This window comes from Helianthus annuus, chromosome 5 (assembly GCF_002127325.2).
Source record: "Helianthus annuus cultivar XRQ/B chromosome 5, HanXRQr2.0-SUNRISE, whole genome shotgun sequence".
NCBI lineage: Eukaryota > Viridiplantae > Streptophyta > Magnoliopsida > Asterales > Asteraceae > Helianthus > Helianthus annuus.
In genome coordinates this window covers 110754535-110826623 of record NC_035437.2, presented here as the reverse complement: position 1 = coordinate 110826623, position 72089 = coordinate 110754535, and the positions used below count along the sequence as shown (strand labels likewise).

The following is a 72089-nucleotide window of genomic DNA, read 5'->3' as shown; positions in this document are numbered from 1 at the left end:
CGTTTGTTTGAATTGACCGATTATATTGGCGAGATGAAGCTTATTGCCATCTCGCCTACACGACTCGCTCCAGTTTACATTGCGCGGTCATTTTAATTATAAATCACTTCTTAACGCTTTTTGGCCTATCAAGGCTTTCGAAATAAGGTATCTTTCAAAACCAACAGTTATTGTCAACGAGTGACCAAATTACAATTTTACCCTTATTGGTTATTATGATTTACCTTATATGGTAACCCTTAAAAGTACATGTTTCATTCGTCATAATATGATCGAATTACCGATTTAACTCATTTTTAGCCATCACTATGGTTTCTTATCATATTTGATTTCCTTATTTCGTACGACTACACGCCGGAACACCATAACTCAATTACGTATTTGCCTTATTCGTAATCAATACGAAAAAGAATATTCCAAAGTATATGACTAGTGTAAGCTATACTTACCTTGCATCCGAATTATGCTTTTCCTCCATTCTTGATTTGTTTGACCTGCTTCCTTTCCCAAGCCTCCACCTAGCTCGTTAGGCGTCAAACTATTTTAAATCATTTACAAGGCGGTTAAATTAGTCATAAAAATCACGACTATTCCACCTCACTTATTTTCTATGCCGAAGCTACTATTCGACTTCATGATTAGTTAACTTAGCTTATCAAAGTTAACTACTTTTTGATCACATGGTTTAAGCAATTAAGTCAAATCAACATTATGATTAGAACCCGCTTTACCCCATCTTTCACGTAATTAGTCAAACAAGGCAATTACGCGTTTCATTCATAAATTCAAAATTCAAAATATGAATATTCACTTAGGCTTTTTAACAAACACCTTGTGGGCATATTCTATAAAATCAACAATCAATTTTCATAACTAGTTATTTAGCCAAGCTTAACATCAATTAAGCATGTTCATATCAATTTTCACATTAACAAAATCTGAATTCACTTCCTAGAGCTCAAATTACACTAGAACAACAATCAAAATTCTAGTGTTTAACATATTCTTACAAAACCCACTTATCACCTTCAATGGTGATTGTGAATTCACAAGAATTAAACAAAATTTCAACAAGTAATTGACTAGGGTTTACCCCTAATCACTATCTCATTCCTATTTCATCCAAGCAACTATCATGCATCATAAATTTCGAGTTTCAAGTATTCATTCAGAATTTCAATTGGAATCATTCAACGAAATTTCACATACCTCATGATCATTTCACTGAGGTGATCACTAATCCATGCTTCGATTTCAATTTGGGTGTGATTTGCCCTTCCAATTGCTTGAATTTTAGCTTGTTAGGGTTTGAAGATGAGAGCTCCTGGCTCCTCTAGAATTGTCGACCAGAACACACACTCAAGGTGTGTGTTTTGGTGTTTTATGTTTTATTTTATTAAAACTTGTTTCAAGTTTATCACCTTTGGCCCTTATACTTTACCCAAGTTGCATATAGTATGTTTTAACCAATTTTTCTTATTATTTTGAAACACTTAGCTAACTAGGTTGATATTCCTAGTAACTTAGTGGGTCCCGGGAGTTATAACCCGTTTTATTTTAAGTCCCGTTAACTCGGGCCTTTTACATACTTTGTTTTTCTCAAAGTATTTATCCTCCTTTTAATTAATATCAAGTTTATTTATTTAAATCCTAATCTTCTTTTTTTTTACCGGGTTAATTTTTACCACTAACGGTATTTTACTCATTTTCACTATTAACGTGGTTTGATTTCCAAACCCGTTTTTGGGGTGTTAAAGTTGGGATGAGCATGTTGTGAGCCCCAAAGAACCCAAGGGCAACGCCTATCTACGTGTACAAGGGCAAAGGTAAGCCTTGCTGGTTGCTGTCTTTTACATTTGCCTTGTTGTATGATAGATTATTTATCAGAATTTCTTTTGCGGCGTATGGATTGATAAATGCTCTAGACCAAAGATAGATAGTGAGATGGTTGGTAGGATACTTCCTGAGGGTGAGCTCCTAAGAGATTACTTTCATCACCCAACTGCCAAAAGTTTAAGCGTCCTTGTTGCGACTCCTATAGGTGCGCCACCTTCTACTTTAGTGAAACCTGAAGTCGTATGATCTCCTGCTCGAGGGGAGGCCATTCTTCTCCCGAGTGAGAAATCTACAGCTTCTTCCGATGGTCTTATTCACCGATCTCGCGCAACGCGTGCAGGTACACAGGTGCAGCCCACGAGGGGTGCTGGAGCTAGTGCTACTCCAAATCCTGCAACCTTGGATCCGGAGGTTGCTGCTCATAAGCCGGAGAGGCCTGAAGCACAGTCTCGACCGGGAGTGCAGATGTCACACCCTCAAAAATCCACATGCGGAGTATCACCGCTTGGGAGCGTGACTGACCAGGATCAAGCCACCAATCATATAGAACAATGTATATAGTAAAAGTAGATGTAATTTAACCAAACCAATCCATATGAAAGGTGTTCAAAACATAAGTATATATATTCAATGTTTAGCGGAAGCATATGAGTAAAAGCCCAACATAAATAAAGTATGTAATGTCATGAGGTTTAAATCAAAGCATTCACGATCCTTGTCCACAACGACCGCGCCTCCCTGTGCAAGCTCCATGTATACCTAACGACCTGCAAGGCATGTAACAGAGAGTCAACAACTAGTTGAGTAAGTTCACAAAAAGTAAGTTCGTAATAGTAAGTTCGTATGTAACGTGTGGCTTTACTGGGCCGATAGTATGTTCTATTGGTGGAGGCTTCCCATGTTTGCATATACACTAGACTATTCGTAATCAGAAGTGTTCTTCTTAACCCGAGAACAGTAGTACGTACGAGCTTTACGTAGGTTTTACGTAAGTGTCCTTCTTTACCCGAGGACAGTGGTACGCGTGGGGTTTACGTAGGTTTTACGTAAGTGTCCTTCCTGACTCCGGAAGACAGTAGCATGTGTGAGTTTACGTAGGTTTTACGTAAGTGTCCTTCCTGACTCCAGAAGACAGTAGTATGTACTTGTTTACGTAGGTTTTACGTAAGTGTCCTGCTTAACCCGAGGACCATGGTAGACAGTCTAGTAACCGTGTAAATACGAGAAATCGTTCAATTCCATCATTCAACCCATTCCCAATCCCCGGGAATCCCATGCCTTGGTAAAGAGTGTGAACTCACCTTGGTTTGCTCGGTATGCTAAACTATGTGCTCACAGGAAATCAGTCAAGTCCTATAGTTATGCATGTATACACAATCAGTTAAGCTCGCATGGATTCACATGCAATATATGTCATGAAGTGTGTTTAAGCAATCATCGTCATGTAACACGTAACAGTTATTTCACGTTCATCCAATCATGCATCATATGACAGAGTTCTTGGTCAAATCTAACATAGTTATTCAATAACACACTTTAAGGGTTATCAGGCTAAACAACAGTTACATACTTTACATATCTGACGTATATAACACAGTTAACACTTAACAGGTTAATCACTTAACAGACAACAAAACTCAGATCATATATTCATGCATAAGACTCGGACCAAGTAAGCTTCACATTATCGGACCTTGTATCTTATAACCAAACTCGGCCAAGAGATCATCCACCAAAAGTTCGGACTAGGCAAACATTAGAATAGTCGGACCTTTATAACATATCACAAAGTCAGACCCTTATCCTCCTTACAAAAGTCGGACCTTTGTCATCATATCAAAAAGTCGGACCTTTGTCATCATATCAAAAAAGTCGGACAACATCCCAAAGGTCGGACAACATCACAAAGGTCGGACAACATCACAAAGGTCGGACAACATCACAAAGTCATAATATTCGGACCCCTTTTAAGCATATATATAAAGTCGGACTAGCATCTCCCTTAAAACCCTTAAAAGTTCGGACCACATAATCACATGTAAAGTTCGGACTACACTTCTTAATAAAAGTCGGACTCATGGGATCTATGTGATAAAATTCGGATCATCTAACATGTATAATATTCGGACTAAGCAATCATCATAAAGGTTGGACTACATACATGAATCAATATTTGGACATGGTTCACTTACATAGTTCGGACTTAAAACCCTAGTCGCGCACAGAAACATAAAATAAGCAATGTAACAGTTACGTTCTTACGATCAAGAACCCTAATTTCATATTCGCGGTGCAGTAATCAAATCCACAATCAAACATTCTAACATGTCATGCTTCTTAACATCAGGCAAATGATTACACAGCTAATCATGACCATTTCACAATAATCAGAATCAATCAATAAACACAGAACTATTACATGTAGAACTAGGGTTTTGCATGAATCACAAAATCAAAGATTAACAACAAGAAATCATTGAACAATTACCTTGGATTGATTCTAGATGGATTGAAAGATCAAGATTGATGCAAGAGAACTTGTGCCAATGAGAAAGAAGATGATTGCAAGAGAGGGTTGTAGAGAAATCTTGAAGATACGTATGATGATTTGTGAATGATTTGTGAGGGAGGTTAGGGTTAAGAGTTACTAATCATTTCACTAACTACCCTACTCACCCCTAAGTATTATCTTTTACATAAAGCACACCCATCACAATATAATTTACAGTTTCATCACCAAGTTCATGTATTTGCCAAATCTTTCGTAAATAACACATAACCATGCACAATCACAATACACTTTATCAAATCAAAACGTATATAGTTACAAAGCAACAAATCATGTAAGTAAGCAACTAAGCAAACAGTGAACATGCAACAAATGCAAGAGTGGAATCTCGGAAACTCGAGTTGTCACATTATCCCCAACTTGAAAGAAATTTCGTCCCGAAATTTAGCATGCGGTTACTGAGGAAGCTAGGTAAGTTGTATCGTTTCCTGGTTTTCCTGGGGTGTCATATCATCCCCCCGTTGATTTGGAATTTCATCCCGAAATTCTGTAGTAGCTTCAGCCTCAGTAGTGGTTGCACGGTTCTCGAATAACTGGGGATACTTGAGTTTCATTTGGTCTTCTCGTTCCCAGGTGAACTCTGGGCCACGACGGGAGTTCCAACGAACTCGTACAAGAGGTATTCTAGTGTTCTTGAGGACCTTGACATCCCGGTCCGTGATTTCAACAGGTTCCTCGACGAAATGCAACTGTTCGTCGATAGTGAGTTCCTTCAAAGGAACTATGAGGGTCTCATCTGACAGACACTTCTTCAGATTCGACACGTGGAAAACATTGTGAACTGCACCGAGTTCAGCTGGTAGATTCAGTTTGTAGGCCACTTTGCCTATCTTTTCAATGATCTCGAACGGTCCAACGTACCGCGGATTGAGCTTGCCCCGTTTACCAAAACGAACCACACCCTTCCAGGGTGAGACTTTGAGTAGCACTCGATCCCGAACTTGGAATTCGAGCGGTTTCCTGCGCTTATCAGCGTAACTTTTCTGACGGTCCCGAGCTGCCGCCATGCGTTGTCGTATCTGTGCAATCCGTTCAGTAGCATCAACTACAAGTTCTGGACCTGTGATTTGACTATCCCCCACCTCTGCCCAACAGAGAGGTGACCGGCATTTACGTCCGTACAATGCCTCGAATGGAGCGGCTTGTATGCTGGTGTGGTAACTGTTGTTGTATGAAAACTCCACTAAAGGGAGATGTTTTTCCCAGCTGTTGCCGAAATCGATAACACACGCCCGAAGCATGTCTTAAAGAGTTTGAATCGTACGCTCAGACTGCCCATCCGTCTGAGGGTGATAAGCTGTGCTCATGTCTAACCGAGAGCCAAAAGAGTTGTGCATCGCTTGCCACAGTTCTGAAGTGAATCGTGCATCCCGATCCGAAATAATAGAGGTTGGTACGCCGTGCCCCGAAACAACTTCTTTAAGATATATGTCTGCGAGAGTGGAGAACTTATCCGTTTCCTTAATAGCCAAGAAATGAGCAGACTTTGTGAGTCGATCAACGATCACCCAAATAGTATCATTCCCACGCTGGGATCTAGGCAGGCCAGTAACGAAATCCATGGAAATTTCTTCCCATTTCCACTGTGGTATCTTGGGTTGCTGAAGTAGGCCTGAGGGTTTCTGGTACTCCGTCTTGACCCTCGCACAGGTCAAACACTTGCCGACGTAAGTTGCTATGTGGGCCTTCATGCTAGGCCACCAATATGTTGTTCTGAGATCGTGGTACATTTTATCCGAACTTGGATGTACCGAGTAGCGAGACTTATGTGCTTCGTCCATTACAAGTTCTCGTAAACCGCCATATAGTGGGACCCAAATACGCCCCGTTACATAGTAGGCGCCGTCTTCCTTCTGTTCTAATCGTGCCTTGAGCCGCGTAAGGCTTCAGCCCTGACGTTTTCTGGTTTCAATGCTTCTACCTGAGCATCTCGTATCTGTGCAGGAAGACTAGACTGAATAGTAAGCTGCAGTGCTCGCACGCGCCTAGGTAAAGTATCTTTTCGACTGAGAGCGTCAGCCACAACGTTGGCTTTGCCTGGATGATACTTGATGGCACATTCGTAATCATTTAGCAGTTCGACCCATCGCCGTTGACGCATGTTTAATTCCTTCTGCTTGAAGATATGCTCAAGACTCCTGTGATCGGTGTAGATAGTGCACTTGGTACCGTACAGGTAGTGTCGCCATATCTTGAGCGCGAAAACAACAGCTCCCAGCTCTAAATCGTGCGTCGTGTAGTTTCGTTCATGAACTTTAAGTTGCCGTGAAGCGTAAGCAATGAATTTATCCCTTTGCATCAATACACAACCAAGACCCTGAATTGACGCGTCACAATAAACCACAAAATCGTCTGTCCCCTCTGGCAATGAGAGAATAGGTGCGCTGCAGAGCCTATCCTTTAGGTACTGAAAAGCCGTTTCTTGTGTATTACCCCAACGATAGGTAACACCTTTCTATGTCAGCAATGTAAGCGGCTGTGCGATCTTGGAGAAGTCTTTAATGAACCGTCTGTAATAACCCGCCAAACCCAAGAATTGGCGTATTTCCGTTGGTGTACGCGGTGCAGGCCAGTTCCTGATCGAATCTACCTTGGATGGATCAACATGAATCCCATCCTTGTTTACCACATGGCCCAAAAAGTGAACTTCACGAAGCCAGAAGTCGCATTTTGAAAACTTAGCGTACAGTTGTTCCTTTCGAAGAAGTTCCAAGATAAGACGTAGATGCTGCTCGTGTTCCTCCTGACTCTTGGAGTAAATCAGAATGTCGTCGATGAAAACAATCACAAACTTGTCTAGGTAGGGTTTGCTCACCCTGTTCATAAGATCCATGAAAACTGCAGGCGTGTTCGTTAGCCCGAATGGCATGACTAGAAACTCATAATGGCCGTAGCGAGTTCTGAATGCTGTCTTGGAGACGTCCTCACCCCGGACTCTCAGCTGATGATACCCTGACCTTAGATCAATCTTGGAGTAGTAACTCGACCCCTGCAACTGGTCGAATAAGTCGTCAATACGTGGAAGAGGGTAGCGGTTCTTCACTGTGACCTTGTTCAGTTCGCAGTAGTCTATGCACATCCTGAAGGTGCCGTCCTTCTTTTTCACAAATAATACTGGAGCTCCCCAAGGAGAAGAGCTAGGACGAATAAAGCCCTTATCCAAGAGCTCTTGCAGTTGCTTTGACAGTTCCTCTAGTTCAGTTGGAGCTAAACGATACGGTGCGTAGGCTATTGGTGCTGCTCCAGGAGCTAGTTCAATCTGAAATTCGACCTGGCGATGAGGCGGTAGACCAGGTAAATCTTCAGGAAACACTTGAGGAAATTCGCGTACAACCGGGATATCCTCTATTCTCTTCTCTTTCATTGATGCATCAGTAACAAGTGCCAAAATGGCAGTGTGACCCTTTCGCAAACACTTTTGGGCCTTTAGGAAGGAGATGATGCCAACCACAGCACCACTCTTGTCGCCTTGAACCTCGAGAGGTTCTTTACCAGAACGAGGAATACGGATGATCTTCTCCTTACATAGGATCTCTGCTTGCTGCTTGGATAACCAATCCATACCAATGAAGATGTCGAAACTACCCAGAACTATAGGAATGAGGTCGATGGAGAAAGCTTGACCAGCGAGGATAAGATTACAACCCTGAACTATGTGTGTGGCCTCTAGACTTTTACCATTAGCTAACTCTGCGACATGTTTGGTGTTTAGGGGAGTTGGTGCACGTTTTAACATTTTGCTAACTTTCAAAGACACATAACTGGTATCCGCACCCGAATCAAACAATATAGTAACATAAAAGTCGTCAAGGAGAAACTTACCCATAACTACGTTGGGATCATTCCTGGCATCACCCTGCCCCAGCACAAACGCACGACCCCTAGCACCGTTGTTCCCATCGTTGTTGTTTCCCCCGTTGTTGTTCTTCCCATTGCCTTGGTTATTGTTGTTGTTGTTGTTCTGGTTTCTGTTCAACTGAGGGCAGTGTCTCTTGAAGTGACCTTCAGCGCCACAATGAAAACATCCTTTGTTGCCCTGTTGCTGATTCTGCGTTGTTTGTTGCTGCTGCTGATTCTGATTCGCAGGCCGCGGGCTCCTATAATCCTTGGCCTCATGACCCATCTTGAGGCACCTTCGACAGCGACCCTTGTTGCACTGGCCACTGTGATGCCTGTTACAGTTGTTACACTTGGGGAGGTTCCCTCGATAACCACCCTGCCTGTGACTGCCCGAAGATTGCTGACTAGGGCTCTGATGGTTGTCAGTCTTTCGCTGTTGCACCTGAGACTGAACTGAAGCTGAACCTTTGCTGGAATCCTCCTCCCATTTTCTCTTGTTGTCACTGGGGGTAGCAGGAGTAGCAGAAGTGGTAATGGTAGCAGTAGCGCTGTGTCTTGTTCCACTGCCTGATCCGTGAGGCGATGAGCTAGACGCTGAACATCCTGGATGTTGTTATGGTTAGCTGATGTCACGTGGCTTTGAATTTCCGGTGCCAGCCCTTTAAGATACAATTCAATACGCTGATAGGTGGGTCCACCATAGTTGGACACAGGACGGCCAGCTCGTTTGACCGTTTGGTATACGCCTCGATCTCCGACCCTGTCATTTTCAAATTGAAGAACTCCACCTCTAACTTGTGGATGTCGTCTCGTGAGCAGTACTCTCGTTTAATCAACTCCTTGAAGTCGTTCCAAGGGGTGGCGTTAGCAGCTGCCAACCCTAAAAGCTGAACTTGCGCATTCCACCAGGTTAGCATGATTCCTTCCAAAGTGCCAGTGGCGTACTTTACCCTGTGAGCCTTAGGGCATTGACACATTTCAAACACAGACTCAAGCTTTTCAAACCAATGGAGGAGTCCCACTGCTCCCTCCGTGCCACTGAACGTGCTTGGACGACAGTCCATGAAATTCTTGAAAGTGCAAACAGGTTGCTGAGCGGGTTGACCTAATGTGTAAGAATAGGACAAGGTTAAACACAAGAGTTGGTTTAGGAATGTAGGATCTAAAGATCCTAGTATGAGTTACGACTGCAGGGTATACCTCCTGCGTGTGCAGCTGCAAGTGCCGCAACAACTTGTTCGTTGATGAGAGTCGTCAACTGGGCGTGTGTCAAGTTAATACGTCCAGCCATGATCTTCATAGCAATTGTAACATAAGTGAGAGAGGTTCGCGAATAGTGCGATGACAGAAGAGTGTAAGCACACAAGTGTTCTCTAGCAATAACAAATAGTAGGCAATGTAATCTAAGCATACCACGAGCAAAGTTCTATGTAATTCTAGCATGTAGGCAATAAACATAAACCTTATTACCTAGGATGTTGAGTCTTGCACGTGGAGCGAGGCGTCGTTGTGGATCGTTGAGCACTGTACTGGTTATAGTCTGGTTTTAATAAAAACGTTTTTCCCTTATTAAAACCGAGTTCTCTAAAACCAATGGCTCTGATACCAATCTGTCACACCCTCAAAAACCCACCTGCGGAGTATCACCACTTGGGAGCGTGACTGACCAGGATCAAGCCACCAATCATATAGAACAATGTATATAGTAAGAGTAGATGTAATTTAACCAAACCAATCCATATGAAAGGTGTTCAAAACATAAGTATATATATTCAATGTTTAGCGGAAGCATATGAGTAAAAGCCCAACATAAATAAAGTATGTAATGTCATGAGGTTTAAATCAAAGCATTCACGATCCTTGTCCACAACGACCGCGCCTCCCTGTGCAAGCTCCATGTATACCTAATGACCTGCAAGGCATGTAACAGAGAGTCAACAACTAGTTGAGCGAGTTCACAGAAAGTAAGTTCGTAATAGTAAGTTCGTATGTAACGTGTGGCTTTACTGGGCCGATAGTATGTTCTATTGGTGGGGGCTTCCCATGTTTGCATATACACTAGACTATTCGTAACCATAAGTGTTCTTCTTAACCTGAGAACAGTAGTACGTACGAGCTTTACGTAGGTTTTACATATGTGTCCTTCTTTACCCGAGGACAGTGGTACGCGTAGGGTTTACGTAGGTTTTACGTAAGTGTCCTTCCTGACTCCGGAAGACAGTAGCATGTGTGAGTTTACGTAGGTTTTACGTAAGTGTCCTTCCTGACTCCGGAAGACAGTAGTATGTACTTGTTTACGTAGGTTTTACGTAAGTGTCCTGCTTAACCCGAGGACCATGGTAGATAGTCTAGTAACCGTGTAAATACGAGAAATCGTTCAATTCCATCATTCAACCCATTCCCAATCCCCGGGAATCCCATGCCTTGGTAAAGAGTGTGAACTCACCTTGGTTTGCTCGGTATGCTAAACTATGTGCTCACAGGAAATCAGTCAAGTCCTATAGTTATGCGTGTATACACAATCAGTTAAGCTCGCATGGATTCGCATGCAATATATGTCACAAAGTGTGTTTAAGCAATCATCGTCATGTAACACATAACAGTTATTTCACGTTCATCCAATCATGCATCATATGACAGAGTTCTTGGTCAATTCTAACATAGTTATTCAATAACACACTTTAAGGGTTATCAGGCTAAACAACAGTTACATACTTTACATATCTGACGTATATAACACAGTTAACACTTAACAGGTTAATCACTTAACAGACAACAAAACTCAGATCATATATTCATGCATAAGACTCGGACCAAGTAAGCTTCACAATAATCGGACCTTGTATCTTATAACCAAACTCGGCCAAGAGATCATCCACCAAAAGTTCGGACTAGGCAAACATTAGAATAGTCGGACCTTTATAACATATCACAAAGTCGGACCCTTATCCTCCTTACAAAAGTCGGACCTTTGTCATCATATCAAAAAGTCGGACCTTTGTCATCATATCAAAAAAGTCGGACAACATCCCAAAGGTCGGACAACATCACATAGGTTGGACAACATCACAAAGTCATAATATTCGGACCCCTTTCAAGCATATATATAAAGTCGGACTAGCATCTCCCTTAAAACCCTTAAAAGTTCGGACCACGTAATCACATGTAAGGTTCGGACTACACTTCTTAATAAAAGTCGGACTCATGGGATCTATATGATAAAATTCGGATCATCTAACATGTATAATATTCAGACTAAGCAATCATCAAAAAGGTCGGACTACATACATGAATCAATATTCGGACATGCTTCACTTACATAGTTCGGACTCAAAACCCTAGTCGCGCACAGAAACATAAAATAAGCAATGTAACAGTTACGTTCTTACGATCAAGAACCCTAATTTCATATTCTCGGTGCAGTAATCAAATCCACAATCAAACATTCTAACATGTCATGCATCTTAACATCAGGCAAATGATTACACAGCTAATCATGACCATTTCACAATAATCAGAATCAATCAATAAACACATAACTATTACATGTAGAACTAGGGTTTTGCATGAATCACAAAATCAAAGATTAACAACAAGAAATCATTGAACAATTACCTTGGATTGATTCTAGATGGATTGAAAGATCAAGATTGATGCAAGAGAACTTGTGCCAATGAGAAAGAAGATGATTGCAAGAGAGGGTTGTAGAGAAATCTTGAAGATACGTATGATGATTTGTGAATGATTTGTGAGGGAGGTTAGGGTTAAGAGTTACTAATCATTTCACTAACTACCCTACTCACCCCTAAGTATCATCTTTTACATAAAGCACACCCATCACAATATAATTTACAGTTTCATCACCAAGTTCATGTATTTGCTAAATCTTTCGTAAATAACACATAACCATGCACAATCACAATACACTTTATCAAATCAAAACGTATATAGTTACAAAGCAACAAATCATGTAAGTAAGCAACTAAACAAACAGTGAACGTGCAACAAATGCAAGAGTGGAATCTCGGAAACTCGAGTTGTCACAGCAGACCTGTAAGCATCCTTCCCATCTGCGTTACTTGGACTATGTTGTTGTGTCTGACACCTTGTCTGGTTTGGACATATGCGTGAAGCGCACAACTGCAGAGGTTGAAGAAGATCAAGCCACCATTACGCAAATCATGGAGAAAAAGAGGAAGTTGTTGTCTGACACCAAGCGTAAACTAGACACCTAAGCTGCCTTGGATGTGTCTGAGAAGAAGAGGAAGTTGATGGGTCAGCATGTGGGGCCGGCGCCATCTGAGAGTGAGGTTGATTTGAGTGTGTTTAGGAAAAAATTTGCTAACAATCTTGATGACTTGTACGAGGAGTCTGCCGGGAAAGAAGGTATTAACTCTTCATTAATTACTTACCGCGTTTCTCCTTTTTCTTCTTTTTTTTTCGTGCGAGTGTAACCCAAGGTTGCTGCTTTTGATATTTCATCGATCCTAGCCCCTGAATCATCGCCTGTTGTTGTGTTTGGTGAATCGCCTGTTAGGGACCCCATCCGCCCTGAGGATATAAAAGGGGAAGGGTTCGGAAGGTGTTGCAAAGTCAAGGGCTGCTGAAAAGGTGCAAGCGTCTACCCTTCCTGGAGTGGCGTTTCGTCAAAGAGTGGAAGGTGATGCAGAATCTAGCGAAGCCACTCCCCCTATGACCAAATATACTCGTCGCATGCCTCCTGGTGATGAAGGGCATGGGCGTTCTGAAGAACAGGGTGGTTCTGAGATTAGGAGGGTGGAAGCAAGTGGATCTTAGATGGACCATAATCCTACTTGTGACACCTTACCGCATGTCCCTCGCTCGTCCCTGTTGCAAGGGTCTCGAATGGATTGGATAACGGTCATGAATTTTACACCATGTCACTTCCTCCTGCTGAGCACTTGTATCAGAAGAATAGGAATCGATTCCTATTTTTGGCGACCATTTTCATAGCAGAGTGAATTTCCTGTCAACTAATCAGGAGATAGTGCGTGAGTGGAAGTGTACGGGTGAACATGTTATGGCGTTTGAGGAAGAAAAGCAGGAGTTTGTGGTTAAGAAGGAGAAGTTTAACAAAGAGCAGAAAGGCTCGAATTGGCGTGTGAGCGATGCAGAGGCAAAACTTGCTCAGGTGCAAAAACTCAACGCTTAGCGCCAAGAGGAATGGACTGCTGCCTGCGCCCAGACCAATCGTGACTTGAAGGTGGCGCGCGATGAATCGGTGTAGTTGAGAGGTGAAAGGGATGAAGCCAGTCAGGAGGTTATGCGTTTGACTACAATTTTAAAAAAAAGGAGGTTCAAGCTGATGCGACTCATAGAGCTAATGAAGAGGCCCAGGCGTGCATTGCTGAATTAGAAAAGAATGCTGAGGTGCACAAGGCTCAAGCCAAGGTTTCTGAGATGGTGTCTAAAGAGTTGGGTGAGGATTGTAAATAGTTGATCAACCATGGGATTTCGCTGGTAAGTTTTTTGATATTTGTATGCCTTCCTTGTTATTGCTTAAGTGTGCCTGTTATACTTTATGTTTTCTGTCCTCTTGCAGCTTGCTGACTCCTTGATGGCTTCTGAAGAACTGGCCAAGTACATGTTCATTTCATCAACGAGTGAGTCTCGTGACCCCTTTTTACTTGTTTACTTTTGGGGGAAAAACATGTTATTACATTTTTATACACATGTCTTGACTATAATATGTAGGTCCCTTGTCGGAGGATGACGAACCTAAACCTTGTTATACTAACCCACTAGCAAGTGCGGAATCCAAGCTAGCAAGCAAACCGGGATGAGACAAGTATAAAGCACAACACACAAGGTTCACCGATTAACACCACTGTATTAATACGTATGAAGGTTTCGGTTACAAGCACAATGTTTACAAATCTAACTTGCAAACTCTCAAGTGTGTGTGTGTTTCTGGACAGGATGCTCTCAAACTCTCTCGAAAGTGTCTGTGTGAATCTATCTACCAAGTCTCTCAAAGTGTGGGTATGTTTCTGTCTAAGTCTCTATTGAGAACAACACTGCATGGGTATATATATACCCAGCATCTGATGTCTGGTCCGAAGGATCCGATAGATGATCGAAGGATCATCTATCGATGACAAAGCTGTCGAATGATCCACAAATACTTCGAAGGATTGCATATCCTTCGAAGTCTAACAGTATCCTTCGTAGCCTATCTTTCGATGTCATCGAAGGATCTACAATATCCTTCGATTAGCTATCCTTCGACACAGAACATCTTACAACATTTTACAAACTGTTGTCCAAGTCAAACCGGAGGATGGTTGACTTGGTCAACTAACAACAATAACAAGGACATCGTTTACATCGTGACCGAATACAGACAAAGTACAGACACAAGTGCACCAACAAACTCCCCCTTGGCTGTAGCTTTGTCTCGAACTTCGATGGTCTTTGGTCTTCGAGTTCTCAAAATTCTGATGTCCTTTCAAGTCTTCATTGTCGGAGGATCTTCAAAGTCTTCACGTCTTGAAAGCAGAAAGTGTATCAACAAACTACCCGTATCATGTAGGAAGTGTGTTGACAAACTCCCCCTTAACATAAGCTCCCCCTTGAGTTATGCTCGTGAAAAACTTGATCTTTATGAAGTGAGATCCTTGTGGTGTTGATGATGGTCAGCGGCAACTTGATCATCTTCATCCTTTGAGTGCCTTCACGTCGTGTCTTCATTCCGAAGCTTGTCATCGACTATGTTCTCCTTGCCTTTAGAATCTGCACATGCAAGAAATCTAAACGCGTAATGAGAACAACTGCTTGGAGTATAGTTAACATAAACAAGTGACACACGTATGACCATGTCACAATCAAACACCGTCCGACAGTTTGAAAGTTTTACAAATTTATCAATTTTAGTTTTCAACTTTCAAAACTTGCAAATTTTGACCGTTTATGAAGATTTAGTCAATTCGGTATTCAGTCAGGTTTCAGGCAACGAAGACTCGAGTTCCAACATCGTACGATCGAAAATAAAGTAGAAATAAAATCTTTTTGGTATTTTTGAATTTTTCAAATGTAAAGACTGAAAGCAGTAAATATATACAGACATTCTTTTTGCGAGTTTCGAGGGTAAGAGAATCATATCAGTGTACGGTCATGCCAAAACACTCCTGTTGTTCAATTAGTTAACATTAAGATAAACATCCTATAACAATTATCGGTATTGTTGTCCACTTAAGCTCAACTTATCAGATGTAATCATGGCGAGGGGATACGTTAAGGTATGATTTATACTTACCGACCGGTGTTCATCCACATCACGACACATTCCCGTATCAAGGTATGCACGAGAGTTCATCTTACCGGTGAGTATACCGATTATCATCTGTTTGACCGTATATGATGTGAGATTCTCACTTATTTTGATTTGAAAACAAGCCCTATGTGATATAATCACTTATTGATGAGGAACTTGATTTTCATATGCATGAGGGCACAGGTGCAAGTCCGTGAACAGGTCAGTACTTCCGTACAGCAGAGAGACGAACTTGACACCCGGATAAATGTGATATTTTATCACTTATTTGATTTGGACATGTGATTGTTGATCACTTATTGAGGTCGAATGCAGTATGTAATATGTACACGTATGTATAGTATCATGGAAGATCTAGACTTGCGTCCCCGTTCTTTTTTCGGTAAAAGATACAACCATGATACCCAGATGATAAGCAGCATAAAGACCGAATATCTCAGAACCTCGGCAATCTATCAAACGAAATTTCGGTACTAAGACCATATGCCAATGAATGGTTCCCACCTGGTCTTCAGTCGATTTAAGATTTATATCACCCTGCACACTTTAAAATGATTGTGAGCCTACCGATACATCTTATATAGAGCTGCTTATCATTTTTCATATAAGGTTTAAAGAGGTTTGGATAGACCACTGATGTACTATCATTTTCTCTTTTGCTCGCCAGGAAACTCATTTTTGTTTTTCTATTGTTTTTGTGTTTTTGAAATTTTTCGATGTTTTTGGATTTTCCGATTTTTGGATTTACTCCCCCTAAAATCAATAAACTAAGATAAATTTAAAACACAAAGGTATTTACAAAAATGATTTTCCGATGCTGGTTTTACTCTTGCTTGACCTTAATGCCGTTTACCAATAATAAAAAGTCAAATCTTGATTTATCAAAAGCTTTGGTAAATAAGTCGGCACGTTGGTCATCGGTGTGGACCTTAACAACATCGATTAGCCTTTTCTCAAAGCAATCACGTATGAAGTGATATTTGATTTCGATGTGCATGGTCTTTGAGTGCTGCACAGGATTTCTAGTGATATCTAAAGCAGCAGAATTATCAACGTAAATAGGAGTAGTTAGGAATTCAAAACCATAGTCCCGCATTTGTTGTTGGATCCAAAGAACTTGGGAGCAACAACTTGACGCAGCAATGTATTCAGCTTCGCATGTTGATGTAGCGACACACGTCTGCTTCTTGCACTGCCATGTGACTAGGCGATTTCCTAAAAACTGACATCCAGCCGTTGTGGATTTACCGTCGATTTTGCATCCGCCAAAATCAGAATCACTGAAAGCTACCAATTCAAAGTTATTATCCCTAGGGTACCACAGACCGGTGTCAGGGTACGCCTTCAAATAACGAAAAATCCTTTTGACAGCTGCAAGATGTGAGGCCTTCGGGTTAACTTGATATCTGGCAAGCAGGCACGTTGGGTACATTATGTCTGGCCTTGATGCTGTGAGGTACATAAGAGATCCGATCATTGCGCGATAGTTTGAGGGGCTAACAGCTTCTCCCTTCAAGTCAGGAGTAATTCCATGATTTGTTGGCAATGGGGTACCAATGGGCATTGCATCAGACAGACATCTGGAACCGGCTCAAGATGTCACCAACATATTTAGTCTGATGGATGAATATCCCAGACTCTGTTTGTTGTACTTGTAGGCCCAAGAAGAAGGTCATTTCCCCCATAGCACTCATCTTGAACTTATCCTGCATTATGCGCTCGAAATTCCTACACAAGACATCATTAGTAGAACCAAAAATAATATCATCAACGTATACCTATACCAGAAGAAGATCTCCATCTTGTTCTTTGATGAAAAGAGTACAGTCGATAAGACCTCTACGAAAACCGTTCTCCAGCAGATAGTGTGATAAGGTTGCATACCAAGCTCGCGGTGCTTGATGAAGACCATAAAGAGCTTTGTTGAGCAACCAAACCCGATCGGGATGGATAGGATCTTCAAAACCTGGAGGCTGTTCGACATATACCTCTTCTTCAACCACACCATGTAAGAATGCACTTTTCACGTCCATCTGATAAACCTTGAATCCTTTGAAAGACGCATAGGCTAGAAAGATTCGAATTGCTTCGAGACGTGCAACAGGTGCATACACTTCGTTGTAGTCGATCCCTTCAATCTGACGAAAACCTTGAACGACTAAACGTGCTTTGTTTCGGATAACAACTCCGCGGTCATCCTTTTTGCATTTAAACACCCAACGGGTACCAATCTTCTTGTATCCAGCAGGTTTCTCTACGAGTTTCCAGAGACCCAGCTTCTGGAATTGTTGCAGTTCTTCCTGCATTGCTTCAACCCAAGCGTTATCTTTCAAGGCTTCTTTCCACGTTCTTGGTTCTTCCTGTGAGACATAACACGCGAAGGACCAATCGTTTTGTTGCCCAGATTCTCGAATAGCTGCATACAAGCCTGCATTGTTGTTGTTTCGCAACATGTTTCTTGTTTGAACGCCACTTTGCACATTTCCAATGATGTTTTGTTGAGGATGGGTATTATGAATCCTTGTTTCTGGATTATCTGGAACTGGAATATTTATACCCAGGTTGTTAAGATTAAGATCAACAACCAAATCAAGGCCCGGAATTGACGAAGAGGATGATGCAGTAGCCTCTGCTCTTCTATGGGCATCCACTGGAGGAGTACCCTCTGAAGTACCATGAACTGCTGTTGTTGGGGCTTCTTGATCTGCATCTAGAAATTCATCATCCTCTGAAGATTCGTTCAATTCGTTTGCATCATGAAAATCCTCATTGTTGAGAGTATTATTGTTCACCGAAGAAGATGGTTCTTGATTAACAAGAATTGGACGAACCACCGGTGAAACTGTTGCATTGTCACTCTCGAAAAACATCCTAGCTGCAGCATTTTCTTCAACGGCTTCAACATTGATCGAATTGAAGAAGTCATCGTACTCAAACATCCAAGGTTGACCCGGATTTTTGACTGGCAAGGTGTGCCTTTGTACTCTGACCTCAGACCATTCCTCGACCCTTTTAGTCTCTAGATTCCAGACTCGTAAGTTAGGGGTGGCATACCCAAGAAAGTATCCATCAATTGCTTTTGCCCCAAACTTTCCATTAGGATCGATGATTGTGCATGGAGCTCCAAACGGTTCTAGATAAGACAAATCTGGTTTCCGTTTTTGAAGAAGCTCAAAGCAGGTCTTGTTGTGCCTTTTGACTGTAAGGACTCTGTTCAATGTGTAACATGCAGAGGCCACAGCTTCAGTGCAGAATGGAATGGGTAGCTGTGATTCTACCAACATTGTCCTAGCAGTCTCGATCAATGTGCGGTTCTTACGTTCAGCGACGCCATTCTGTTGAGGAGTATAAGCTGCACTAAACTCATGAAGAATACCCTTTGAAGTGCAAAACTCCGTCATGGAATGATTTTTAAATTCAGTACCATTGTCGCTACGTATCCGCCTAACCTTCAACTTATACAAATTTTCAATCTGAATGATCAAGTTTTTGATGATGCCAAAGGTTTCACTCTTGTGTGCCATGAACGCTACCCAAGAAAATCTTGAATAATCATCAGTAATCACGAGGCAGTATTGATCACCCCGAATACTCTTGTGCTTGACAGGACCGAACAAATCCATGTGCAAGCGTTCAAGAGGTACTGCCACCGTGTTGATCTTCTTTGTAGGGTGCTTCTTCTTTGTTTGTTTTCCCTTCTGGCACGAAACACAGACGTCTTGAAGATGGAAATTTTTGAGGGGAACACCATTCACCAACTCATTTGATACCAAATGATTCATTTTGCGTAAGTGAATGTGACCCATTCGTCTGTGCCAAGAGATAGTGTCTTTTTCTGTGGCTTTGGAAACGAAACAAGTTGCTTGTGCAGACGTAGTAATAGCTTGGCTCATATCAAGGACGTACAAATCATTTATCCTTGGAGCCGACAAGAGAATCCATTCTTTTGGAATTTTGAAGCCGGGTTTCAGCACATAACATCCATTAGCATCAAAGTGTACTGAAAATTGCTTGTCACAGATTTGAGAAACACTAAGAAGATTGTGATCAAGTTGTTGCACAAAGTTGATCTTGTCAAAGCTGACAATCCCGTTGGATATCATTCCTTCACCCGTTATATATCCACCTTTATCTCCAGCAAAAGCAACATAACCTCCTCTAATAGATTTGACGTCGTAGAGAAGCTTCATGTCGCCTGTCATGTGCTTGGATGCCCCACTATCAACAATCCAATGACTACTGACAGTTCCTCCTGGAACACCCTGCACATGAACTCAAATGAATTAGTTGGAGATGGGGACCCAAGCCATTGTGGTCTTGGGTCTTCCATTTTCATCAATGACAATAACTACTTGTCTTTGATGGTTGGTGAATTGTGATGGTCCCCCTGATTCAGTAACCGATTTAGGTTTCCAGGTCTGTTTTGTTTTACCAGTGTCTTTCTTTAAAACTTTAACTTCTTGATTGTTTGAAGTTTTAGAATTGTCTGGTTTTACAGCAACAGATTGTTTTTGAACCACATCAGTTTTAATTGCTTTTTCAATCTTCTTGACCTGTTGGCGTTTCTGTTTCTTCTCCCTTTCTTTTGCAAGGCGGGGATCTTGTTTTACAGAAACAGATCGCTTACGGTCATTGTGGTCACGGGGAACATCAACTTTTTCTTTTTGCTTATGAAGATATGGACAATTTCGAATAATATGTCCAATTGTTCCACATTCAAAACATGATCTTCGTTCAACAAACCCCGAAGTATCATGTGATCGATTAGCCGATGATGTTGAACTTTGTGAACCCGAGGTACTAGGTTTTGAACTGCTTGGTTCATTCCTTTTCTGTATAATGGCTTTCTTGACAAAATCTAAGTTAGATTTGTTTTCAAAAGTCTCAATTTTATCCGTTCCCGTCGATTTCACAAAGTTAACGTTTTTCTTCTTCTTTTGATTCGGCTTCTTTTGGGCTTGAGCCGGTGATTTTTCTTTGGGCTTGGTGTGATTTTGCTGTTTTGGCACTGTTGGTAATTTCTTGTTGCCAAATTGTTTTCGAATTTCAGCCTTTGGAATAGGAGGACACTGTGTAACTGTAACACGTGGTCCTGTCTTTCCCAAAAACTTACTTGTCGAATTTTCAAAGACTTTACAGATTAAGGATTGATTAACATTCTTAATGGGAAAATCTTTGTCTGAGTAAATTTTATCATCACCAACAAGAGTGTACAGCAAATTCACACTCTCCGGCTCTTCTGCAGATGAGGACTCAGTTGCAACAGTCTTAGCGGGTTTTACAGGGGGATCACATAGAATGTGATTCTCGAGAGGTATGTCCTCATTTTTGGCTACCGCATCAGACTTTGCTGGAACAGCATCATCAGATTCATCATCAGAAGAATCAGCATCCTCAATCACATTTAAGGTTTAAAGAGGTTTGGATAGACCACTGATGTACTATCATTTTCTCTTTTGCTCGCCAGGTAACTCATTTTTGATTTTCTATTGTTTTTGTGGTTTTTGAATTTTTCGATGTTTTTGGATTTTCAGATTTTTGGATTTACTCCCCCTAAAATCAATAAACTAAGACAAATTTAAAAAAAAACACACAAAGGTATTTACAAAAATGATTTTCCGATGTTGGTTTACTCTTGCTTGACCTTAATGCCATTTACCAATAATAAGAAGTCAAATCTAGATTTGTCAAAAGCTTTGGTAAATAAGTCGGCACGTTGGTCATCGGTGTGGACCTTAACAACATCGATTAGCCTTTTCTCAAAGCAATCACGTATGAAGTGATATTTGATTTCGATGTGTTTGGTCTTTGAATGCTGCACAGGATTTTTAGTGATATCTAAAGCAGCAGAATTATCAACGTATATAGGAGTAGTTAGGAATTCAAAACCGTAGTCCCGCAATTGTTGTTGGATCCAAAGAACTTGTGAACAACAACTTGAGGCAGCAATGTATTCAGCTTCGCATGTTGATGTAGCGACACACGTCTGCTTCTTGCACTGCCATGTGACTAGGCGATTTCCTAAAAACTGACATCCAGCCGTTGTGGATTTGCCGTCGATTTTGCATCCGCCAAAATCAGAATCACTGAATGCGACCAAGTCAAAGTTATTATCCCTAGGATACCACAGACCGGTGTCGGGGTAAGCCTTCAAATAACGAAAAATCCTTTTGACAGCTGCAAGATGTGAGGCCTTCGGATTAACTTGATATCTGGCAAGTAGACACGTCGGGTACATTATATCTGGCCTTGATGCTGTGAGGTACATAAGGGATCCGATCATCGCGCGATAGTATGAAGGGCTAACAGGTTCACCCTTCAAGTCAGGAGTTATTCCGTGATTAGTTGGCAATGGGGTACCAATGGGCGTTGCATCGGACATCTGGAACCGGCTCAAGATGTCTCCAACATATTTAGTCTGATGGATGAATATCCCAGACTCCGTTTGTTGCACTTGTAGGCACAAAAAGAAATTCATTTCCCCCATAGCACTCATCTCGAACTTATCCTGCATGATGCGCTCGAAATTCCTACACAAAACATCATTAGTAGAACCAAAAATAATATCATCAACATATACCTGAACCAGAAGAAGATCTCCATCTTGTTCTTTGATGAAGAGAGTACAATCGATAAGACCTCTTCGAAAACCGTTCTCCAGCAGATATGTAGATAAGGTTGCATACCAAGCTCGTGGCGCTTGATGAAGACCATAGAGAGCTTTGTTGAGCAACCAAACCCGATCGGGATGAACAGGATCTTCAAAACCTGGAGGCTGTTCGACATATACCTCTTCTTCAACCACACCATGTAGAAATGCACTTTTGACGTCCATCTGATAAACCTTGAATCCTTTGAATGAGGCATAAGCCAGAAAGATCCGAATAGCTTCCAGACGTGCAACTGGTGCATAGACTTCGTTGTAGTCGATCCCTTCAATCTGACGAAAACCTTGAACGACTAAACGAGCTTTGTTTCGAATAACCACTCCACGGTCGTCTTTCTTGCATTTGAAGACCCATCGAGTGCCAATCTTCTTGTAATTCTCAGGTTTTTCAACAAGCTTCCAAACACCCAGCTTGTGAAATTGCTGTAATTCTTCCTGCATGGCTTCAACCCAAGCACTGTCTTTCAATGCTTCCTTCCACGACTTTGGTTCTTCTTGTGACACGTAACACGCGAAGGACCAGTCATTCTGTTGGCCAGATTCTCTTATAGCTGAATACAAACCAGCATTTCGGTTGTTTCTCAGCTGATTACGCGTCTGCACACCGCGATGGACATCTCCTATAATGTTCTGCTGGGGATGGGTATCGTGAATCCTCATTTCAGGATTATCCGGTACACGAGCATTGATACTCAAATTTGTAAGATTAAGATCAACAACCAACTCCACACCAGGAATGTGGTTAGAGGTGGATGCATTCCCTTCAGCAGTATCTATATTCTGCGTATGAGGTGTATCACCAGAGGCACCTTGAACAGGAGCAGCTGGAGCTGAAGATCCTTCAGCTGCATCATGATATTCATCATCTTCAGAAGAGTCATTATAATCAGCAGCATCTTCAAAAACCTCATTTTGAACCATATTGTTGACTGACGAAGAAGCTTGAGGGTCAACAACAATAGGTCTAACCAATGGCGAAACAGCAGCGTTGTCACTTTCCAACAACATCCGAGCCGCTGCTGATTCTTCGTCAAAGGTTGGCAGATTGAAGGAGTCAAATAGCCCATCATAATCGAACATCCACGGATCACCCGGAGCCCTAACAGGACTCGTGTACCTTTGAACCCTGACTTCACTCCATAGCTCAATCTTCTTGGTAGCTAGATTCCAAACACGAAAATTCGGAGTAGCATATCCAAGGAAGAAACCCTCGATAGCTCTTGCACCAAACTTTCCATCCGGCTCAATCATAGTACAAGGAGCACCAAACGGTTCAAGGTAAGAAAGATCCGGTTTCCTTTTCTGAAGGAGTTCGAAGCAAGTCTTGCCATGTCTCTTAACTGTAAGAACTCTGTTCAACGTGTAGCAAGCAGCCGATACAGCCTCTCCCCAGAATTGAATAGGGAGTTCCGACTCTACTAACATTGTTCTTGCAGTTTCTATGATCGTACGATTCTTCCTCTCAGCGACACCATTTTGTTGTGGAGTATAACGAGAACTGTACTCATGAAGAATGCCTTTAGAAGTACAAAACTCATCCATAACTTGATTCTTGAATTCAGTTCCATTGTCGCTTCGGATCCTTTTCACTTTCAACGTATAGAGATTTTCCAACATAGTGAGAAGATCCTTGAGGATGCCAGGAGTTTCACTCTTGTGTGCCATAAAAGATACCCAAGAAAATCTAGAGTAGTCATCAGTAACTACTAAACAATAAGCATCACCAAACGTTGTCTTGTGCTTCATAGGTCCAAAAAGGTCCATATGAAGACGTTCGAGAGGCATGCTGACCGTGTTGATTTTCTTCAAAGGGTGAGACTTCTTTGTTTGCTTCCCCTTTTGGCACGAGACACAGATATCTTGTAGATGAAAACTTCTTACAGGCACACCATTCACAAGATTATTTTTCACCAAATGGTTCATCTTTCTCAAGTGAATGTGTCCCATTCTTCTGTGCCAAGATATAGACTCCTTTTCTGTGGCTTTTGAGACAAAGCAAGTGACTTGTGCAGATGTAGTAATTGCCTGGCTCATATCGAGAATATAAAGATCATTAACTCTCGGAGCCGATAAGAGAATCCATTCTTGTGGAATTTTGAATCCAGGTTTCAGCACATAGCAGCCAGCTTCATCAAAGATCACTAAGAACTTTTTATCGCAGATTTGCGACACACTCAGAAGATTGTGATCAATTTGCTTCACATAATTGATCTTATCAAAGCACACGATACCATTGGAGATACTTCCTTCTCCAGTGATGTACCCACCTTTATCACCCGCAAAGACAACATACCCTCCTCTAATATTTCTCACGTCATACAGGAGCCGTAAGTCGCCAGTCATGTGCCTGGATGCTCCACTATCAACAATCCAATGACTATTAATAGTTCCTCCTAGAACATCCTGCACATGTCATAAAAACATCAGTTGAGAATGGGGACCCAAGCCTTAGTGGTCTTGGGTCGTCCCTTGGCATCACGAAACGTGAGCTCGATCTCTTGATGATTTTTAAGAACAACTGCTCCCCCTGAATTGTCACCCGACTTAGGTAACCAAGGTTGTCTGTGCCTACCAGTTTTTGAAGATTCTGGTTTTACAGGTTGTGACACACTTGGTTCCTTTTGCACTGTTTTAACTTCAGATTTTAAAGCTTTTTCAACAGTTTTCATGTTCTTACGTCGTTGTTTAGTTTCTTGTTCTTTTACAGTTCGTTTATCTTGTTTAGGTGAAACTGACCGACGTTGAGGGTGAACTGTTTCAGGTGGAGCTTTTTCAACCAAGTTCTTCTTTGGAGCATTTGGGCAGTTTCTGATAATGTGCCCAATTTCTCCACATTTGAAACAAGTTCTCCTTTCAACAGACTTAGGAGAACTTGATCGACTACCAGATGTTGAACCTGTAGAACCTGAGGTACTTGCTCTTTCATCACACCCGTTTGTGTGTTGGGTGTAATTGTTATCACTGTTACGTTTTAAAATCTTGACTTGTTGTACAAAATCAGTGTTTGATTTGTTTTCAAAAGTCTCAATTTTATCTGTACCTCTTGATGCTACAAATTTAACATCTTTTCCTTTCTTCATGTAACGAGCTCCTTTTGATTCAACCTTAGCCTTTGGCTTTGGAGCTCGTTGTTGTTGTTTACCTTTAGAAGCAGTAGGTTGTTGAGTGGTTGGAGATTTTTGATTACCAAACTGTTTTCTAATCTCAGCCTTAGGAATTGGATCACATTGTGTTACCACAATTCCCGGAAGTGTTTTTCCCAAAAATTTGTTTGTATTGTCTTCAAAGACTTTGTCAATCAAAGATTTATTTACATTTTTAATTGGAAAAACATGATCTGAGTAGATTTTATTATCTCCAACCAAAGTGTACAACACATTACTGCTTTTAACAGTAGACACACCTGTCTCATCAACCTTGACAGGATCAATCACTTGCTTCTTAACAGATGGAATCTCAGGAGTATCAGGATCACAAAGGATGTGATTCTCTCGTGGAATATCTACTCCTTTCATCTTGCTAAGTGATTTATCCTGATCACTTACAGCCACTTCTGATTCATCATCCGATGTCTCATAGTCCTCGATAATTGGAGGACTTTGCTTCATGGATGATGAAGTTTCTTGTTCCTTAGAGGCTGTGTTTGAAGAATTGTCCGGTTTGAACCCAAGGCCAGTAGTAAACTCCTCAACATCAAGAGGCACACTGGGTTCATACCGAGGCATTTCTTCCTCGTCAGGCATCTTGGTATAGTTGTTCATCAAAGGGGGTGGACATTTGTTATACCCTATGCCTTTCTGATTTCCCTTTAGTTGTTGAACATCGATGATGTGATCAAGCACAAATTGGGAGTTAGAATAACTATCCAATTTCTGTTTGATCGCATCATGTTCACATTGGGCAATGGCTAATTGCTTTTTAGTTTCTTCCACAATGTTAATATATTCATTTATACTCACTTGCTTGTGGTAAACTACTTTGTTAACCTCGGACACATTTTTCTTTAAAGTTTCTATTACAGATTTAAATTCTTTTTCATTCCGAGTTAAAGCCATGTTTGCCTCTTTGCATTTCGACAGTTCAATAACCAAATTCTGGTTATGACTATGAAGCTTTTCTGATTCAAGCTTCATCTCAGTACATGAGTTACAAATACTAGGGGCAGGAGGTTCAGAATTTACCTGACTAGTAGAGGCTGAACCATTTGCCATAAAGGCAGTTTGAAAAGAAAAAGCTCCATCTTCAGAAAATAGCTTTTCCATTTCCGTTGATGTAGCAGCAGCCTTCCTAATCAGAATTGACTTCTGACATTTAAGCTCATCAGCTTCATTCAGAAGATCCTGAATATCTTCACCTTCTTCCTCCTCATCAGGCTCTGAGTGATTATCCCCAGAAACAGAGCCTTCTTCATCTGAACTTCCAGAATAACCAGAACTGTCATCACTTCCAGAAGATTCTTCTTTATGAACATGCTCGATGACCTTAGCATACAATGCAGTTCCACTTCCTTGATCACCTTCACCAAACTGAACTGACCAGTCACATCCTTCATCAGCTTGAACAGCCAAAGCCCGATTGTGATTTGCAGTTCCAGGCTGTCCCTGATTGTTGTTCACTGCCACCATCCTCCGTTCACGGTTTTCTTGTTGGGCATTTACATTCGTCTGGTTTCTGAAAGGGTTGTGATTGCCGTGTTTCGTTGGTCGAGTGCACTCACGTTTAAAGTGCCCTTTCTCGCCACAGTTAAAGCACGTGACAGCATTAATATCAAACCCATACTTCGTGTTTTTCTTTCCTTCCAACGAAGTTCTTCCAGTTCGCGCCATGAAATCTTTTGCCCTTCTAACCGCACTAGCAAAAGCCCATTTAATATCCATCAACTCCATTTCTTCCTTGTCGATCTGATCATAATCTTCATTGGTCATGTTGATGTTTCCAAGCTGACCTGCTACCAAACCACAGTATGCACTGACCATGGTGTTGATAATCTCCATATGTTCCTTAGCAACTTCAATGCTAAGGTGTGAAAGATTTGAGTTGTCGACTCGGATTGTGTGATGACTTTGGGGTTGAGGTTGAGGATTGCTTGTATAGTGAGCTTGCTGTTGTTGTTGTTGAGGTTGTGGTTGTGGCTGTGTTGGAACAGGAATGTAGGACCTCGGATCGAATTGAGGTTGTGGTGGAGCAGCTGTTGACTGAGGAAACGGAAAGGAACTTGAACTTGTATTGGACACAAATGCAGTCTGCAGCTTAGGTTGCTGTTGCTGAGCTGCAGCGGATCTTGCCAAAGCATCGAATCCTGGAAGATACATTTCTGTATTCTGAGGAGCTGGAGCACGCCTTGCTTTCCTAATTTCTTCATCATTTTTATGTTCCAGCTTTTGAATGAACTCATAGATGTTGACTTGATCTAGAGTTCCAGTATGCTTCAACAGCTCAATGAAAGAACTCCACTTTGGAGGTAAGGCGTCAGCAAATCTACTCACCATGTCTTGTTGAGTAGAGACAACTCCATAAGCACACATTTCACTAATCAAATGATAGAAACGTGTGATCATATCATTCAGAGTCTCGTTTTCCAAAAACTGAAAGGATTCAAACTCTTTCTTCAACAAATCATGCCGAGATTTTCGAGCAGCTGCATTGCCTTCTCCTCTAGCAACTAAGGCATCCCACAATGCTTTCGTGGACTTGCAATATGAGAACTGATGGTAGATGTCTTTGTTGAGTGCTTGAGTAAGTGTGGCAAAGGCCTTTTTCTCCAATTCATAAGCCTTCTTGTCATTTTCAAGCATATTGGCATAACCCTCTGAAGTTGACGCAGCAGTTTCAAGATTAGTATTGAACGCATTGATGAAACACGTCCAAAGATCAGTGCTTTGCCCTTGAACGTATGTGTGAAAACGGTTTTTCCATGATGGAAAATCGTTCATATGGTTCAACTTAGGTGGACGATTGTTGCTGCCAGTTTCACTCTCACTAATCAGAAGGTTCTGAAGACTTTGACTTTGATTGGATACCAAAGCCCATTGACTTGGACTGATTGATGGTTGTGGAATCATACTCTTTGCCCAATCTGCAGCAGTGACTAACTCTTGATTGGTTCGTGAGTCCAAACTCCAATCCCATGGACTTGTACAGCTCATTTTGATCAACTATAAATTGAGAATCTACACAAGCACAGACTGTTAAGTGCAAAAACAGATATGAATCGAAAGATGCAACCTGTTCGAAAGGTCAATACTAGTTCGAATGATCAACAAGGTTCGAAAGATCCTTGTTGAGTTTCGAACAAAGACTTCGAAGGATTGACTTCGAAAGATTGACTATACGAAGGATCCTTATCTTTCGAAAGATGATTTCGAAAGATTCTCCTTATGTTTCGAACACAGGTCTCGAAAGATGACACTTGTTCGAAGAATCAACAGTGTTCGAAGGATCACTGTTGATGGCTCGAACAATAACCTCGAAAGATAACCTTGAAAGATTCACCCAACACGAAGGATCCTTATCTTTCGTAATGAACAGTAACTCGAAGGATGTATCTATCGAAAAGATTCCTTGACTCGAAGGATAACACACTGACTTCGAAAGATGTTCGAAGGATGGTTATCTTTCGAATCTCCTTGATCGAAGGATGATCCTTCGAGCTCGAAAGTTATCTTTCGACGGTCTGACACACTGACAAAAGTACGACAGGTTGGTGAAAAGTTGATGTGGTTGGTGAGCCAACTTTCGGCAGAAAGGTATGTGCAGACACGACTTTTCACCAACTTTTTTGACTTTCAAAAAGTTTTCCCAAAATGGCAACCTTATCAACAAGATCTGGTCACCGGAAACACACCGGAGATATGGCCGGAAAAATCAAAGTCACTTAAAAACAAGTTTTCAAGTTACCCAACCCAACCTTGAACACTCCCGAAGGTTTAGAAACCGTTTTTCAGTTAAAAAAAGCAAGAAAACCACAAAAAACGGGTGCTAAACCAAGTGTTCAAACACACCAAGAACTCGAACAACCCGGTTTTAAACAAGGTAAAGAGCCAAGCTCTGATACCACTTGTTGGTCCCTTTTCTCGGAGGATGGAGAACAAACCTAAACCTTGTTATACAAACTCACTAGCGAGTGCGGAATCCAAGCTAGCGAGCAAACCGGGATGATGCAAGAACAAACACAAGAACACACAAGATTCAACGATTAACACCACTTGTATTAATGCTTAGAAAGTTTCCGGTTACAAGCACAATGTTTACAATCAGTTTGCAAACTCTCAAAGTGTATGTGTGTGTGTTTTCAGCAGAGTATCCTCTCTATCTCTCGGATGTTCTCTCTCTTGGTGTCTGCCTTGTGTCTACTGAAACCAACACACTGCATGGGTATTTATACCCATACACAGCAGGTCTTGGTCGAAGGATCCGATAGATGATCCGAAGGATCATCTATCGATGACAACATGTTCGAATGATCAGCAATGACCTCGAAGGATGATCCTTCGAGGTCCAACAATTCGAAGCATATCTTTCGAGTACCTCGAAGGATCAACAGTATCCTTCGAGGCTATCCTTCGATTCAGACTAGCATATTACAAACAGATTGACCAAGTCAAACTAGGAGGATAGTTGACTTGGTCAACTTACAGACTAACTTTGGACATCGTTTATATACAGACCGAATACAGACAAAGTACAGACACAAGTGCACCAACAATATGTATGGAAACGATCAGCCCAACCCGGATACTCGTTTAAATGCATCAGCTTCGGAGGTCGATTCAAACTTCCTGTTTCGCTTTCGCTCAGTAAGATACTTTGGATACTCGGAGTTTGATTCGAGACTAACGCCCACTGATTGGCTTGAGAAGATGTCGACACTGGAGACTCGGCCCATGAAGGAGATAGACTTGTACTTGTGTACTTTCCACTATCGGGAGCCGGTGTACCCCACCATGAGGGAGTGAAACCAGAACTGGTATATTTACCACTGTCTGGGGCCGGATTCCACCAATTCGGATTCATGATTGATAAGCAAAATAAATGCTAAGTGAATATTCCGAAAGATCACACACAGCCGAAAGGTCCTGTTCGAAAGATCTGAAATCACAGAAACTTGTTAACAATAAACAGACCACAATCGAAAGATCAAATCTTGTTCGAAGGATCAACAGTGCTCGAAAGATCACTGTTGAATCTCGAACAATGATTTCGAAAGATTCACAAACTCGAAGGATTCACTATTTGAAAGATCCCTATCTTTCGAGTATATATCCTTATCTTTCGTATAGCAGTCTTTCGAATAGATTCCCTGATCGAAAGATATGTTTCGGACTTCGAAGGATGGGTCGAAAGACGATGATCTATCGAGCCTCCCTTGATCGAAAGATGGTCTTTCGATGTCGAAAGATATCTTTCGAGATCCACTGACACACTGACACTGATGTGAAAGGTTGGTGAAAAGGTGATGGGTTGGTAAGTCAACTTTCGGCAGAAAGGATATGGTCAGATGTACTTTCCCACCAACTTTGAAAATTTTACCCAAAATAGACACCCCTTATCCAGAACCAGTCACCGGAATAATGACCGGAGATATGGCCGGAAATCACCAAAAGCTTAAAAACAAGTTTTTAAGTTACCCAACCCGCTTATGAACACTCCCGGTAAGTTTAGAACACGTTTTTCAGTTTAAAAGTGCAATAAAAACTCCAAAAACGGGTGCAAAACCAAATGTCCAAACACACCAAGAACTTGAATAAAACCCGGTTTTAAACAAGGTAAAGAGGCTTAGCTCTGATACCACTTGTAGGTCCCTTGTCGGAGGATGACGAACCTAAACCTTGTTATACTAACCCACTAGCAAGTGCGGAATCCAAGCTAGCAAGCAAACCGGGATGAGACAAGTATAAAGCACAACACACAAGGTTCACCGATTAACACCACTGTATTAATACGTATGAAGGTTTCGGTTACAAGCACAATGTTTACAAATCTAACTTGCAAACTCTCAAGTGTGTGTGTGTTTCTGGATAGAATGCTCTCAAACTCTCTCGAAAGTGTCTGTGTGAATCTATCTACCAAGTCTCTCAAAGTGTGGGTATGTTTCTGTCTAAGTCTCTATTGAGAACAACACTGCATGGGTATATATATACCCAGCATCTGATGTCTGGTCCGAAGGATCCGATAGATGATCGAAGGATCATCTATCGATGACAAAGCTGTCGCATGATCCACAAATACTTCGAAGGATTGCATATCCTTCGAAGTCTAACAGTATCCTTGGTAGCCTATCTTTCGATGTCATCGAAGGATCTACAATATCCTTCGATTAGCTATCCTTCGACACAGAACATCTTACAACATTTTACAAACTGTTGTCCAAGTCAAACCGGAGGATGGTTGACTTGGTCAACTAACAACAATAACAAGGACATCGTTTACATCGTGACCGAATACAGACAAAGTACAGACACAAGTGCACCAACATAATATATGTAACATGAGTTAGACAACATCATCACATCTAAGTCCCCGGACAACATAACCATTAACTTAGAAAAGCCGTGGAATATATGAATAGTACTATTTGGGTCGACACCCCCTTTCATGGTTAGTCGCGCTAACCTCGACTGTTGTGTCAAATGATTGCATATTATCCATGTTACTTGAAATGTTTTGTGATGAAGCATTTGTTGGGGCGTACGAGGAAGTCGGGGTTTGGTTATGGGTTCATGGTAACAATATATACGTTACATGTGTTAAGACAACAACTATTTACATAAGAATACAAACCTGCGAACTCACCAACTCGTTTAGTTTTTAAGCATTTTTTTCAGGAAATGGAAATTAGACGGGATATGGACTCTTTCACTTTTGGACATGCATGCTTAGGATTGCAACCTGAGATTTTTCCATTTTGTTACAGACTAGAGCCCTAGTTTATAAAACAATTATTCGGGGGAATTGTAATCCCAAACTAAAGACATCTATGTAATTTTCTATTTTTAAATACATTTTAATTATTCTCTTTTACCATGTGTTCGTATGATATCTGGTTCATCGCTCCCTTGTGTTTCCGCCTTCAGCGGAGGTGTGACAGTTTTTCGGTTGAAATTATAATATAAATATTTTTTTTGTTGTTACCAAGTCTTTAGAAAACCCTTGAGCTCCACATGATAACGTTTTGGAAGTCAAAGAGGAAAATGCTCTAGTGGTCTAACCGACACTACTAGAAAATAGGTCTAATGCAACTTTTTAGAAGCAACCCTTTTCAAATGAGTTGCATTTGTCTCTAATGCAACTTCATTGAACATAAAGGTTGCATTAGAAGATCTAATGCAACCTTGTTATTTAAAAGTTGCAACTTTTACTAAAAATTGCAACTTTTTTCTTAAAAGGTTGCAAATTTTACTGAAACTGTAACTTTTGATATAAAGGTTGCATTGTGAAAATTTATATGCAACTCTAATTTTAAAAGGTTGCATTGTTAGAAGTTAAATGAAACTCTTATTTTAAAGGTTGTATTGTTGGAAGTTAAATACATTTTGTATAGCAAATGAAAGATAAAAATTCAAAAAATAAAGTCGCTTCCAAAAGGATATTAAATGTGTATGATTTACATCGATCAAAAGTCATATACTAAAATACCAGTACCGATTCCGAAAATACTATTACCAAAACCGATGTCGGGTCGGCATTGGTTCGGTTTGTCACGCTACCAGTACCATACCGACAAATGTTATACAACTTGCGATACCAAAAAATATTCAATACAACTTCTTTTCCAACAAATATATACTGATCGAAAGAAAAACAAAATACATCACAAATGCAAATTGGTTAAGAAAAATCAAACTAGTATAAACAGTGAATTTAAAGCTTAAAAACACATTATTTCATACGATATACATTTTAATATATAATATTAATTCATACGATATACATTATAATATATAATATATATAAGTATATATAATGATTATAATAATAATAACGTTAACTTTAGCTTTCCCCCAAATTGATTTTATTACCTATAATGTTTAGTATATAAAAAACGAAATATAAATTTTATTATCCTCACGACCTTAAAAAAGAATACCCCCAAATTCAAGTTTTTTTGTTCTATTACCCGGTCACTACCAAATTACAAATCTCCAACTTCCCTCTCTCCCAAAATTTCCCTCCTATACCCTAAATCAATTTCCCTCTCTAGAATTGCTAATCCATTTTCCCTCTATGCAGATCTCCACCAAGGTTAATGGAGCACATAACTATCGCACCAATGGGGGCCACCACCAGCGGCGTTCTCTCTCTATCTTCCTTTGTCCACTTCACCACCATCGCTGACTGTTAACCACCGTATGCTGCTGCAATCCGACGTCCCAGTGCCCTTGCCCCTATACGATTTGCCAGCCTGGTCCAAATTTTGTAAGACTTTTCTCGTTTCTGCACATTTACTAGGATCATCATAAACCCCCTTAATTTTTAGTCGCGTTGATATTCTTATTGCTAATTTGAATGCCATGTTTGTTCCCAATTTTATGTTGTTTGTTGTTGTAATTTTGCTACCTTTTATAACTTAAGTGATTATATTGTATTGTGAAAGTTGTATGATTCACCTACCCTTTCATTCGAGTCCAACAATTTTTGTATATTTGTTATTGTCATAATTTTATACATAGAATGTATTTTCTGCAGATGTAAAAGAAACATAAGATGATGAGTGTATTGTGGGGTTACTATTAAAATTAATAATCTGTCTAGTATTCTTTTCATTAGTTAGCATAGTGGCTTCTTTTTAAAAACTTTCCTTAGACTGCAGGGAGTGGGGCGTTGGTTGGGGCGGGGAAACCCCTTCAACGCCAGCTGCGCCATTCTGGGTTGGCGTTGGTTGGGGCGGTGCCCCTTTGGCGTGGGGTGGGGTGGGGTGGGGTGGGGTGGGGCGGGGTGACTTGGCTGGCTTTGGTTGGCTGGTTCAATAAGGCTGGTTTTGGTTGGCTACTTTAATTAAAAAAAAATTCACATGGCTGGCCACGCCACGCCAAGCCATGCCACACCACACCCATCATTTTTTACCATAAGCTTGTGGATCCCACCCTCGTCACGTGTCGAGCAATGCCCCCAACCCAAGCCCCTCCACTCCCCGCAGTCTTAAAGACTTTTGTATTCGGATTATCTATATTATGGTTTAATTATATGAATTGCCCATTAAATTAAAGGTTAAAGTCAAAACCATTATGTTTTTTCATGACATCAACTCTTCATCGACATGCTATGTGCTTTTTTATTTTCTCAAAGAAAATATAATGTTGATAAATCTTGGATTTTTGAATGACAACCATTATTTTAATCTTTGTATGTTAAGTGGTCAAGTTCCTTGTTTTGATTTACATCTGAAGTAATCATATTGATTTGCAACTGTATGGAAATATATTGCTTCATTCCAATTCTAAGTTTGTCTCCAAATATTCATATGTTCTATCTGATTGAGTAACATGATAAACTTGCCCCAGTTTTTGTCCTGTTTGTGTTTCTTGGTACATATTATATTTTCTTGTTCTTGTACCGTATTATTAGATTAAATATAACGTGTGTGATCGGTGATTGGTCTGGCGACTATGGAATTGATTTATAAGGGGTTAAACTGATGATTGTAAAAGATAAAATCTTTCTATGTTGTTTTTGTTTATGCTCTGATTAGGGGTGCAAACAAGCGGGGTGCAAACAAGCTGGCCCGAGTTGAGTCTGTGGTTGACTAGGCTTGAGCTCGAGCTCATTTAACTTATGGAACCTTGAAGCTTGAGCTTGGGTCGTAGGTAGTTTTTCAAGCTCGAGTTCGGCTAGGGCTCGGCTTATTTATTATTTATAAATTAGTTGTTATAATTATTATTTAATATATAATTTAGTTAAATTTTTTTCATAATTTTATAATAAACAATTATTATTGTTTAAATACATATTTTATATATAAATAAAAAAATATATAAACATTAGGCTTGTTTAAGCTCACAAGCTTGGTTTTAAATTACGTAATGCGCTCTGATGGAAGGAGCTTGTGGAGAAAGCGCGATCTCAGCAACTACAGCCCCTTGAATACAACTCAGGTAACAACTAAGTTAAATTAGTAATTTGGATCTTGTTTCATTACAAAAACTTGTGGACAAAATGGTATTGAATTATGTGGTTCTGGATGCAGGGACTTTCACTCTCTCCAACTTAGGCATGTTTGGAGTGGATCGCTTTGATGCTATTCTACCACCTGGGCAGGCATTTATTAACAAATAGTGTGATTTTTTTCAAAACATTCTTCTTTCCAAGTTAGATTTAGTCTTATTAACATGTCTATTTGTAAAAGTCAGGTTGGCCGCAACACTGTTGTTCAAAAATAATTTTAAAGTTTTTAGTAACCTATTAAGCTGTCAGATATGATTATAAAAGTTATATTATTTCAATTATACTTCACCTATATGAATAAACTGATTTTGGAGGTTTTATGCACTAAAAGTACACTTTGGGCACTTTTGACCCATTTCCTTTTTTATTTTAGCATTTCAATTGGTCAAGCTAGACATGGTATCTTCTATATTCCACTTCTTTTAGCAGTCACAAGTTGGCTAAAACTCGATAAGCAAAGCTTGGGCTCGGGCTTGAGCTAGCTTAAGCTCTACTCGTTTGCACCCCTACCTGTGATTCATGTGACTAATCATTGAGTTCTGCTGGATCTATTTCTCCCTTTTCAAGAGTGTTTGGATGTTTCAGGTGATTGGATTCTTCTGGTGCTTGTTCTCTGTAGATATGGCTGATGACTGCTGGCTTGCTACATGCAAGGATAACATGAATTGTGATATAACGTCTCCATACTGTGGTGAAAACCGTATTATGGGGGATTATGCATTTTTTAACACAAGTTGCAAACCTCTTCAACCATCTTAAATAACTCTGGTAGTAAGCATTTTATTATTTTTCAATCAGTTAGCTCGCTTGGTCAAAACCTCAAGACAAGTACCTACTTATGGGATTTTTGAACAGGTATTATTCTAGTTTCTTCTTCTAGGCAACATGTAAGTGGGAAATGTTTGTATATCTTGCATACTCATTATGTTATTGAACTATTTATGCACATATTTTATTTTGATTGTTTTGGTTGGTGCAACATAGATATCTTCACTCAATGACATTAAGAGTAGAAATGAGGGTAAAAAGGAGGGATGCAGAGGTATGGATGTCCCACAAGATGCTTCCTGAAGATCTGAAGGAAGGTGTGACACTCTATGAACAAAAGAAAACAGGAAGTCAATGAAGAATCTCTTGTTCACAAGCTGCCCGAGGACTTATGGAAGGACATAAAGTTCAATGGACAATACAACCGGCAACCAAACTGCCAAATTGTTCATGTAAAATAACATCAGGCATATATAATAATATCTCATACTGCTCCAAGTATAGAAAAAAACCCACAAATCAGTAGCATCACAAGGCTGTTTGGAAGGTTTTATTATCAAACCCAGCAACCTATTCCTTATATTGCCTTTTCCATTGTAATTGACCCGTTTATTTTTATTTTGATTACATTGTAATATTGAGTTTGGACATATGTTAATATATAAGGGTATCTTTTGCATTTTTCTTACTATTGTATTGGTGTAATTGAGATAATAATATAAATTTTAGTACTTTAAACAATGATGCTATGGAGTTGTATTTGATTGTAAAAAACGGTTGCATTTGTTATAACCAAAATCTTTAAAAGCGTTGCATTTGATGTAAAAAAAGGTTGCATTTGAGTGAAACAAAAGTTGCTTTTAGTGTAGCAAAGGTTGCATTTCGCGCATCAAAGGTTGCATTTAAAAGTAAAAAAGTTGCTCTAGCTTGTAAAAAAGGTTGCATTATAAAAAGGTTGCATTTGAATACTAAATGCAACCTTTTCAAAAAAAGTTGCATTATCTAACAAAAAAGTTGCATTAGGTCTAATGCAACTTCGCCTAACGCAGCTTTTGTTAAAAGGTTGCATTAGGCCTAATGTAACCTTTACAAGGCCTAATGTAACACTTTACTAGAGTTGCATTAGCTTCATTTTCTTGTAGTGCGAACAGCGTTTCGGGGGTCTAACCAGACAACGCTTCAATGGTCCAATCGGACAATATGCTAGCTAGTAGTTGAACCGGGCAACACATATGATCAAGTCTATGAAGATGAGATACTAGATATTGAATTAACTGATATATACGTTTTTGACGTTTAGCTCTCACTTTCTAACAATATAAATAGGAAAGGAGTGTAAGGATTGGTAAGCTTTCCTGGAAAGAAGCTACTCGACTCAAAGACGAGAGGAAGCGAGTGAAAAGGGGGGAGTATGATATCATAATGAAGCAAGACTAGACTGAATAGACTGTTGGTATCATAAAAAATGGGTCCATCCCCTCTTTGATCCATAAGATGACGAGTATGATACAAATTTAGGTTGGTCAATGATGATTGTTGTCGGAAGCAATCAAGCTGTGTATTGTTATTCTCTATGTTAGGTTATGTATTTTTTTTTTTTTAATTTTAGTTAATATATTTTTTTTTATATTTATTTTATGAATTGGTTTATGTATATTTTTAGTTTTAGTTGGTGTATGTTTTTATTTTTAATTTATGAATGTTAATTTAAGAGTTAAATGCCATTTTAGTTCTTGTGGTTTAGACAGTTTTGCCAGTTTAGTTCAAAGGTTTCATTTATAGCCTATGGGTTCAAAAAGTTTTCAACGTTGCCATTTTGATCCAACTGATTTAACCTCATCCATGCTCTTCAATTACTCAGAGGTGTTTTTTTGTCGTTTTGCATTTTCATTAAGTTAATCCTTTCACATGACTAAAATGGCATTTAAAAAATACATACACATCACACAACCCTAACTCGATCTATCTCTCCCATCTCTCTCTCTTCATCTCTCTTTCTCTTCTCATCCGCCATCATCGCCACCTCCATCGACCCCCACCTCTGCCACACACACCAACACCCCATCACTCCGCCACACACCACCACCACCTCGAAAACAAACCCACCATTGTCGCTTTGCTTTTTCGTCCTCGAGCGACTTCGAACCAGATTTAACCAGCCCTGCCCAACCTCCACCCATTCTGTCCCACATAACCTCGAAACCCTACTATAGAATAATGTGTGTTAATTTACAAGATTGTGGTGTTCCGATATATGGTGGCTATGTAAACTAGAGTACGATGGATGGCAAATTGACCCATTGGTGCAATGCCAAATTTTACTCAAGAACTCTTGGAGTGGGTGGGTTATGTTAAAAAAAATGTTGTTTTGGGTTCAAAAGCATATTCAGGTTCAAAACCTCAAAAGCCCTAACTTAATAAATTTTGGTTCGGATTTGATTCAAGCATCAATCCTGTCCGCCCACCCCAAATTGAGTTCTGATTTGTGTGGTCTGATTGAAAATGAAAGCAAACAATAGGTGAATTAATGGGAGTCGCCGCAGGAATTTCTTGGAAATATGGCGGTAGTTATTATCTTGAAATAGCTAAAAAGACAAAAATGCCCTTCGAGTTAACGTTAAAAAACAGATGGAGTTAGTCAGTTGGACTAAAATGGCAACGTTGAAAACTTTTTGAACCCACAAACTATAAATAAAAATCTTTGAACTAAACTGACAAAAGTGACCAAAACAAAAGGACTAAAATGAAATTTAACTCTTAATTTAATTTTAAACAATATTCTAGCATTATTTTATAAAAATCTCTAGTGGCATTTGAACAACCCTACCTTCCCTCCCAAAGTCTTTCTCTCTCTTTCGGACAAAAGATGGTAACCCTAGAAGCAGAAGACGTACATTCCGATGATCATCGGTGGGCGCAGAAAGCCAAACACTCAATCCCTGAAGAAATAATCGAAGAGATCCTCTCTATACTCCCCGTCAAATCCATCCTTCGATTCAAATCCGTCTGTAAACCATGGCTCTCCCTCATCTCCAACTCATCATTCACCAAACTCTACTCCGCCGCTGGCCACCGTACTACCGCCTTATTCTTCTCCGCTTTCGATGCATCCACCAACACACGTTACTTCTTCTCCGGCGCTCGTGACGGCGGATCAGTGGTTAATCTCATCAAACTCACCACTCCTCATCTCGTCAGCCTATCCGAACATTTGAACGGGCTGGTATGTTTTACTACCCGATATATTGCTTTTAGTGAAATTTACGCATACGTTTTTAACCCCAGCACTCATAAGTTTTTCAAACTCCCTCATCGGGTTTCTTTCCGGAATTACGGTTATGAAAAGAATGATATGTTTTACTTGTTTGGGTTTGATGAATCAAGTAATGACCACAAGGTTTTGTTCATTGATTTTGGATTAACTAAAATTAAACCTACTACAATAGAGGTAATGATTTTTTCCATGGCAACTTACTCATGGAGAAAGATCAATGTGGATCTTCCTCCTGGTATGAGTGACATTCGTTGGTGCTCTGCCACCGGAGCTAGTGTTTGTGTCAATAGCACAATACATATGATGCTTCAATGTCCACTCCAAATTTTGGCATTCGATTTGAGAAAAGAGGAGTTTTCAATTGTTAACGTTCCTCATGATGCAATGGTCCAAACTATGTATGTCATGATACCTCACGCACGGTTTATAAAAATCAATGGCTTATTAGGCGTCGCTAGTATTGATTTCATGGAGGGATTATACGAAGTGGACATTTGGATGCTGCAAGCCTATGAAAATCAAGTTTGGGTCAGAGAAACCATTACGGTCCCCCTCTGCAAGTCTCATGGCCATTATCCGTGTGATTCTATTAATATGGACGAGATTATCTTTACCCCAAAGTTGTTGTATGAGAATTTGATGAATGTGACCATCTATAACATGAAGACTAAATGTTTTAACTCAGTTCAACTCACTCTTGGTCATCGATTTCTATGCCCAAATTCGTTGACTGTGGAGCGAATCAATTGTTATGTTGAAAGCCTCATTCCCTTACAGAACTAGCATGCTGCAATTCAGGTTTACATTTTGTTAATGCACGTTCTTATAAAGTTTCTATTGACACTGCAATTATGTTAAATAGTATTTTGAATCTTGTATCCCTAAACACATTTTGCTGTTTACAAAATACTTTACAAGATCAACACAAGTATGCCTCTCTATCGTCACTAGGTGTAATACATATCTCTCGAAAATAATAGTAAGTTTGTGTTCACTTGGCTCACGCCGTGTACCATGTTTGAAAACCCGAGGCGTGAGCTCAAATGCCTGTTTAAAACTCGATCAAACCCGTTCACAACCTGTTTACAAAACCTACCCATTTACAACCCACTAGCCCGTTACTAAAACCTGTTTACAAAACCTACCCATTTAAAACTCGATCAAACCCGTTCACAATTGTTGGGTTTTAATCTTGACATTTGGTTACTATTACTTAGTTTTATAAGTTAGTAGTTTAATTAAATTAGTGATTAAACAAATGGTAGAAAAAGTACTAGGTGTTGACCGAGAATTCAGTGGAGGCCGAAGTTGGAGTGTAGCTTCAAGTTAGGAGAAAGTGGGGTTAGTTGAAAGAAAAGGTCTTTTGTACGTTGAATGTGGTGTCATGTAGGCTATATATAGCCTAGTCTCTTTCATGAATGAAGTGTGGTCACAAATCAAAATCCAAAGTTCTCATTCTAAAGCTTCTGTACATGAGTTTGAGTGATTGATTAAGAGGGGCCTGGACCAACACACAACCTGTTTACAAACCCTACCCATTTAAAACCCGATCAAACCCATTCACAACCTGTTTAAGATCGGTTGCATTCATGGTAATAAACTGTAACTGTGTAAATAAGTTTCTATTTGCGCATAATTTAAAGTCGGTTACTAAAACTGGGAAAAAGTTTAAAGTTCATTGTTGGTCTGTCCAAAATCAATCTATTTGACATGTTTCCTTTTAGTAAACCTATTTTTTTTTTTTGACCCATTTGACCAGTTACGAAACAATGATAAACCAAATCGATTCATTGACCAGTAAATGAGTAAAAATTGCCACGTCGAATAGTTAGGGTAACAAATTATATAGCGGGTCAAATGGGTATTATATTATAACCACGAGTACAAATGGTTCAGGTTGGATTGGCTGACTTGTCGTATTTATCCGGTAGAGATGTGTTTTTAATGTTGCATTAAGCCAACTATTTGTTGGGAAACAACCCAATGAAAATGAGTTATTTGGTTGGATATGGTGGAAAGTATTCACAATTTGTGCAACACAAGAGTCTTCATAGTCGTTGACGTAACCACCCGGTGCAAGGGTTGGCAATGGCTTGAGTCAGACCAACCTGACCCTAATGTTGCAATGGGTGCACTTGTTGGTGAACTATTTCTAAACGAGTCATTTGTTTACTCGTGTAATAGCTCAATGCAAACCAAACCAAACACTTACAATAGTGCAGCCATTGTGGGCCCTTTTTCAGGTTACAACATGTCGTCTCTATAGGTTGTCTATAGAGATGACCAATGTCCTCTCTATAAGTGTCGTGTTTATAGGGGTTTTTTTCTTGTAGTTAACCTCATCAGTGGCTACATCCTTAACATGATTATACCATCTTATTTGTATAATAACTAATATTGTTAGAGAAAAATTGTTTGTGTTAGGCTTAGTAATATCCACTGTAGGACCGTGTTTCGGGACCGAAACCGTGATTATCATGATTATGTTCAAGACGGGAGAGATTAGAGATGATAAACAAACAACTTTGTTTTAATCCGGTAGTAAAACATTACAAATCGGCCCGATTATATGATAACCGAACTAATACCAAAGGAGTATACATCCGGTGAGAGACCAAGTGGTGATCTCTCCCGGTGAGGTCTCAAACCTCCTCTGACTCTCATGTGTTGCAAATGACAAGGGTTTTCTATTTATAGTCACACCCATTGTCTTGCAAACACACACGGTCAACCGAATAACCCTCTCGTTTGACCACTTCAAACGAGCGGGTCTATACACGTTCGATAGACCGTTTCACTAACTATTACAAATTCAGCGTAAAATAATAACTAATCTATTCGACAAGCATCGGACACAAAATCTGCATCAACAAATTCCCCCTTGTCCGTTGCTGTCGAATGCTGAAAATGCAACTGCAATCGATCTTCAGTCAAGTATTCATCTTCTCTGTGTTAACAAATTCCCCCTTGACTGATGATCCAGGTAAGTAGTATCTTGATGCTCCTTGTATAATATTTCCCCCTCAAAGTACGCGTATCCATGTTGGGTGTTGTGCAATTTCCTCAAAAGGCTCAGTTGACCGATCTTCCGCTGATCTTCCAATACTCCAACCGGCATTTGATAAGGGTTCCATTCTTTAAAAACTGCATCAAGTCTTGATCTTCAAGCATACTACATTGATAGAGATTTCTGGTGAACTGTCTTCTGTAAACCGTCTTTGTGGAATCGACCAAGTAATGCACTTTAATCTTCAGCATCAACACTCAGGAAAGTCAGCTAGACCAAGTGTATCCCTTGCAAGCTCAACCAAACGGCACGCTTAGTTGAACTACATCCAGATCTCATTGTCTCGCCTTTGTGAAGTTGACCACGTAATGCACTACGGATCTTCAGCATCAGTACTCAGGAAGTCAGCTTGACCAAGTACATCGTTTGCAAACTCAACGAATTGAGTTACCCCCAGATCCCTGTAAAATCCCAAAGAAACATCAAACCCAAAACCGAATCCTGCAGGTCTTCAGCCTTGAACTATCAACTTTCATAAAGATTCCCCCAGGTCTTCAGTAAACAGCGCTTTGAAACTACTGTCGACTTTAGATACCTATATGTTTCCATGCAAAACTCTTCACGCTGGCTGGAGAATTAATTAAAATCCTCAAATATGTGTCTGTGCAAAACATTCCACGCAGAACCGTTTGTATCACCAGAAAATCACAAACTCTACCACCTGTGATTGCGTTTAGAAATTTACCGAAGAAATTCAACATATGAAAATTTTTATCCCCCCATTTCTTTGGTAAAACCTCTAAACCTTAACAGATTCTTTCCACTTCAAAGAAAACTGTCGTCAATTTCACATAACAAATTCTCTCCACTGAGTAGAATTTATCTTCAAATGTTCACCAATTCCCTCCACTGAGCGGAACTGTCATCAATCTTCATTGAATGTTCTCGGTTCCGAAAAATCACGAAAACGACTTTCTTCTTTGCATATTCTAGTTGAATAAGAACGTCCCCTAGTACCCCGTAGGATCCGACTTGTATCCCTCCAAAGACTTTGTGAACTCGTTAGGACCGGTATTGACATTCTAGGTTCATTCATTCGTTACCAAATGCGAGAATATGACAATAAACAAAAATATTTCTTCGTTGCATATTCTAGTTGGTAATTTCTTCGTTGCATACTACAGTGAATGAGAATTTGTGCGACTTGCAAAGTAAGCATGAAGCTTTGCAAGAAAAGTATGATGTGACTTTTATTCACAATCAGAAATTGACTGTGGACCTTTCCAAATGCACAGAAGCCAATATGTTTTATGAAAATCATGAAAAGGAGTTTAAATCGGTAATCGAAAAGTTAAAGAAAGATAAAACTGAGTTAACTAAAATGGTTTCCAGAAAACAAACTGACATTAATTTGTATATATCTCGTCTTGAGACAATGCAAAAAGAGATGGCTTGTGTAAAAACGGAAAGTGAGGCAATCCAACTCAAGTTAGATAGTTATTTGAGTTCTAGCTATGTGTTGGATCACATCATTGATGTCCAAAAGGAGAAAAGGGACGTCACGTGCATAGGCTATAAGAATTGTCCACCACCAGTGAGACATAATTATGATGCCATGCCGGATGAGGAGGACAGAGTGTTCTTTGAACCATCTGTGCCTCTAGATGTGAAAGAGTTTGCAGCAGGACTCGGATACCAGAAAGAAGTATCCTCAGATTCAGATGTGTCAGCAGATACAGGTGTGTCTTTTGCTGAACTGAATCAGGATCCTCCAGTTGTCATTGAGGATGCTGATTTTTCTGATGATGAATCTGATGATGCTGTCCCAGCAAAGTTTGATGCGGTAGTCAAAAATGAGGACATACCTCTCGAGAATCACATTCTATGTGATCCTCCTGCAAAACCCGCTAAGACTGTTGCAATTGAGTCCTTGTCTGCAACAGAGTCAGAGAGTGTGAACTTGCTGTACACTCTTGTTGGTGATGATAAAATCTACTCTGACAAAGATTTTCCTATTAAGAATGTTAATCAATCTTTAATAAGTAAAGTCTTTGAAAATTCGACAAGTAAGTTCTTAGGAAAGACAAGACCACGTGTTACAGTTACACAGTGTCCTCCTATTCCAAAGGACGAAATTCGAAAACAATTTGGCAACAAGAAATTACCAACAGTGCAGAAACAGCAAAATCACACCAAGCCAAAAGCAAAATCACCGGCTCAAACTCAAAAGAAGCCGAATCGGAAGAAAAACAAGAATGTAAACTTTGTGAAATCGACGGGAACGGACAAAATTGAAACGTTTGAAAATAAATCTAACTTAGATTTTGTCAAGAAAGCTACTGTTCTGAAAAGAAATGAACAAACCAGTTCAAAGTCTAGTACCTCGGGTTCACAAAGTTCAACATCATCGGCTAAACAATCACATGATACTTCGGGGTTTGTTGAACGAAGATCATGTTTTGAGTGTGGAACAATTGGACATATAATTCGAAATTGTCCATATCTTCATAAACAAAAAGAAAAGGTTGATGTTCCCCGTGACCAAACTGACCGTAAGCGATCTGTTTCTGCAAAACAAGATCCCCGCCTTGTAAAAGAAAGGGAAAAGAAACAGAAACGCCAACAGGTCAAGAAAATTGAAAAGGCAATTAAAACCGATGTGGTTAACAAAACAGCTGTTTCTGTAAAACCAGACAATTCAAAAACTTCAGACAACCATGAAGTTAAAATTTTAAAAGATAACACTGGTAAAACAAAACAGACCTGGAAACCAAAAACGGTTACTGAATCAGGGGGACCATCACAATTCACCAATCATCAAAGACAAGAAGTTATTGTTATTGATGAAAATGGAAGACCCAAGACCACAATGGCTTGGGTCCCCATCTCCAACTAATAATTTGAGTTCATGTGCAGGGTGTTCCAGGAGGAACTATCAGTAGTCATTGGATTGTTGATAGTGGGGCATCCAGGCACATGACAGGCGACATGAAGCTTCTCTACGACGTCAAATCTATTAGAGGAGGTTATGTTGCTTTTGCTGGAGATAAAGGTGGTTATATTACGGGTGAAGGAATGATATCCAACGGGATTGTCAGCTTTGACAAGATCAACTTTGTGCAACAACTTGATCACAATCTTCTTAGTGTTTCTCAAATTTGTGACAAGCAATTCTCAGTACACTTTGATGCTAATGGATGTTATGTACTGAAACCCGGCTTCAAAATTCCAAAAGAATGGATTCTCTTGTCAGCTCCAAGGATAAATGATTTGTACGTCCTTGATATGAGCCAAGCTATTACTACGTCTGCACAAGCAACTTGTTTCGTTTCCAAAGCCACAGAAAAAGATTCTATCTCTTGGCACAGACGAATGGGTCACATTCACTTACGCAAAATGAATCATTTGGTTTCAAATGAATTGGTGAATGGTGTTCCTCTAAAAAATTTCCATCTTCAAGACGTCTGTGTTTCGTGCCAGAAAGGAAAACAAACGAAGAAGAAGCACCCTACAAAGAAGATCAACACGGTGGCAGTTCCTCTTGAACGTTTGCACATGGATTTGTTCGGTCCTGTCAAGCACAAGAGTATTCGGGGTGATCAATACTGCCTCGTGATAACTGATGATTATTCAAGATTTTCTTGGGTGGCGTTCATGGCACACAAGAGTGAAACCTTTGGTATTATCAAAAACTTGATCATTCAGATTGAGAATTTGTATAAGTTAAAGGTTAGGCGGATACGTAGCGACAATGGTACTGAATTTAAAAATCATGCCATGGCGGAGTTTTGCACTTCAAAGGGTATTCTTCATGAGTTTAGTGCAGCTTATACTCCTCAACAGAATGGCGTCGCTGACGTAAGAACCGCACATTGATCGAGACTGCTAGGACAATGTTGGTAGAGTCGCAGTTGCCCATTCCATTCTGGACTGAAGCTGTGGCCTCTGCATGTTACACATTGAACCGAGTCCTTACAGTCAAAAGGCACAACAAGACCTGCTTTGAGCTTCTTCAAAAACGGAAACCAGATTTGTCTTATCTTGAACCGTTTGGAGCTCCATGTACAATCATCGATCCTAATGGAAAGTTTGGGGCAAAAGCAATTGATGGATACTTTCTTGGGTATGCCACCCCTAACTTACGAGTCTGGAATCTAGAGACTAAAAGGGTCGAGGAATGGTCTGAGGTCAGAGTACAAAGGCACACTTTGCCAGTCAAATGTCCTGGTCAGCCTTGGATGTTTGAGTACGATGACTTTTTCAATTCGATCAATGTTGAAGCCGTTGAAGAAAGTGCTGCGGCAAGGATGTTTTTCGAGAGTGACAATGCAACAGTTTCACCGGTGGTTCGTCCAATTCTTGTCAATCAAGAACCATCTTCGGTGAACAATAATACTCTCGACAATGAGGATTTTCATGATGCAGCCGAATTGAACGAATCTTCAGAGGATGATGAATTTCTGGATGCAGATCAAGAAGCTCCAACAACAGCAGTTCACGGTACTTCAGAGGGTACTCCTACAGTGGATACCCATAGAACAGCTGAAGCAACTGCATCATCCTCTTCGTCAATTCCGGGCATTGATTTAATTGTTGATCTCAATCTCAACAACCTGGGTATAAATATTCCAGTTCCAGATAATCCAGAAACAAGGATTCATAATACCCATCCTCAACAAAACATCATTGGAAATGTGCAAAGTGGCATTCAAACAAGAAACATGTTGTGAAACAACAACAATGCAGGCTTGTATGCGGCTATTCGAGAATCCGGGCAACAAAATGATTGGTCTTTCGCGTGTTATGTTTCACAGGAAGAGCCACGAACATGGAAAGAAGCCATGAAAGATAACTCTTGGGTTGAAGCTATGCAGGAAGAACTGCAACAATTCCAGAAGCTTGGTGTCTGGAAACTAGTAGAGAAACCTGCTGGATACAAGAAGATTGGTACCCGTTGGGTTTTCAAATGCAAAAAGGATGACCGCGGAGTTGTTATCCGGAACAAAGCACGTTTAGTCGTTCAAGGTTTTCGTCAGATTGAGGGGATCGACTACAACGAAGTCTATGCACCTGTTGCACGTCTGGAAGCTATTCGGATCTTTCTGGCCTATGCCTCATTCAAAGGATTCAAGGTTTACCAGATGGACGTCAAAAGTGCATTCTTACATGGTGTGGTTGAAGAAGAAGTTTATGTCGAACAGCCTCCAGGTTTTGAAGATCCTATCCATCCCGATCGGGTTTGGTTGCTCAACAAAGCTCTCTATGGTCTTCATCAAGCACCGCGAGCTTGGTATGCAACCTTATCAAACTATCTGCTGGAGAACGGTTTTCGAAGAGGTCTTATCGACTGTACTCTTTTCATCAAAGAACAAGATGGAGATCTTCTTCTAGTCCAGGTATATGTTGATGATATTATTTTTGGTTCTACTAATGATGTCTTGTGTAGGAATTTCGAGCGCATTATGCAGGATAAATTCGAGATGAGTGCTATGGGGGAAATGACTTTCTTTTTGGGCCTACAAGTGCAACAAACTGAGTCTGGGATATTCATCCATCAGACTAAATATGTTGGTGACATCTTGAGCCGGTTCCAGATGTCTGATGCAACGCCCATTGGTACCCCACTGCCACAAAATCACGGAGTTACTCCAGACTTGAAGGGTGAAGCTGTTAGCCCCTCATACTACCGCGCAATGATCGGATCTCTTATGTACCTCACAGCATCAAGGCCAGACATAATGTACCCAACGTGCCTGCTTGCCAGATATCAAGTTAACCCGAAGGCCTCACATCTTGCAGCTGTAAAAAGGATTTTTCGTTATTTGAAGGGTTACCCTGACACCGGTCTATGGTACCCTAGAGATAATAACTTTGAATTGGTTGCTTTCAGTGATTCTGATTTTGGCGGATGCAAAATCGACGACAAATCCACAACGGCTGGATGTCAGTTTTTAGGAAATCGCCTAGTCACATGGCAGTGCAAGAAGCAGACTTGTGTCGCTACATCAACATGCGAAGCTGAATACATTGCTGCCTCAAGTTGTTGCTCCCAAGTTCTTTGGATCCAACAACAATTGCGGGACTACGGTTTTGAATTCCTAACTACTCCTATTTACGTTGATAATTCTGCTGTATTACAGATCACTAGAAATCCTGTGCAGCACTCAAAGACTAAACACATCGAAATCAAATATCACTTTATACGTGATTGCTTTGAGAAAAGGCTAATCGATGTTGTTAAGGTCCACACCGATGACCAACATGCCGACCTTTTTACCAAAGCATTTGACAAATCAAGATTTGACTTTTTATTATTGGTAAACGGCATTAAGGTCAAGCAAGAGTAAAACCAACTTCGGAAAATCATTTTTGTAAATACCTTTGTGTTTTAAATTTTATCTTAGTTTATTGATTTTAGGGGGAGTAAATCCAAAAATCTGAAAATCCAAAAACATCGAAAAATTTCAAAAACACAAAAACAATAGAAAATCAAAAATGAGTTTCCTGGCGAGCAAAAGAGAAAATGATAGTACATCAGTGGTCTATCCAAACCTCTTTAAACCTTAAATGAAAAACGATAAGCAGCTCTATATAAGATGTATCGGTAGGCTCACAATCATTTTAAAGTGTGCAGGGTGATATAAATCTTAATCGACTGAAGACCAGGTGGGAACCATTCATTGGCATATGGTCTTAGTACCGAAATTTCGTTTGATAGATTGCCGAGGTTCTGAGATATTCGGTCTTTATGCTGCTTATCATCTGGGTATCATGGTTGTATCTTTTACCGAAAAATAACGGGGACGCAAGTCTAGATCTTCCATGATACTATACATACGTGTACATTACATATTGCATTCGACCTCAATAAGTGATCAACAATCACATGTCTAAACAAATAAGTGATAATATATCACATTTATCCGGGAGTCAAGTTCGTCTCTCTGCTGTACGAAAGTACTGACCTGTTCACGAACTTGCTCCTGTGCCCTCATGCATATGAAAATCAAGTTCCCCATCAATAAGTGATTCTATCACATAGGACTTGTTTTCAAATCAAAATAAGTGAGAATCTCACATCATATACGGTCAAACAGATGATAATCGGTATACTCACCGGTAAGATGAAACCTCGTGCATACCTTGATACGGGAATGTGTCGTGATGTGGTGATGTGGATGAACACCGGTCGGTAAGTATAAATCATACCTTAACGTATCCCCTCGCCATGATTACATCTGATAAGTTGAGTTTAAGTGGACAACAATACCGATAATTGTTATAGGATGCTTATCTTAATGTTAACTAACTGAACAACAAGAGTATTTTGGCATGACCGTACACTGATATGATTCTCTTACCCTCGAAACTCGCAAAAAGAATGTCTGTATATATTTATTTACTGCTTTCAGTCTTTACATTTGAAAAATTAAAAATACCAAAAAGATTTTAGGTGTGTTTTAATATAAACTTTATAAAAGCCAAAAAGATTTTATTTTTACTTTATTTTCGATCGTACAATGTTGGAGCTCGAGTCTTCGTTACCTGAAACCTGAACGAAAACCGAATTGACTAAATCTTCATAAACGGTCGAAATTTGCAAGTTTTGAAAGTTAGAAACTAAAATTGATAAATTTGTTAAACTTTCAAACTGTTGGACGGTGTTTGATTGTGACATGGTCATTCGTGTGTCATTTGTTTATGCTAACTATATTCCAAGCAGTTGTTCTCATTACGCGTTTAGAGTTCTTGCCTGTGCAGATCCTAAAGGCAAGGAGAACATAGTCGATGACAAGCTTCGGAACGAAGACGCGACGTGAAGGCACTCAAATGATAAAGATGATCGAGTTGCCGCTGACCATCATCAACACCACAAGGATCTTAAGCATTGAAGATCAAGTCATTCACGAGCATAACTCAAGGGGGAGCTTATGTTAAGGGGGAGTTTGTCAACACACTTCCTACATGATACGGGTAGTTTGTTGATACACTTTCTGCTTTCAAGACGTGAAGACTTTAAAGATCCTCCGACATTGAAGACTTGAAAGGACATCAGAGTCTTGAAGACATGAAGATCAAAGATGATGAAGATCGAGACAAAGCTACAGCCAAGGGGGAGTTTGTTGATGCACTTGTGTCTGTACTTTGTCTGTACACGGTCACGATGTAAAACGATGTCCTTGTTAGTCTTGTAAGTTTGACCAAGTCAACCATCCTCCTGGTTTGACTTGGACAAACAGTTGATACATGGTTGTAATTTGTCTGTCTCGAAGGATGAGACATCGAAGGATGATTTAGATCCTTCGATGAGCTCGAAAGATACAATTCGATAGATGCAAATGGACCTCGAAGGATATGCCATCCTTCGAGGTATATGTGTATCCTTTGTAGGTCCCTCTCGGAGGATGACGAACCTAAACCTTGTTATACTAACCCACTAGCGAGTGCGGAATCCAAGCTAGCAAGCAAACCGGGATGAGACAAGTATAAACACAAACACACAAAGATTCACCGATTAACACCACTGTATTAATACGTATGAAAGGTTTCGGTTACAAGCACTATGTTCACAAATCTGTTCTGCGAACTCTCAAGTGTGTGTGTGTGTGTTTTCGGACAGAATGCTCTCAAGAACTCTCTCTATCTGTCTGTGTGCATCTATCTTCTAACATACACTGCATGGGTATATATACCCAGCATCTGATGTCTGGTCCGAAGGATCCGATAGATGATCGAAAGATCATCTATCGATGACAAAGCTGTCGAAGGATCCACAAATACTTCGAAGGATTGCATATCATTCGAAGTCTAACAGTATCCTTCGTAGCCTATCTTTCGATGTCATCAAAGGATCTACAATATCCTTCGATTAGCTATCCTTCGACACAGAACATCTTACAACATTTTACCAACGGTTGTCCAAGTCAAACCGGAGGATGGTTGACTTGGTCAACTTACAACAATAACAAGGACATCGTTTACATCGTGACCGAATACAGACAAAGTACAGACACAAGTGCACCAACAAACTCCCCCTTGGCTGTAGCTTTGTCTTTATCTTCTATAGTTGTAGACTTGTCTCGAAATTCGATGGTCTTTGGTCTTCGAGTTCTCAAAACTCTGATGTCCTTTCAAGTCTTCAATGTCGGAGGATCTTCAAAGTCTTCACGTCTTGAAAGCAGAGAGTGTATCAACAAACTACCCGTATCATGTAGGAAGTGTGTTGACAAACTCCCCCTTAACATAAGCTCCCCCTTGAGTTATGCTCGTGAAAAACTTGATCTTTATGAAGTGAGATCCTTGTGGTGTTGATGATGGTCAGCGGCAACTCGATCATCTTCATCTTTTGAGTGCCTTCACGTCGTGTCTTCATTCCGAAGCTTGTCATCGACTATGTTCTCCTTGCCTTTAGAATCTGCACATGCAAGAAATCTAAACGCGTAATGAGAACAACTGCTTGGAATATAGTTAGCATAAACAAATGACACACGTATGACCATGTCACAATCAAACACCGTCCGACAGTTTGAAAGTTTAATAAATTTGTCAATTTTAGTTTAACTTTCAAAACTTGCAAATTTCGACCGTTTATGAAGATTTAGTCAGTTCGGTTTTCAGTCAGGTTTCAGGTAACGAAGACTCGAGCTCCAACATCGTACGATCGAAAATAAAGTAGAAATAAAATCTTTTTGTCTTTTACAAAGTTTATATTAAAACACGCCTAAAATCTTTTTGGTATTTTTGAAATTAAAAGACAACAATTTAAAATCCTTTGAGTGTTATCAAACGACATCACCGCTAATGTCGTGCTGATATGCACCAAACGACGAAACTGTTTAAAAATAAGGAAATAAAAGTTTAGCAGTAAATAAATAAATATATACAGACAATCTTTTTGCGAGTTTCGAGGGTAAGAGAATCATATCAGTGTACGGTCATGTCAAAACACTCTTGTTGTTCAATTAGTTAACATTAAAATAAGCATCCTATAACAATTATCGGTATTGTTGTCCACTTAAGCTCAACTTATCAGATGTAATCATGGCGAGGGGATACGTTAAGGTATGATTTATACTTACCGACCGGTGTTCATCCACATCACGACACATTCCCGTATCAAGGTATGCACGAGGGTTCATCTTACCGGTGAGTATACCGATTATCATCTGTTGACCGTATATGATGTGAGATTCTCACTTATTTTGATTTGAAAACAAGCCCTATGTGATAGAATCACTTATTGATGAGGAACTTGATTTTCATATGCATGAGGGCACAGGTGCAAGTCCGTGAACAGGTCAGTACTTCCGTACAGCAGAGAGACGAACTTGACACCCGGATAAATGTGATATTTTATCACTTATTTGATTTGGACATGTGATTGTTTATCACTTATTGAGGTCGAATGCAGTATGTAATATGTACACGTATGTATAGTATCATGGAAGATCTAGACTTGCGTCCCCGTTATTTTTCGGTAAAAGATACAATCATGATACCCACATGATAAGCAGCATAAAGACCGAATATCTCAGAACCTCGGCAATCTATCAAACGAAATTTCGGTACTAAGACCATATGCCAATGAATGGTTCCCACCTGATCTTCAGTCAGTTTAAGATTTATATCAACCTGCACACTTTAAAATGATTGTGAGCCTACCGATACATCTTATATAGAGCTGCTTATCGTTTTTCATTTAAGGTTTAAAGAGGTTTGGATAGACCACTGATGTACTATCATTTTCTCTTTTGCTCGCCAGGAAACTCATTTTTGCTTTTCTATTGTTTTTGTGTTTTTGAAATTTTTCGATGTTTTTGGATTTTCAGATTTTCGGATTTACTCCCCCTAAAATCAACAAACTAAGATAAATTTAAAACACAAAGATAGTTACAAAAGTGATTTTCCGATGTTGGTTTTACTCTTGCTTGACCTTAATGCCGTTTACCAGTAATAAAAAGTCAAATCTTGATTTGTCAAATGCTTTGGTAAATAAGTCGGCACGTTGGTCATCGGTGTGGACCTTAACAACATCGATTAGCCTTTTCTCAAAGCAATCACGTATGAAGTGATATTTGATTTCGATGTGATTGGTCTTTGAGTGCTGCACAGGGTTTCTAGTGATATCTAAAGCAGCAGAATTATCAACGTAAATAGGAGTAGTTAGGAATTCAAAACCGTAGTCCCGCATTTGTTGTTGGATCCAAAGAACTTGGGAGCAACAACTTGAGGCAGCAATGTATTCAGCTTCGCATGTTGTTGTAGCGACGCATGTCTGCTTCTTGCACTGCCAGGTGACTAGGCGATTTCCTAAAAACTGACATCCAGCCGTTGTGGATTTGCCGTCGATTTTACATCCGCCAAAATCAGAATCACTGAAAGCGACCAATTCAAAGTTATTATCCCTAGGGTACCACAGACCGGTGTCAGGGTACGCCTTCAAATAACGAAAAATCCTTTTAACAGCTGCAAGATGTGAGGCCTTCGGATTAACTTGATATCTGGCAAGCAGGCACGTTGGGTACATTATGTCTGGCCTTGATGCTGTGAGGTACATAAGAGATCCGATCATTGCGCGGTAGTTTGAAGGACTAACAGCTTCTCCCTTCAAATCTGGAGTAATTCCGTGATTAGTTGGCAATGGGGTACCAATGGGCGTTGCATCAGACATCTGGAACCGGCTCAAGATGTCACCAACATATTTAGTCTGATGGATGAATATCCCAGACTCTGTTTGTTGTACTTGTAGGCCCAAGAAGAAAGTCATTTCCCCCATAGCACTCATCTCGAATTTATCCTGCATGATGCGCTCGAAATTCCTACACAAGACATCATTAGTAGAACCAAAAATAATATCATCAACGTATACCTGTACCAGAAGAAGATCTCCATCTTGTTCTTTGATGAAAAGAGTACAGTCGATAAGACCTCTGCGAAAACCGTTCTCCAGCAGATAGTGAGATAAGGTTGCATACCAAGCTCGCGGTGCTTGATGAAGACCATAGAGAGCTTTGTTGAGCAACCAAACCCGATCGGGATGGATAGGATCTTCAAAACCTGGAGGCTGTTCGACATATACCTCTTCTTCAACCACACCATGTAAGAATGCACTTTTCACGTCCATCTGATAAACCTTGAATCCTTTGAAGGACGCATAGGCTAGAAAGATTCGAATTGCTTCGAGACGTGCAACAGGTGCATAGACTTCGTTGTAGTCGATCCCTTCAATCTGACGAAAACCTTGAACGACTAAACGTGCTTTGTTTCGGATAACAACTCCGCGGTCATCCTTTTTGCATTTGAAAACCCAACGGGTACCAATCTTCTTGTATCCAGCAGGTTTCTCTACGAGTTTCCAGACACCCAGCTTCTGGAATTGTTGCAGTTCTTCCTGCATTGCTTCAACCCAAGCATTATCTTTCAAGGCTTCTTTCCACGTTCTTGGTTCTTCCTGTGAGACATAACACGCGAAGGACCAATCGTTTTGTTGCCCGGATTCTCGAATAGCTGCATACAAGCCTGCATTGTTGTTGTTTCGCAACATGTTTCTTGTTTGAATGCCACTTTGCACATTTCCAATGATGTTTTGTTGAGGATGGGTATTATGAATTCTTGTCTCTGGATTATCTGGAACTGGAATATTTATACCCAGGTTGTTAAGATTAAGATCAACAACCAAATCAAGGCCTGGAATTGACGAAGAAGATGATGCAGTAGCCTCAGCTGTTCTATGGGCATCCACTGGAGGAGTACCCTCTGAAGTACCATGAACTGCTGTTGTTGGGGCTTCTTGATCTGCATCTAGAAATTCATCATCCTCTGAAGATTCGTTCAATTCGTTTGCATCATGAAAATCCTCATTGTTGAGAGTATTATTGTTCACCGAAGAAGATGGTTCTTGATTAACAAGAATTGGACGAACCACCGGTGAAACTGTTGCATTGTCACTCTCGAAAAACATCCTAGCCGCAGCATTTTCTTCAACGGCTTCAACATTGATCGAATTGAAGAAGTCATCGTACTCAAACATCCAAGGTTGACCCGGATTTTTGACTGGCAAGGTGTGCCTTTGTACTCTGACCTCAGACCATTCCTCGACCCTTTTAGTCTCTAGATTCCAGACTCGTAAGTTAGGGGTGGCATACCCAAGAAAGTATCCATCAATTGCTTTTGCCCCAAACTTTCCATTAGGATCGATGATTGTACAAGGAGCTCCAAACGGTTCGAGATAAGACAAATCTGGTTTCCGTTTTTGAAGAAGCTCAAAGCAGGTCTTGTTGTGCCTTTTGACTGTAAGGACTCTGTTCAATGTATAACATGCAGAGGCCACAGCTTCAGTCCAGAATGGAATGGGCAACTGTGACTCTACCAACATTGTCCTAGTAGTCTCGATCAATGTGCGGTTCTTACGTTCAGCGACGCCATTCTGTTGAGGAGTATAAGCTGCACTAAACTCATGAAGAATACCCTTTGAAGTGCAAAACTCCGTCATGGAATGATTTTTAAATTCAGTACCATTGTCGCTACGTATCCGCCTAACCTTCAACTTATACAAATTCTCAATCTGAATGATCAAGTTTTTGATAATGCCAAAGGTTTCACTCTTGTGTGCCATGAAAGCTACCCAAGAAAATCTTGAATAATCATCTGTAATCACGAGACAGTATTGATCACCCCGAATACTCTTGTGTTTGACAGGACCGAATAAATCCATGTGCAAACGTTCAAGAGGAACTGCCACCGTGTTGATCTTCTTTGTAGGGTGCTTCTTCTTTGTTTGCTTTCCTTTCTTGCATGAAACACAGACGTCTTGAAGATGGAAATTTTTAAGGGGAACACCATTCACCAATTCATTTGAAACCAAATGATTCATTTTGCGTAAGTGAATGTGACCCATTCGTCTGTGCCAAGAGATAGTGTCTTTTTCTGTGGCTTTGGAAACGAAACAAGTTGCTTGTGCAGACGTAGTAATAGCTTGGCTCATGTCAAGGACGTACAAATCATTTATCCTTGGAGTTGACAAGAGAATCCATTCTTTTGGAATTTTGAAGCCGGGATTCAGCACATAACATCCATTAGCATCAAAGTGTACTGAGAACTGCTTGTCACAGATTTGAGAAACACTAAGAAGATTGTGATCAAGTTGTTGCACAAAGTTGATCTTGTCAAAGCTGACAATCCCGTTGGATATCATTCCTTCACCCGTAATATATCCACCTTTATCTCCAGCAAAAGCAACATAACCTCCTCTAATAGATTTGACGTCGTAGAGAAGCTTCATGTTGCCTGTCATGTGCCTGGATGCCCCACTATCAACAATCCAATGACTACTGATAGTTCCTCCTGGAACACCCTGCACATGAACTCAAATGAATTAGTTGGAGATGGGGACCCAAGCCATTGTGGTCTTGGGTCTTCCATTTTCATCAATGACAATAACTTCTTGTCTTTGATGGTTGGTGAATTGTGATGGTCCCCCTGATTCAGTAACCGATTTTGGTTTCCAGGTCTGTTTTGTTTTACCAGTGTCTTTCTTTAAAATTTTAACTTCTTGATTGTTTGAAGTTGTAGAATTTTCTGGTTTTACAGCAACAGATTGTTTTTGAACCACATCGGTTTTAATTGCTTTTTCAATCTTCTTGACCTGTTGGCGTTTCTGTTTCTTTTCCCTTTCTTTTGCAAGGCGGGGATCTTGTTTTACAGAAACAGATCGCTTACGGTCATTGTGGTCACGGGGAACATCAACCTTTTCTTTTTGCTTATGAAGATATGGACAATTTCGAATAATATGTCCAATTGTTCCACATTCAAAACATGATCTTCGTTCAACAAACCCCGAAGTATCATGTGATCGATTAGCCGATGATGTTGAACTTTGTGAACCCGAGGTACTAGGTTTTGAACTGCTTGGTTCATTCCTTTTCTGTATAATAGCTTTCTTGACAAAATCTAAGTTAGATTTGTTTTCAAAAGTCTCAATTTTATCCGTTCCCGTCGATTTCACAAAGTTAACGTTTTTCTTCTTCTTTTGATCCGGCTTCTTTTGGGCTTGAGCCGGTGATTTTCCTTTGGGCTTGGTGTGATTTTGCTGTTTTGGCACTGTTGGTAATTTCTTGTTGCCAAATTGTTTTCGAATTTCAGCCTTTGGAATAGGAGGACACTGTGTAACTGTAACACGTGGTCCTGTCTTTCCCAAAAACTTACTTGTCGAGTTTTCAAAGACTTTACAGATTAAGGATTGATTAACATTCTTAATGGGAAAATCTTTGTCTGAGTAAATTTTATCATCACCAACAAGAGTGTACAGCAAGTTCACACTCTCCGACTCATTCTCAGACGAGGACTCGATTGCAACAGTCTTAGCGGGTTCTTTAGGGGGATCACATAGAATGTGATTCTCGAGAGGTATGTCCTCATTTTTGGCTACCGCATCAGACTTTGCTGGGACAGTGTCATCAGATTCATCATCAGAGGAATCAGCATCCTCAATCACAACTGGAGGATCTTGATTCTGTTCAGCACTTACAAATGTATCTGCTGACACATCTGAATCTGAGGATACTTCCTTTTGGTATCCGAGTCCTGCAGCAAACTCCTTAACATCTAGAGGCACAGAAGGTTCAAATAACACTCTGTCCTCCTCATCTGGCATGGCATCATAATTGTGTCTCACAGGAGGTGGACATTTCTTATATCCCAAGCACGTCATGTCCCTTTTCTCCTTTTGGACATCAATGATGTGATCCAACACATAGCTAGAACTCAAATAGCTATCTAGCTTGAGTTGGATTGCCTCACTTTCTGTTTTTACACACACCATTTCTTTTTGCATTGTCTCAAGACGAGATATATACAAATTGATGTCCGTCTGTTTTCTTGAAACCATTTTTGTCAATTGAGTTTTATCTTTCTTTAATGTCTCAATCATTGACTTAAATTCTTTTTCATGGTTTTCGTAAAACATGTTGGCTTCTGTGCATTTGGAAAGGTCCACAGTCAATTTCTGATTGTGGAGAAAAGTCACATCATACTTTTCTTGCAAAGCGTCATGCTTACTTTGCAAGTCACTCAAATTCTCATTCACAGTAGTATGTTTGTCTTGCAAGTCAAACAAACTAGCTTGTAAAGCATCATGTTTGCCTTGCAACTCAGACATACTTTTCTCCATATCAGCACATCTAGCATGCAACCTAGCACATTCATCACAATTAACAGCAGTGGGTTCATCGACACATACCTGACTTGATGAACCGTCGACATTAGCCATAAAGGCTGAATGGAGAGAAGACGAAGTATAAGCAGCTTGATCCACCAGAATAGATCTTCTTTGAGCTTCTGCTGCAGCTTCCTCCAAAAGTTCATCAATATCTGCATCGATTGTTGCATTTGATGTCTCACCCACATGATCATCACCAGAATTGGATGATTCTTCATCAACACTCCTGCTGTACCCAGAAGAGTCTTCATCTTCAGACGATTCACCACCACTGGCAGAAGATTCTCCACCACTGGTGTGAACTAGCTCCTTCACAACCTGAGCAAAACATGCTGTTCCATCGGGAGTATCACCACCCAACTGGATTGACCAGTCACAACCTTCATCCACCTGAACTGCAAGAGCCCGGTTAGTTTGGTTGTTGACAGGCACCAATGTACGCTCATTGTTTCTGTTCTGCTGGTTGCCTTGGTTTCTGAAGGGGTTTTGGTTCCCGTGCTGAGCTGGCTTTGTACATTCTCTCTTAAAGTGACCCCGTTCACCACAGTTGAAGCACTTTACAGCCTGTTTATCGAACCCATACTTGGTGTCTCGCTTACTTTCCAAGCTGGTTCTGCCAGTACTTTCCATCCAATCCTTTGCTCTTCTCACAGCACTAGCAAAGGCCCACTTGATGTCCATCAAGTCCATCTCTTCTTTATCAATCTGCCTGTAATCTTCTTGTGTCAGATTAATGTTGCCAATCTGACCTTCTATTAACCCACAGTACGCGCTCACTACAGTGTTAAGCAGCTCCATGTGTTCCTTAGCTACTTCTACACTGATTTTAGAGAAGCTTGACGTGTCGAGCTGTACGGTACCTGACTTTGATTGTTGACCAGCAGATGATGTTCCTCCATAACATGCACGTTGTTGTTGAGCAGGAGGAGGAGGAGGAGGTGGTTGTATTGGATTTCCGTACATATCCGTGGTGGGAGGTGGCTTAACAGGAACTTGCACAGGGTTGCCATACATATCCGTGCTAGTAACAAACGCCGTTTGTAGTGGAGCATGTGGACCTGTTCTTGCAGACGAAGAATTGGAAGTTCCACAATACATCTCTGGATTTTGCGCCACTGGAACTCTTTTTGCCTTTAATGTTTCCTCCTGATCCTTGGTTTCCAAAAGCTGCACGAAGTCGTTGATATTAGTGGTTCTCAACACTCCGTTGTACTTCAGGATTTCCAAGAAACTACTCCATTGAGGAGGCAAAGCATCAGCAAACTTCTTCACCACTTCAGCTTGAGTTGTCGTTACACCATAATTGTCCAATTCCGTAAGCAAATGATAAAAACGGCTTGTCATATCTCCCAAGGACTCCTTATCCATACAAGTGAAACCATCAAATTCTTTCTTGAGAAGATCATGACGCATTTGACGTGTTGCTGCATTTCCTACTCCTCTGGTTTTCAATCCGTCCCACAACTTCTTTGTTGTCTTGAAGCTGACAAACTGGTGGTAGATATCCTTGCTTAACGCCTGAGTGAGAATGGCGTATGCCTTCTTTTCCAGATCATAGGTTTTCTTTTTATCTTCTGGAAGATCGGCAAACGTAGCAGTATCTGACGCAGCAACCTCTATGGCTTGATCGAAATCTGTAGTGAAACGTATCCACAGTTCGGTATTTTGACCAAGAACATATGTTTTAAATCTCTCAACCCATCCTGAATATTCATTCAAATGCATCAACTTTGGAGGTCGATTCAAACTTCCTGTTTCGCTTTCGCTTAATAAGATACTTTGAATGCTCGGAGTTTGATTCGATACCAATGCCCATTGATTTCCCTGAGAAGATGTCGATACCGGAGACTCGGCCCATGAAGGAGATGACCTTGTATTCGTGTATTTTCCATCGTCTGGAGCCGGTGTACCCCACCATGAGGGAGTGACACCTGAACTTGTATATTTACCACTATCTGGAGCCGGATTCCACCAATTCGGATTCATGATTGATAAGCAAAATAAATGCTAAGTGAATATCCCGAAAGATCACACAGCCGAAGGATCCTGTTCGAAAGATCTAAAATCACAGAAACTTGTTAACAACAAACAGACCACAATCGAAAGATCAAATCTTGTTCGAAGGATCAACAGTGCTCGAAAGATCACTGTTGTATCTCGAACAATGATTTCGAAAGATTCACAAGCTCGAAGGATTCACTATTTGAAAGATCCTTATCTTTCGAGTATATATCCTTATCTTTCGATGAACTGTCTTTCGAATAGATTCCCTGGTCGAAAGATATGTTTCGGACTCCGAAGGATGGGTCGAAAGATGATGATCTGTCGATCCTTCCTTGATCGAAAGATGGTCTTTCGATGTCGAAAGATATCTTTCGAGCGACTCTGACACACTGACACTGATGTGAAAGGTTGGTGAAAAGGTGATGTGATAGGTAAGGTCAACTTTCGGCAAAAGGGTATGGCAGACTGTACTTTCTTACCAACCCAAGATTTTCAAACAAAACTTACCCAAAATGGACAACAACCAGTCACCGGAATAATGACCGGAGAAATGGCCGGAAATTACCAAGTCACTTAAAAACAAGTTTTCAAGTTACCCAACCCAACCTAGAACACTCCCGGTTAGTTTAGAACACGTTTTTCAGTTTAAAAATCCAGTAAAACCAGCAAAAACGGGTGCTAAACCAAGTGTCCAAACACACCAAGAACTTGAACAAACCCGGTTTTAAACAAGGTTAAGAGCCTTAGCTCTGATACCACTTGTAGGTCCCTCTCGGAGGATGACGAACCTAAACCTTGTTATACTAACCCACTAGCGAGTGCGGAATCCAAGCTAGCAAGCAAACCGGGATGAGACAAGTATAAACACAAACACACAAAGATTCACCGATTAACACCACTGTATTAATACGTATGAAAGGTTTCGGTTACAAGCACTATGTTCACAAATCTGTTCTGCGAACTCTCAAGTGTGTGTGTGTGTGTGTTTTCGGACAGAATGCTCTCAAGAACTCTCTCTATCTATCTGTGTGCATCTATCTTCTAACATACACTGCATGGGTATATATACCCAGCATCTGATGTCTGGTCCGAAGGATCCGATAGATGATCGAAAGATCATCTATCGATGACAAAGCTGTCGAAGGATCCACAAATACTTCGAAGGATTGCATATCCTTCGAAGTCTAACAGTATCCTTCGTAGCCTATCTTTCAATGTCATCGAAGGATCTACAATATCCTTCGATTAGCTATCCTTCGACACAGAACATCTTACAACATTTTACCAACGGTTGTCCAAGTCAAACCGGAGGATGGTTGACTTGGTCAACTTACAACAATAACAAGGACATCGTTTACATCGTGACCGAATACAGACAAAGTACAGACACAAGTGCACCAACATCCTTCGATAGCTGAATGCTCGATAGATCATCTATCGAGCAGTCCACATGATCCTTCGGACAGACTTGCTGTGTTTGGGTATAAATACCCATGCAGTGTGTTCACTAGAAGATAGATGCACATAGACAGAAAGATAGACACTCGAGAGATAGGAGAGCATTCTGTCAAGAACACACACTTAGAGAGTTTGCAAAACTGATTTGTAAACATTAAGCTTGTAACCGGAACCTTTCATTCGTATTAATACAAGTGGTGTTAATCGGTGAACTTTGTGTGTTGTGTTTGTGCTTGTTTAACCCCGGTTTGCACACTAGTTTGGATTCCGCACTTGCTAGTGTGTTAGCATAACAAGGTTAAGGTTGAACCTCATCCTCCGAGGGACCTACATCCACGTCAGACATATACAACATATGTGATGAGTTTATATACTGCTAGGTGCCTTGCTTGTTGTCACTTTGTTTTTGACTTACAATTTTAGCTAACGCATGAAATTGGACTTCATGAACGATTTTGGTTGTGTATGTGAAGGTGTGGATGGTGTTAAATCGGTGGTGTTGACGGGTTGAAACCAACACAAATTTTAAAATTATGAATTTGAACCCGACAAGAACCTGAAAGTTGTGTAAACACATTCAAATCTGATAGAGCTTGTGGGTTGACATGAATACAATTTGTTAAACCTGGTTATTTTCATCAGTTGTCCAAAACTATGAATCCTAAAAACCGCAAATAAGTAAATAGTTAATCATTCATCATATTAGATTATAGGGGTACCATAAAAATGTATATAGTATACTTGAATTTAACTATAAAACCTGATATTGCATATGTAAAGTTAACTTGTGGCATAATAGTTCTTTTCTATTAGATTATAGGTTGGTGAAAAAGGTGATGGGTTGGTAGTCAACTTTCGGCAGAAGGGTATGATCAGACCATGCTTTCTACCAACTCAGACTTTTCAAATAAAATATTGCCTAAAATGGAAAGTCTTATCCAGAAAATCCGGTCACCGGAGCACACCGGAATTTTGGCCGGAAATCACCAAGTTCCTTAAAAACAAGTTTTAAGTTACCCAACTCGTTCCTTAACACACCCGGTAAGTTTAGAACACGTTTTTACGTCAAGAAATGCGAGAAAAACACTAAAAACGGGTGCTAAACCATGTGTCCAAACACTCCAAATTCTTGTACAAACTCGGTTTTAACAAGGAAAAGAGCCTTAGCTCTGATACCACTTGTAGGTCCCTCGGAGGATGAGGTCAAACCTTAACCTTGTTATGTGAAACACACTAGCAAGTGCGGAATCCAAGCTAGAGTGCAAACCGAGATGAAACAAGCACAAACACAAGACACACAATATTCACCGATTAACACCACTTGTATTAATGCGTATGAAAGGTTCGGTTACAAGCCCAATGTTTACAAATCAGTTTTGCAAACTCTCTAAGTGTGTGTTCTCTGTGGAGTGTCTATCTTTCTATCTGTGTCTTACTAAGTCTCCCCACAAGTGAACACAACATGAGTATATATATACCCATAACAGATCATCTGGTCGAAGGATCATGTTTACTGAGCGAAAGATCATCTATCGATCATACTGCCATCGAAGGATCCACATATACTTTGAAGGATGGCATATCCTTCGAAGTCCATCTGTATCCATCGAATGATATCTTTCGAGCTCATCGAAGGATATACACAATCCTTCGATGCCTTATCCTTCGACACAAAACATTATACAACCATAATCTAACTGTTTGTCCAAGTCAAACCAGGAGGATGGTTGACTTGGTCAAACTTACAGGACTAACAAGGACATCGTTTTACATCATGACCGAATACAGACAAAGTACAGACACAAGTGCACCAACAAACTCCCCCTTGGCTGTAGCTTTGTCTCGATGTTGATCATCTTTGATCTTCGTGTCTTCAAGACTCTGATGTCCTTTCAAGTCTTCAATGTCGGAGGATCTTCAAAGTCTTCACATCTTGAAAGCAGAAAGTGTATCAACAAACTACCCGTATCATGTAGGAAGTGTGTTGACAAACTCCCCCTTAACATAAGCTCCCCCTTGAGTTATGCTCGTGAATGACTTGATCTTCAATGCTTGAGATCCTTGTGGTGTTGATGATGGTCAGCGGCAACTCGATCATCTTCATCTTTTGAGTGCCTTCACGTCGTGTCTTCATTCCGAAGCTTGTCGTCGACTATGTTCTCCTTGCCTTTAGAATCTGCACATGCAAGAAATCTAAACGCGTAATGAGAACAACTGCTTGGAATATAGTTAGTATAAACAAATGACACACGAATGACCATGTCACAATCAAACACCGTCCGACAGTTTGAAAGTTTAATAAATTTGACAGTTTTAGTGTTTAACTTTCAAAAATTGCAAATTTTGACCGTTTAAGAAGATTTAGTCAATTCGGTTTTCAGTCAGGTTTCAGGTAACGAAGACTCGAGCTCCAACATTGTACGAACGAAAATAAAGTAGAAATAAAATCTTTTTGGCTTTTAGAAAGTTTATATTAAAACTCACCTAAAATCTTTTTGGTATTTTTGAATATTTCAAAGGTAAAGACTGAAAGCAGTAAATAAATATATACAGACATTCTTTTTGCGAGTTTCGAGGGTAAGAGAATCATATCAGTGTACGGTCATGCCAAAACGCTCTTGTTGTTCAATTAGTTAACATTAAGATAAGCATCCTATAACAATTATCGGTATTGTTGTCCACTTAAGCTCAACTTATCAGATGTAATCATGGCGAGGGGATACGTTAAGGTATGATTTATACTTACCGACCGGTGTTCATCCACATCACGACACATTCCCGTATCAAGGTATGCTCGAGGGTTCATCTTACCGGTGAGTATACCGATTATCATCTGTTTGACCGTATATGATGTGAGATTCTCACTTATTTTGATTTGAAAACAAGCCCTATGTGATAGAATCACTTATTGATGAGGAACTTGATTTTCGATGCATGAGGGCACAGGAGCAAGTCCGTGAACAGGTCAGTACTTCCGTAAAGCAGAGAGACGAACTTGACTCCCGGATAAATGTGATATTTTATCACTTATTTGTTTTGGACATGTGATTGTTGATCACTTATTGAGGTTGAATGCAGTATGAGATATGTACACGTATGTATAGTATCATGGAAGATCTAGACTTGCGTCCCCGTTATGTTTCGGTAAAAGATACAACCATGATACCCAGATGATAAGCAACATAAAGACCGAATATCTCAGAACCTCGGCAATCTATCAAACGAAATTTCGGTACTAAGACCATATGCCAATGAATGGTTCCCACCCGGTCTTCAGTCGATTTAAGTTTATATCACCCTGCACACTTTAAAATGATTGTGAGCCTACCGATACATCTTATATAGAGCTGCTTATCGTTTTTCATTTAAGGTTTAAAGAGGTTTGGATAGACCACTGATGTACTATCATTTTCTCTTTTGCTCGCCAGGAAACTCATTTTTGTTTTTCTATTGTTTTTGTGTTTTTGAAATTTTTCGATGTTTTTGGATTTTCAGATTTTTGGATTTACTCCCCCTAAAATCAATAAACTAAGATAAATTTAAAAACACAAGGTATTTACAAAAATGATTTTCCGATGTTGGTTTACTCTTGCTTGACCTTAATGCCGTTTACCAATAATAAAAAGTCAAATCTTGATTTGTCAAATGCTTTGGTAAAAAGGTCGGCACGTTGGTCATCGGTGTGGACCTTAACAACATTGACAAGTTTCATAAAGAAACAATCACGTGTGAGGTGATATTCGAGATCAATGTGTCAGGCCAAAGAGTGCTGTACGAGATGATATAATTCATATAGCAGCTTAAAAATCAACAAGTATAGGAGAGATTAGAAATTTAAAACCGTATCCTGCAACTGCTTCGTGCATTGCAAGGATTCTGAGTGCTCTCCCAAACTGGATATCCATCCTGTGTGGATTTCAAGGTCGAATTTGCAGCTACTGAGAAATCTCTTGACAGCAACTAGATCATAAACCTCCGGGTCCGGCTGATCTTCCATATTCCACCAGCGAAGGTCTTTGTCTTTCTCTTTCAGAAGTAGTGTGCGGATGTTCAATCCACGCCAAGGCACACATTTTCTTCAATCACACCGCGAAGAAATGTACACTACACGTCCATTTTGTTGATTTTGAACTTCAGACGTTGTGCAGGTGCGTACATTGCATTGGAATCTTTCCTGAGGACCCGATCAAAAACCATAACAACCAAATTTTGGCACTTTCTTCATCTGATCGAATTTTGCAACTTCATTCAACCGCATTCTTTCACCAACATATCCTTCTTCTTTTCTGTTTCCCTCTCTCTCCATCAATGGCAACAACATTTTCCTAGATATAACAATATTTCGGAGCCTTATGTCGCCAATCTTGTGCATGGACGCTCCACTATCAACAATCCTAAGACTATCAGTAGTTCCTCCTAGAACATCCTGCACACTCATTCAGAGATTAGTTGGAGAGAGGGACCCAAGCCTTCACAGACTTGGGTCGTCCGTCATCATCGAGAATTGTAACATCCATTTCCCGATGATTCGGAATTGATGTAGCTCCCCCTGAAACAGTTACCGGTTTTGGTATCCAAATCTGTTTCTGTTTTTCATGTTTAACATCCGATTTAACAGATTTTGTTTGGATGACCTCCGGTTTTAAAACCTTTTCAGCTTCTTTTCTTTGTTTCTTTTTCTGTTTCTTTTCTCGTTGTTTAACAAGACGAGGGTCCTGTTTTGGTGAAACAGATCGTTTATGGTAATTGTTACCATGGGGGGCATCAACTTTTGACTTTCCCTTGGTGAGATACGGACAATTCTTAATGATGTGTCCAATTGTACCACATTCAAAACATGATCTTCGGTCAACAATCCCCGAATTATCATGTGATCGTCTTACCGATGATGAACTTTGTGATCCTGAGGTACTAGGTTTTGAACAGTCTGGTTCATTTCTTTTCAACACTGTTGCTTGTTTAACAAAATCTAAGTTAGATTTGTTCTCAAAAGTTTCGATTTTGTCCGTTCCCTTGGATTTCACAAAGTTCACATTCTGGTTTTTCTTTTGGGTCTGTTTCTTCTGACCCTGAGTCGGTGATTTTCCTTTAGGTTTGGTATGACTTGGCTGCCTCTTCTCTGTTGGTAATTTCTGATTGCCATATTGTTTTCGAATTTTGGCCTTTGGAATAGGAGGACACTGTGTAACTGTAACATGTGGTCCTGTCTTTCCCAAAAACTTACTTGTCGAATTTTCAAAGACTTTACTGATTAAGGATTGATTAACATTCTTAATAGGAAAATCTTTGTCTGAATAAATTTTATCATCACCAACAAGAGTGTACAGCAAATTCACACTCTCCGACTCGTTTGCAGACGAGGACTTGATTGCAACAGTCTTAGCGGGTTTTGCAGAAGGATCACATAGATTATGATTCTCAAGAGGTATGTCCTCTTCTTTGATTTCCGCATCAGACTTTGCTGGGACAGCATCATCGGATTCATCATCAGAAGAATCAACATCCTCAATAATGACTGGAGGATCCTGATTCAGTTCAGCAGAAGATGCACACGTATCTGCTGACATACCTGAATCTAATGATACTTCTTTCTTGTATCCGAGTCCTGTTGCAAACTCCTTAACATTCAGAGGGACAGATGGTTCAAAGAAAGTTCTGTCTTCCTCATCAGGCAATGCATCATAATTGTGTCTCACTGGTAGTGGACATTTCTTGTAGCCTATGCATGTAACATCCCGTTTTTCTTTCTAAACGTCAATGATGTGATCCAACACGTAGCTAGAGCTCAAATAACTGTCTAGCTTAAGCTGGATCGCTTCACTTTCAGTTTTGACACAAGCCATATCCTTTTGCATTATCTCAAGGCGAGATATATACAAATTAATGTCAGTTTGTTTTCTGGAAACCATTTTAGTTAATTCGGTTTTATCTTTCTTCAAGTTCTCAATTACCGACTTAAACCCTTTTTCATGGTTCTCATAAAACATGTTGGCTTCAGTGCATTTTGAAAGATCCACGGTCAACTTCTGGTTGTGGATAAATGTCACATCATATTTCTCTTGCAAAGCTTCGTGTTTGCTTTGCAATTCACACCATTTGTCATTCAAAGAAACATGTTTGTCTTGCAAGTCAAACAAACTAGCTTGTAAAGCATCATGTTTGCCTTCCAACCCAGACATGTTTGCTTCTAAATCACCACACTTAACTCTTAATCTAGCACAATTATCACAATCTACAGCAGTGGGTTCATCGACACATACCTGACTGGAATCACTCTCAGGTGTTAGCCTTTCTGCATCAGAATTTATAACCTCCCTTGATGATTCACATTCAGATCCATCCTCGCTTGAACTTGAAGTTGTATCACCCTCAACTGAAGTTGAAACATCTTCATCTGAACTTCTTTCATGTTCAGAACTGTCATCATTTCCTGAGGATTCACCATTGCCGGCATCTTTGACAATTTCAGCATACAACGCCGCTTTTGTCTGACTGCTGTTCTTTGGATCAAGAGATAATGGTTCTACAGTAGAACAATGGTGTTGTAAAGCAACTGGGGTTAAAGGATTTCCATACAAGTCTATGGTTGGAGCTGGCTTTACAGGAACTTGTATTGGATTGCCATACCAATCCGTGCTTGTGACAAATGCCGCCGTTTGAGGTAGAGCATGTGAACTGGGTCTTGCAGACGAAGTACTGTAAGTTGACGGATTACCCCACGCCGGATTCATTTTGAATGTATAGTGACGAATACCAGAAGAAATCACTCAAATCAAACAAAAAGGTTATAAGTGACCAGCCGAAGGATCCCTGATCGAAAGACCTGAAAGACACAAACTTGTTAAATCTAAACAGACCACAATCGAAGGATCAACACTTGTTCGAAGGATCAACAGTGTTCGAAAGATCACTGTTGAATTTCGAACAACGATTTCGAAAGATTCACAATTGAAAGATCCTTATCTTTCGAGTATATATCCTTCGAATAGATTCCCTGGATCGAAGGATAAGTTACCAACTTCGAAGGGTGTTCGAAAGATGCTTATCTATCGAAATTCCCTTTAATCGAAAGATGATCTTTCGACTTTGAAGGATATCCTTCGAACACTACTGACACAACTGACAGAAAAATGACAGGTTGGTGAAAAAGGTGATGGGTTGGTAGTCAACTTTCGGCAGAAGGGTATGATCAGACCATGCTTTCTACCAACTCAGACTTTTCAAATAAAATATTGCCTAAAATGGAAAGTCTTATCCAGAAAATCCGGTCACCGGAGCACACCGGAATTTTGGCCGGAAATCACCAAGTTCCTTAAAAACAAGTTTTAAGTTACCCAACCCGTTCCTTAACACACCCGGTAAGTTTAGAACACGTTTTTACGTCAAGAAATGCGAGAAAAACACTAAAAACGGGTGCTAAACCATGTGTCCAAACACTCCAAATTCTTGTACAAACTCGGTTTTAACAAGGAAAAGAGCCTTAGCTCTGATACCACTTGTAGGTCCCTCGGAGGATGAGGTCAAACCTTAACCTTGTTATGTGAAACACACTAGCAAGTGCGGAATCCAAGCTAGAGTGCAAACCGAGATGAAACAAGCACAAACACAAGACACACAATATTCACCGATTAACAACACTTGTATTAATGCGTATGAAAGGTTCGGTTACAAGCCCAATGTTTACAAATCAGTTTTGCAAACTCTCTAAGTGTGTGTGTTCTCTGTGGAGTGTCTATCTTTCTATCTGTGTCTTACTAAGTCTCCCCACAAGTGAACACAACATGAGTATATATATACCCATAACAGATCATCTGGTCGAAGGATCATGTTTACTGACCGAAAGATCATCTATCGATCATACTGCCATCGAAGGATCCACATATACTTCGAAGGATGGCATATCCTTCGAAGTCCATCTGTATCCATCGAATGATATCTTTCGAGCTCATCGAAGGATATACACAATCCTTCGATGCCTTATCCTTCGACACAAAACATTATACAACCATAATCTAACTGTTTGTCCAAGTCAAACCAGGAGGATGGTTGACTTGGTCAAACTTACAGGACTAACAAGGACATCGTTTTACATCATGACCGAATACAGACAAAGTACAGACACAAGTGCACCAACAGCTGTATATATAGGCCAGGGTCGACGAAACCTTAGTTGGCAAAACCTTAGACGACGAAACTTCAAAGTCGACGAAACCTCAAGGAGTTTCGTCGACATGCATGCAGAATTAAAAGGTTTCGGCACATGTGAGTGGCCCAATGGAATTGATTCGGCCCATGTGAAGGTTTCGTCCAATAGAAGTTGCCCAACAGACTTTAATATACGTTCACATGAATTCACAAAATCCTATTGCAAAGGTTAGTCAACCATGTGACATCATCATGATGATGTCATGGTGATGTGTCATCGGGAATTGGTTCTCGGCTCTCCATGCTTCGCCTGTCGAACTCTGGGGCGCACGACGGAGGAATGTCGCGACGTCGGGCTTGAGCCGAACCTAACCAAGTCGAACTGAACAGAATCGAACCAAGTCGAGTCGCGTCCACATAAAGTGTACCAACAAACTCCCCCTTGGACGCTACTCGTGATGGTTTGTTCTCCATGTCTATCATGTCAGAGGATCTTCAAAGTCTTCACGCGTCGTAAGTAGAAAGTGTATCGACAAACTCTCTTTTCATTTAGAAAGTGTGTTAACAAACTCCCCCTTAGAATGAACTCTCCATTGAGTTATGCTCGTGAATCTTTTGATCGTCAATTCTTCAAATCCTTGTGGTGTTGATGGAGGGTCAGCGGCAACTCGATCATCTTTATCCTTTGAGTGCCTCCACGTCGTGTCTTCATTCCAAAGCTTGTTATCGAACACGTTCTCTTCGCCTTCAGCTGGTTCGAATGTAGCAACTGCACATACAAGAAAGCTAAACGCGTAATGAGAACAAACGCTTGGAATATAGTTAACATAAACAAAACGACACACATGTGACCATTTTTCAATCAACTACCGTCCGACAGTTTGAAAGTTTAACAAATTGTTCAATTTTGGCTTTTTAACTTTCAAAAATTTGCAAATTTCGACCGTTTATGAAGATGCAATTGTTTTCCAGCTTACAATCAGGTTTCAGGAGGTAAAGACTCCAGATCCAACATCAGGTAATCAAAGATAATGTAGAAAGAAAATCTTTTTGGCTTTTATAAAGTTTATATTAAAACACACCTAAAATCTTTTTGGTATTTTTGAATATGTGAAATGTGACGACAAAAAGCAGTAAATAAATATTTACAGACATTAATTTTGTGAGTTTCGAGGGTAAGAGAATCATATCAGTGTACGGTCATGCCAAAACGCTCTTGTTGTTCAATTAGTTAATATTAAGATAAGCATCCTATAACGATTATCGGTATTGTTGTCCACTTAAATTCAACTTATCAGATGTACTCGTGGCGAGGGGATACGATTAGTGTATGATTTATACTTACCGACCAGTGTTCATCCACACACGACACATTCCCGTATCAAGGTATGCACGAGAGTTCATCTTACTGGTGAGTATACCATTTATCATCTGTTTTCAACGTATATGATGTGAGATACTCACTTATTTTTGGATGAATACAAGCCCTATGTGATTAAATCACTTATTGATGAGGAACTTGATATTCAAGGCATGAAGGGCACAAGAGCAAGTCCGTGAACAGGTTAGTACTAACGTACAACAAAGAGACGAACTTGACTCCCGGAAAACTGTGATATTTTATCACTTATTTTGAGGGACATGTGATTGTTTATCACTTATTGAGGTCGTATGCATCATGTAATATATACATGTTTGTATAATATTTACACGTATGTATGGTATCATGGAAGATCTAGACTTGCGTCCCCGTTGTTTTCGGTAAAAGAAACAACCATGATACCCAGATGGTAAACAACATAAAGACCACGTATCTCAGAACCTCGGCAATCTATCAAACGAAATTTCGG

General features: G+C 40.2%; 1 protein-coding gene and 1 long non-coding RNA gene across 4 annotated transcripts; both read left to right on the top strand.

Annotated features, from left to right (window-relative positions):
* The first annotated feature begins 33202 nt into the window (after positions 1–33202).
* On the top strand, positions 33203–36826 carry LOC110941112. Of its 2 annotated transcripts, none has more exons than XR_002593844.2 (3): positions 33203–33621; positions 35953–36254; positions 36352–36826. It is a non-coding gene; the product is annotated as an uncharacterized LOC110941112 (long non-coding RNA). The 2 variants fall into 2 exon arrangements; XR_002593845.2 differs by having other exon boundaries at positions 33206–33621; positions 35953–36222.
* A 2126-nt stretch (positions 36827–38952) lies between these two features.
* On the top strand, positions 38953–40295 carry LOC110941113 (F-box protein At1g30790). Of its 2 annotated transcripts, XM_022182736.2 has the most exons (2): positions 38953–39358; positions 39858–40148. In XM_022182736.2, exons 1-2 carry the CDS (start codon positions 39002–39004, stop codon positions 40047–40049), a joined length of 549 nt encoding a protein of 182 aa, XP_022038428.1. In that variant the 5' UTR covers positions 38953–39001; the 3' UTR covers positions 40050–40148. The 2 variants fall into 2 exon arrangements, with proteins under 2 accessions (XP_022038428.1, XP_022038427.1); XM_022182735.1 differs by having other exon boundaries at positions 38953–40295.
* The last annotated feature ends 31794 nt before the right edge of the window (positions 40296–72089 follow it).

Excerpts from the sequence above, each read along its gene's own strand:
- LOC110941113 (XM_022182735.1), top strand. The coding sequence starts at position 39,002 with ATGGTAACCCTAGAAGCAGAAGACGTACATTCCGATGATCATCGGTGG.